Source organism: Hordeum vulgare, chromosome 1H (genome assembly GCF_904849725.1).
Source record: "Hordeum vulgare subsp. vulgare chromosome 1H, MorexV3_pseudomolecules_assembly, whole genome shotgun sequence".
NCBI lineage: Eukaryota > Viridiplantae > Streptophyta > Magnoliopsida > Poales > Poaceae > Hordeum > Hordeum vulgare.
The window spans coordinates 44,319,672-44,391,760 of NC_058518.1; the positions used below are offsets into that span (position 1 = coordinate 44,319,672).

The window sequence follows — 72,089 nt, forward strand, 5'->3', positions numbered from 1 at the left end:
GATATCACGAGCAACAACATCTTACTTGATATAACCTTCAAGGCTTTTGTCTCAGATTTTGGCACAGCAAGGATTCTTAAGCCCGATTCATCAAACTGGACCGAACTAGCAGGAACATATGGCTACATAGCTCCTGGTATGTACTAGTATAACCTTTCTTCTCATGTCAGAAGCATTCATCTCTATACATTTGATCCTAATTCTAATGTTTATTTGGTTTTGTGCAGAACTGGCGTACACGTTTGTTGTGACAGAGAAATGTGACGTCTATAGCTTTGGTGTGGTTGTGCTAGAGCTAGTGATGGGCAAGCATCCAAGGGATCTATTAAATGGTATGTCAAGCGTGGAACAAGCTATGTTAGTGAAAGATATTCTGGACCAACGACCAACAACACCAACAACAACAGAAAATAAAAGCTTAGCTCTGCTCATCAAGCTGGCTTTTTCTTGCTTGGAATCTTCTCCACAAGCAAGGCCAACCATGCAGGAGGCATACCAAACACTCATCCAGTGACCCTCTTCTAGTTCATGTCCTGTGTATTGAATAAATCTAGCACCTTGTCCAGTCAATTGTTGATTTCCTTTTCTGGTTTTGAAATAATGGTCGATATGGTAGACACGAGTTGTGTGATCACCATGTCATAGTGAGGACCGCTCCATGAGTTTGTTCGTGCGGTGTCTAAGTCTTGCGTCGCCTTGAGCTGCGCATGCATGATCCTTGAGTCGTGGGATGGCACGGCTCGCACGAGGGGGCATGTTTACCGTTCTCTCGGTTAAGTTTGCTAGATTCAAATAAGAGAAGAGAAAAGACGAGAAAAGCTGCGGAAATTTGAGCAGCGCAAAGCACTTGTGCCCCTCTGAAATTTCCTCGCACGTGAGTTCGTGTCTTTGTCGATTCGGTGCTGAAATTTGACGTTTCAGGAAAGCGATGATGCATGTGTAATGGTAAGACTGTGAAGGACGGCGCAGCCCTTTGGTCCAACAGTTGGCTTGCTGTGGTTTGTGATGTTTGTATGTGCACTGCCGTTTTCAGAGTGGACCAGACGTATATGGCCCTACTGTTTAATTTGACCATTAGCAGTAGTACGTAGTAGTACTATCCAGTGTGAGAGAATTCAGTAAAACTATTCACTACTATTAATTCAGCGTGAGAAAATCACTGCTACATATGCTGCAGCTAGGACGCTGTTGGACCCTTAATTAGCAGCTGTGGTAGTATTATCATGATTTTTGTAGTTATGATGGCAGTCCTGTTGGATTTGATGACTGCTATTATTATTTGTTCAGTTTGCTATATTTCAGTGCTCTTTAGTTCGTCTCTTTGTCGATTCGGTGCTGAAATTTGACGTTTCAGGCATGGCAAGACTGTGAAGGACGGCGCAGCTCTTTGGTTCAAAAGCCAAGCAAAACTGCTTTTATTTCTGGTACGTTTCAGCTCTCTGCAGTTGGCTTGCTGTGGTTTGTGATGTTTGTATGTGCACTGCCATTTTCAGAGTGGATCAGACGTATATGACCCTACTGTTTAATTTGACCATTAGCAGTAGTAAGTAGTACTATCCAGTGTGAGAGAATTCAGTAAAGGGAAATTTTAATCAGCAGCGTGTGCAGGGCTACCTTGGCATGCGGCGGGGCATGAAAACAACCTCTATGCATGCAAACTAATACATCAACATGACATCAGCAAAGATTCTTTTAATGTTGAATTTTCAAAAAGTTTTATCTCTTTAACTATAAATCCAATTGACGATCCGTTTTTGTCGTGAGCTTTCTCGCAACGAGATCTTCAAAACTAGATCTCATGTCGACATGTTTCAATAACTTTTTTTTCGTCGATAGTTGCGAGATTACTATTATTTAGTTGTTAGATTATGAGACACTTAATAGCCACATTTAATTAACTTAGTTATCAACTTGGCAACCGTGTGTATAGATTTTTTGCAACTACGTTTGCTCGGTACTTCCTCCGTCTCAAAATAAGTGACTCAAATGTGACTCAATTTTAGTGCAAAATTGAGTCACATTTGAGTCACTTATTTTGAGACGAAGGGAGTACTTACTAATATGACAAGTAAGTGCAACAAATGTGATAAGTACGACCAAAAAAATAAGTATGACCATGTGAGATCAACAATCTTTGCACGAAACGACATCAAAAAATATGGCAATTAAGTTATTTTTATTGGATAAGTAAGTGGTTAATAATATATCAAGTGAGTGGAACAATGTGGCAATTACGAAAGGAAAAAAATGTTTGTCGAAACATGTCGACATGGGATCTAGTTTCGAAGATCTTGTCGCGACAAAGCCAACGGTGAAAACAGATCATCGATTGAATTAACGGTTTTAAAGATAAAACTTTTTAAATTTCAAACGTTGGAGAGAATCTTTACGTGATGCATGTACATGCGAGCCGCCGCATGGGAGCACGAGCCGCGTCTCTGCATAGTTGAATCCTTCAGTAAAACTATTCACTACTATTAATTTAGTGTGAGAAAATCATATCGTTTTTTTGTGTGTTCCTTATCAACGAGGTAGCTACTCCATTTCCTCATTCCAAACCGCTCCCCTCTCTGCCTCGCCGCCCACCCCCATTATTTTACAAGAAATGTTGAAGTGCATGCGTGGCGGGGAAACTTCATGTAGTACGCACCAATAGTGCATGCTCTCTTGGCGTTTCCAGCCTACTACGATTAACATACGGACCAACGCACCAATAGACAAATCCAATTAATAAAAATTTATGAGATGAAGAAGATTACCTTAAGGAATGGAAATGTCACCAGACCCACGGACCAACGCAATCAATTTGCAAGGATTTGAGGGGGATTTAAGTGGGGGAGACAAGGGGGAAAAAGGGCAACAGCTTGGGGGAATCAATAACGAAAAAGGTTTCTCCCCGATTTATATTATAAAGCCTCGAACAAAGCATACAAGACACCACAATGTTCAACGCACTCAAGCCAACGCCACAAAGCACACAACTATGGTCAAAGTACAACCGGAAAGTACGAAGTCTTGCTGGGGGAGCAGCACAATAATCCCAAAGATAGAAATAAGAGCAACTAGGCTAATCCGGGTCAGGTGGAGGAGGAAGCCGCGGGGTTGAGCTGGACGACATGCGTGCGGCAACTCCTCTCAATGCAGTTGCAATCATGTCGGGGAAGAGCGGTCATTGCACCGACTAAGCGGTTGCCGTAGCTGTAGAAAACCACACAGTTCGAAAATTGCATCAGTCGCACGGAGAGGGATAACATGCTCGATCACAAGCTTATTACGAATATTCCATAAGGTCCAGAGAAGGGCACCGATGGTAACCCAGAGGCTCGGTCTCACAGCGGTGCCGTGCGACCGAGGCACTTCCGCAAACATGTCGGGAAGGTTGTCGTAGCACCAACTACCGCCAACCGCCTCCCGGAGGTAGCTCCACATGAACCTAGCGACGGGGCAAGTGAACAACATGTGGTTATAGTCCTCAGGGACCGTACACAGAGGACACATCCCATCGGATGGTTTGTGCCTCTTCAGCACCTTGGTCCTGGATGGTATCCATCCACGCACCAGCTGCCACAAGAATATACATATCATTAGCGGCAACTTGAATTGCCACAAGATATTCAGTTCGGTCGGCCCCGGAGTTGGCAAGATTGCTTGGAATAGAGATTTGGTGGTGAACCGTCCATTAGGCTCAAGCCGCAAGTGAATAACATCGTCCTCCAGGGACGGAGTGTGTAAGATTACACACTGAACTAACTCGTCCCAAAGATCCCGCTGAGCGGGACCGAAGGACCTCCTGAAGGCGATACCCGCTAGGTTGAGTAGCGCACCTGCGACAGAGATGAATTGTTGCGCGCAGATGCAGAAGAGCGGTTGGAAACAAGAGGCGAAGTCATGTGAGCCGCACCATCGGTCAAGACAAAATAACATAGAGTTGCCCCTCCCTATGTCAATGGAGGAGCCTATCCATCGGACCGGCAACGGCCGCACAATGGATTGCCAGGACTGCGATCCCCCAGACCTAGGGGCGAACGCGAGAGGCTTTCCACGTAGGTACTTCGCCCGAACAATATCTAACCACAGGCCTCCCTCACCGGAGGAAATCCTCCATAGCCATTTAGCTAGGAGTGCAATATTCATCCGCTTGGATGAAATAATCCCAAGACCTCCCTGGTCCTTGGGTTTACAAATCTCCGACCATTTGACCATGTGATATTTTTGTTTATCGCCTTTCCCCGTCCAGAAAAATCGGGCTTAGTACTTATCAATATCAAGGTGGAGGGATTCATTAAGGCTATAGAATCCCACGAGATACATCTCTCCCTAATAATAAAGCAAATACGGTTTTTGGTCGTCCGTCTTGAAAATTACCCCTAAAGTTTGCGTAAATTACCCACCATACCACCGGTAAGTAATAGAAAGCGTTTCACAAAGCGAAAAATCTTAGATTGGGCCGGCCCATGTAAAAACCTCCTATATTACGCTCTGCATGCTGGGAGAATATCCAACACACCATATGGGCCGGCCCATGCACAGGCGCCTGCTTTTAGTTTCGTTTATTTATTTATTTTCAGTTTTGTTTTATTTTTTTATTTTAAATAATTTAGAACTTCAAATGATCTTTAAAATTTTAATAAACTGAAAATTATAAATCAGCATATTTAAAAAATTAAAATGTCTGTGACTTCAAAAACTGCTCGGAGTTTTGTAAAAAATGGTTGCATACACAATAAAATGTTTGCAATTTTAGAAAAATATTTGTACAATAAGAAAAGTCCATGATCTCAAATACAATTCCATGTATTAAAAATTATTAAATGCATTTAACAAAATGCTTTCTAATTCAAAATATGTTAATGCATTTAAAAAATGTCCTAAAACTTTAAAAATAGCTAATGCCTGTTTTGATAGTTTCTTTTTTTATTTAAAATTTTCTATTCCATTTTTTTTATAATTTAAATAATTTAGAATTACAAAAACTTTTCCATACTAAAAAATAGGAATTTTGAATTAAAATGCTGACGAATTTTTATTTTGAATTAAAAATAGGATTCAAAAAAAGCGCCGGATTTTTTTATTTTTTTTGCAAATTTCAAAACAATGTCCATGAATTTAATAAATATATTACTGATTTATAAAAATGTTTGTTTATTGACAAATATTCATGCGTTTCAAAAAATGTTTGTGAATTTAAAATAAAATCCTCCAACCTCAACAATTATGTTCGTCTTTTCTTGAATTGGTCGCCAATTCAAAAGAAAATATTTAAACCCGTTCAAAATATACAAAATATTCACGATTTTTAGTAAATGTTTGTAAATTGTAAAAAATGTTCTCAACTTTAAAATTGATCCCATATTTGTAAAATTGTTCACGAAAGATCTTATGTATGTAGTTAAACATTAATGCTTATAAGTCTTTGTGACAATATACGTGTGTGAATTTTGAAGAATTAACTGTTGGATGGATCGGATTATTATTGTATGTTTTCTAAAAAAAATTCTTGAAACTCAGAATAAATCTTTGAGTTATCAAGATTTTTGACAACCATGATATATATTTTTTGAAAATGTACAGATTGCTTCAACTTGTGAATAAATTTAAAAGAAGAAACATTTTCTTGCATTTGTGCACAAAATTTCTAAATCGAAATAATGTGGTCACTATCATTGGAGATTATGTTTTTTTCTTCCGTGGCAACGCACGTGCCATTTTGCTATCAATTATAAACTCTACCCGGAGTTGAAGCTTGGTAACCGAGGGCCTCAAGTCCTTTTCAAGGATTCGAGAGTCGCTGATGGGTATGCCAAGGTAGATGATCGGGAAGGTCCCCACACGGTAGTTAAGTCTGTTCGCAATACTAAGCTTCTCCTCATCCGAATAACCCAAGACCATTACTTCACTCTTGGCGAAGTTAATAGTTAGGTCGAACATCTCCTCAAAGCATAGCAGGTGGAATTTTAAGTGGGTGATGTCATGAGACGATCCTTCTACCATCAGGATCATGTCATCCGGATATTGGAGATGCGTGATTCCTCTCGCCCCAAGGAGGTGGCGGTAAAGACCGGATAGGTGTCTGGCCCCCTTGGCCCTGTCCAAGATGGCCGCCAGGGCATCCACCACAAGGTTAAAAAGGAAAGGGGAAAAAGGGTCCCCTTGCCGAACGCCCTGAGCCGTGGGGAAGTAGGGTCAACCTCGCCATTGATGTTAATGGTCGTCCGACCACTCATCACCAGTTGCATCACCCAGGTTATCCAATGAGGGTCGAAGCCCTTTTTGATCATATCTTCCCGCAGGAATGAGGGTCTCTACTCCTTCGCAAGCAGACACGCGTTCTGCTCGAAGCTGGCCTGATTTCGTGATGCCCATCTGTCCGTGGAGTGTGACTGCCCGTGGGCTTGTGCATGGCTCACGTGCTGCTCCTCCACCATCCGTTAAGGGTGTGACGTATGTGTGCATGTTTGTGCACTTGTCCACACAAAATCTCCGCTGCTGAAGCCTCCTATGTTGTTGTGATCTGCTCTTTTCCGCATCTTCCTGCTGCTCCGGCTGTTCCTCCGCTGGATCCAAGCCGGGGGCCGCCGCTCCTTGCTGGAGCTCGCTGCCATCCGTCGAATCACGTGGCAATTATGGTCTCGCCGGATTCCACCGCCGAAAGCTGAACTCCGCTGCCCTCGCAAGATTCCGTGTCGTAGGCCTTGTGGAAATCGATCTTAAAAAAATCGCGCGAAGGTGCTTGGATTTTGTTTCATGGATCACCTCGTGGAGGACCAGGATCCCATACAATATTAGCCGACCTTTGATGAAGGCTGTCTGGTTTGGGTGGGTAATCTATGGGGCTAGCAGTGTCGCCCTACTGGCGTACCCCTTAGCGATGATTCTGAAGATAACATTAGTGATCGTGCTAGGTCGAAACTGCCTAGTATCCGAGGCCCTCAGAACCATCGCAATAAGAGAGATAACCCCAAAGTTCACCCGAGAGAGGTCGTAGAAACCCTGTTCAAACTCGTGGAAGATCGACATGGTCTCTCCCTTAATGGAGTGCCAGAATGTTTGGAAGAACCTGACCGGTAGTCCATCTGCTCCCAAGGACGAAAACAGATTCATCCCCTTGACGATGGTCGTCACCTTGGCCTCGTCGAAGGGAGCAAGCAGAGCCCTATTCTTTGCTGGGGAAACCCTTTGACTAACATCCCAAATGGATTCCTCAAGTCTAACACCCGAGCGTGGCCTAGCTGCAAAAAGCTCCTTATAGAAGCCGTCTACGTGAGCCCGGATTTCAACGGGCTCCTGGATCAGCCGATCACCCTCCCAAAGAAGTGGAATGGTGCATCGATGCCTGCGACCATTGGCTATGGCCTGAAAGTATGTCGTATTTGCATCACCAAAGAGGACCCAGTTGGCGGATACCCTCTTTCTCGTGTAGGTCTCTTCCTTCATATATATATATCTCCAGCAGCTCATCCTCCAGACTATATCGGAGGGCCCAATCGTCCGCAGATAGACCAGCCACGCCCGCACGCATATCCAGGCATTGGATTTGTAAAATAAGCGCCCCTTTGCGAAGCCGAATGTCCCGACCCACGTTGGCACCCCATACTTTCATAAATTGTCTGGATCTTTTGGCCAAGAAGTACCAATCATCGACCACTGACATGATCTGAAGAGGCTCACCACGGGCCTCCACCTAGTGTGTCCGCACCGCCTCGGCGAAACCAGGCTGCCGGAGCCAAAAGGCCTCAAAACCGAACTGGGGGGAGGGCACGACCTCTCGTCCACGGATGAGAGCAGTAGGGGAACATGATCGGATCCAATCCTAGGGGAAATCGGGCTTCCCACTCCAGGTACATAAACACACGGTCAAGGACGTTCAACGTTGGACTCAGTTGGTGGTTGGTCCATGTGAAACGCGTCCCAACCCGTTCAAGCTCTCGGATACCAAAGAACAACGTGTTGGAAATATGCCCTAGAGGCAATAATAAATTGGTTATTATTATATTTCCTTGTTCATGATAATCGTTTATTATCCATGCTAGAATTGTATTGACTGGAAACTCAAATACATGTGTGGATACATAGACAACACACTGTCCCTAGTGAGCCTCTAGTTGACTAGCTCGTTGATCAAGGATGGTCAAGGTTTCCTGGCCATAGGCAAGTGTTGTCACTTGATAACGAGATCACATCATTAGGAGAATGATGTGATGGACAAGACCCAAACTATAAAAGTAGCATATGATCATGTCAGTTTATTGCTACTGTTTTCTGCATGTCAATGTATATGTTCCTATGACCATGAGATCATGCAACTCCCGAACACCGGAGGAATACCTTGTGTGTATTAAACGTCGCAACGTAACTGGGTGACTATAAAGGTGCTCTACAGGTATCTCTGAAAGTATTTGTTGGGTTGGCATGGATCAAGACTGGGATTTGTCACTCCGTGTGACGGAGAGGTATCTCGGGGCCCACTCGGTAATACAACATCACAACAAGCCTTGCAAGCAATGTGACTAATGAGTTAGTTACGGGATCTTCTATTACGGAACGAGTAAAGAGACTTGCAGTAACGAGATTGAACTAGGTATGGACATACCGACGATCGAATCTCGGACATGTAACATACCGAAGTACAAAGGGAACAACATACGAGATTAACTGAATCCTTGACATAGAGGTTCAACCGATAGAGATCGTCGTAGAATATGTAGGAGCCAATATGGACATCCAAGTCCCATTATTGGTTATTGACCGGAGAATGTCTCAGGTCATATCAACATAGTTCTCGAACCCGCAGGGTCTGCACACTTAAGGCTTAGTGACGTTTCGGTATAGTTGAGTTATAGGTGTTGGTAACCTAAAGTTGTTCGGAGTCCCAGATGAGATCCAGGACGTCACGAGGAGCTCCAGAATGATCCGGAGGTAAAGACTGATATACAGGAAGTCCTGCTTTGGTCACTTGAAAAGTTTCGGGCTCATCGGTAGTGTACCGGGAGTGCCGGGAGGGGTGCCGGGGACCATCGGGAGGGGTGTCACGCCCCATGGGGCCTCATGGGCTATGGAAAGAGATAAACCATACCCTAGTGGGCTAGAATAAGTTTCCACTAAGGCCCATAAGGTTTGAGAGGAAAAACATAAGGTGGAAAGAGTTTCCAAGTGGGAAGGTGGAATCCTACTCCAAATAGGATTGGAGTAGGACTCCACATCTCTCCCTTGTGCAAGGGGAAAGAAGGCAACCCTAGGGCGCAGCCCTCTCCCTCCTCTCCTCCTATATATACTAAGGGTTTTGAGGGTTTTTGGCACAATAGAAAAACAGCCACGTGATGCCCTCTCTCTCTAGATCTGTTTCTCCCCTAGTTTCAGCGATGCTTAGGCGAAGGCCTGCTGGAATAGCACCACCACCATCACCACCATCACGCCGCCGTGCTGGAGAACTCATCTACCTCTCCGCCCCCTCTTGCTGGATCAAGAAGGTGGAGATCGTCATCGATCTGTACGTGTGCTGAACACGGAGGTGTCGTCCATTCGGCACTAGATCGGGAAGGATCGTGATGAAGATCGTGGGACGGATCGTGATGAAGTTTGCGGGACGGATCGTGATGAGATCGTACGACTACGGCAATTTGAATCGCGGAAACGTTCCACTACATCAACTGCGTTATATATGCTTCCGCTTAGCGATCTACAAGGGTATGTAGATTCACTCTCCCCTCTCATAGATGATCATCACCATGGATAGGTATTGCGTGTGCGTAGGAATTTTTTTGTTTCCCATGCTACGTTCCCCAATAATGGTATCATGAGCTAGGTTCATGCGTAGGTGATATCTCGAGTACAACACAAAAGAGTTTGTGGGTGTTGATGTTCGATTTGCTGCCCTCCTTAGTCTTTTCTCGATTCGGCGGTATTGTTGGATTGAAGTGCCCCGGACCAACCTTACTCATACGGTTACGAGAGACAGGGTTCATCGACTAACATGCAACTTGTTGCATAAAGATGACTAGCGGGTGTCGGTTTCTTCAACTTTAGTTGAATCGGATTTGACCGAGGCGGTCCTTGGAGAAGGTTAAATAGCAATTTTCATATCACCGTTGTGGCTTTTGCGTTAGTAAGATGCGATCATACTAGATACCCATAACAGCCACGTAAAACATGCAACAACAAATTAGAGGACGTCTAACTTGTTTTTGTAGGGTATGCATGTGATGTGATATGGCCAACGACATGATATGATATATTGGATGTATGAGATGAATCATGTTGCAATAGTTAATATCGACTTGCACGCCGATGCTACGGCAACCGGCAGGAGCCATAGGGTTGTCTTTAAACTAACGTTTGTGCTTGGAGATAAGTTTACTATATTGCTAGGTGGTAGCTTCAGTAGTAATAGCATAGATAGCACGACAACCTCGATGGCGGCACGATGATGGAGATCATGGTGTGGCGCCGGTGACGATGAAGATCATGCCGGTGCTTTGATGATGGAGATCAAGAAGCACAAGATCATGGCCATATCATGTCACTTATGATTTGCATGTGATGTTAATCCTTTTATGCACCTTATCTTGCTTAGAACGATGGTGGCATTATAAGGTGATCCCTCACTAAATTTCAAGATAAAATTGTGTTCTCCCCGACTGTGCACCGTTGCGCAGTTCGTCGTTTTCGAGACACCACGTGATGATCAGGTGTCATAGACTCAACGTTCACATGCAACAGGTGCAAAACAGTTGCACACGCGGAACACTTGGGTTAAACTTGATGAGCCTAGCATGTACAGACATGGCCTCGGAACAAAAGAGACCGAAAGGTCAAGCATGAATCATATGGTTGATATGATCAACATGGAGATGTTCACCACTGAAACTATACTCAACTCACGTGATGATCGGACTTGAGTTAGTGGATTTGGATCATGCGCCACTCAAATGACTAGAGGGATGTCTATTTTGAGTGAGAGTTATTAGTAATATAATTAGCTAAACTCAATTATCATGAACATAGTAAAAATGAATTTGCAACTTATGTTGTAGCTTACACTGTAGCTCTACCGTTTTAGATATGTTCCTAGATAAAATTTAGTTGAAAGATGATAGTAGCAATTATGCGGACTAGGTCCCTAAACCGAGTATTGTCCTCATTACTGCGCAGAAGGCTTATGTACTTAATGCACCGCTCGGTGTGTTGAACCTCGAGCGTCCTCTGTGGATGTTGCGAACATCTGACATACACGTTTTTGATGACTATGTGATAGCTCAGTGCGTAATACTTAACGGCTAAGAATTGAGGCACCAAATATGTTTTTTTGAACGTCACGGAACATATGAGATGTTCCAAGAGATGAAATTGGGTTTTCATGCTCGTGCCCTTGTTGAGAGGTATGAGACCTTCGACAAGATTTTTTGTCTACAAATTAAAGGAGAAAAGCTCAATCGTTGAGCATGTGCTCAGATTGTCTGAGTGCAACAGTCGCTTGAATCAAGTGGGAGTTAATCTTCCAGATGAGATAGTGATGGTTCTCCAAAGTCACTGCCACCAAACTACTAGAGCTTCGTGATGAACTAAAACATATCAAGGATAGATGATCCTTGAGTTGTTCACAATGTTTGACACTGAGAAAGTAGAAATCAAGTAGGAGCATCAATTGTTGATGGTTAGTAAAACCACTAGTTTCAAGAAGGGCAAGGGAAAGAAGGGATACTTCATGAAACGGCAAACCAGTTGCTGCTCTGATGAAGAAACCCAAGGTTGAACCCAAACCCGAGACTAAGTGCTTCTATCATAAGGGGGGCGGTCACTGAGGCGGAATTACCCTAGATACTTGGTAGATGAGAAGGCTGGCAAAGTCGACAGAAGTATATTTGATATACATGATATTGATGTGTACTTTACTAGTACTCCTAGTAGCACGAGGGTATTAGATACCGGTTCGGTTGCTAAGTGTTAGTAACTCGAAATAAAAGCTACAGAATAAACGGAGACTAGCTAAAAGCCAGGTGACGATATGTGTTGGAAGTGTTTCCAAGGTTGATGTGATCAAACATCGCACACTCCCTCTACCATCAGGATTAGTGTTAAACCTAAATAATTGTTATTTGGTGTTTGCGTTGAGCATGAACATGATTAGATCGTGTATATTGCAATACGATTATTCATTTAAATAGAATAATGTTTATTCTATTTGCTTGAATAAATACCTTCAATGGTTTATTGAATCTCGATCGTAGTGCTACACATGTTCATAATATCGATGCCAAAAGATACAAAGTAGTAATGATAGTACCACTTACTTGTGGCACTGCCGCTTGAGTCATGTTGGTATAAAATGCATGAAGAAGCTCCATGCTGATGGATCTTTGAACTTACTCATTGTTGAAACGTTTGAGACATGCAAACCATACCTATTGGTATAAACGCATGAAGAAACTCCACGCAGATGGATCGTTTAGACTAACCTGATTTTGAATCACTTGAGACATGCAAATCGTACCACATGGGCAAGATGACTGAAGGCCTAGTTGTCCGGTGAAATGGAACTAGAAAGTGACTTATTGGAAGTAATACATTTGGATGTATGCAGTCCAATGAGTGTTGAGGCACGCAGTGGATATCATTATATTCTTACTTCACAGATGATTTGAGTATATACTAGTGTATTTGCTTGATGAAACACACATCTGAATTATTGAAAGGTTCAAGTAGTTTCAGAGTGAGGTTGAAGATCGTCGTGACAAGAGGGTGACATGTCTACGATCTGATCACAGAGATGAATATCTGAGTTAAGAGTTTGGTACACAATTAAGACAAATGTGAAAATTGTTTCACATCTCATGCCACCTAGAACACCATAGTGTGATGGTGTGTCCGAACGTCATAACCGCGCCCTATTTGATATGGTGCATACTATGATGTCTATTATTGAATTTCCACTATTGTTTATGGGTTATGCATTAGAGACAACCACATTCACTTTAAATAGGGCACCACGTATTTTCGTTGAGATGACACCGTATGAACTATGGTTTGGAGAAACCTAAGCTGTCGTTTCTTAAAAGTTTGGGGTTGCGATGCTTATGTGGAAAAGTTTCAGCATGATAAGCTCGAACCCAAAGCAGATAAATGCATCTTCATAGGACACCCAAAATGGTTGGGTATACCTCCTATCTCAGATCCGGAAGCCAAGTGTTTGTTTCTAGAAACAAGTCCTTTCTCGAGGAAAAGTTTCTCTTGAAAGAATTGAGTGGGAGGATGGTGGAACTTGATGAGGTTATGAAACCGTCACTTCAACCAATGTGTAGTAGGGCGGAAGAAGTTGTTCCTGTGGCGCCTACACCAATTGAAGTGGAAACTGATGATAGTGATCATTAAGCTTTGGATCAAGTTACTACAAACCTCGTAGGTCGACAAGGTCACGTACTGCTACAGAGTGGTACAGTAACCCTGTCTTGGAGGTCATGTTGTTGAACAACAATGAACCTACGAGTTATGGAGAAGCGATGGTGGGCCCCGATTCCGGCAAATGGCTAGAGGCCATTGATATGTCTCCAACGTATCTATAATTTTTTATGGTTTCATGCTATTATCTTGTCAAATTTTGAATGTTTTGCATGCCTTTTATATATTTTTTGGGACTAACTCATTAACTCAGTGCCAAGTGCCAGTTCCTGTTTTTTGCATGTTTTTGACCCCTTTCAGAGGAGATTTTGAAACGGAGTCCAAACGGAAGAAAACCCCCGAAAAGATTTTTTCTGGAACGGAAGAAGATCGGGGAGCTTGGGAGCCAAGGCAGGGGAGCCCCACGGGCCCCACAAGCCCCCACCCCGTGGCCAGGGGGAGGCCGCACCATCCAGGCTTTTGGCCCCCCTGAGCATCCCCTGACCTAGGGGTTGCGCCTATAAATTCCCTAAAAATCCCAAAAAAAATCAGGAGATCATCGAAAGTACTTTTCCGCTGCCGCAAGCTTCTGTCTCCGCAAGATCCCAGCTGGGGCACATTCTGGTGCCCTGTCGGAGGGGAGATTCGGACACGGAGGGCTTCTTCATCAACACCATGACCTCTCTGATGATGCGTGAGTAGTTCACCATAGACCTACGGGTCCATAGTTAGTAACTAGATGGCTTCTTCTCTCTCTTGGATCTTCAATACAAAGTTCTCCATGATCTTCATGGAGATCTATCCGATGTAATCTTCTTTTGCGGTGTGTTTGTCGAGATCTGATGAATTGTGGATTTATGATCAGATTATCTATGAATCTTATTTGAGTTTCTTCTGATCTCTCTTATGCATGATTTCATATCCTTGTAATTCTCTTCGAGTTGTGGGTTTTGTTTGGCCAACTAGATCTATGATTCTTGCAATGGGAGAAGTGCTTGGTTTTGGGTTCATGCCATGCGGTGACCTCACCCAGTGACAGAAGGGGTAGCGAGGCATGCATCGTGTTGTTGCCATCAAGGGTAAAAAGATGGGGTTTTCATCATTGGTTTGAGATTATCCCTCTACATCATGTCATCTTGCTTAAAGTGTTACTCTGTTCGTCATGAACTTAATACACTATATGCATGCTGGATAGCGGTCCATGTGTGGAGTAATACTAGTAGATGTAGAAAGTATCGATCTACTTGTCTCGGACGTGATGCCTATATGTATGATCATTGCCTTAGATATCGTCATGACTTTGCGCGGTTCTATCAATTGCTCGACAGTAATTTGTTCACCTACCGTGATACTTGCTATTTTGAGAAAAGCCTCTAGTGAACACTATGGCTCCCAGGGTCTACTCCACACCAAATTTTCAGCCTTACACTTTTTATTTCGTTGCACTTTCCGCCTTCAGATCTCACTTTGCAAACAATCTTGAAGGGATTGACAACCCCTTTGAAGCGTTGGGTGCAAGCTTGTTTGTGTTTGGCAGGTACTTTGTACTTGGCGAGACCCTGCTTCTGGATCGATACCTTGGTTCTCAAACTAAGAGATATACTTACTGCTCCTGTGTTGCATCACCCTTTCCTCTTCAAGGGAAAAACCAACGCAAGCCCAGCCTTTGTCAACGTGTCAATGTCTGGCGCTGTTGTTTGTGGGATAGCAGAAGGATTTCTGGCGCCGTTGCCGGGGAGGAAGATCAAGTCAAGAACTCATCCAAGTAGGTGTCGCAAACTCATCTCTTGCATTTACTTTGTTTGCCAGTTGCCTCCCGTTTTCCTCTCCCCCACTTCACCAATTTGCCTTTTTCGTTCGCCCTTTTTCTCGCCTGCTCTTTGTTTGCTTGTGTGCTTGCTTGCTTGCTGAAGTCACCATGAATGAAAACACCAAACTTTGTGACTTCTCGAATACTAATAATAATGATTTTATTAATACTCCGATTGCTCCCGCCACTAGTGCGGAGTCATAGAAATCAATGCCGCTTTGCTGAATCTTGTTATGAAAGAGCAATTCTCTGGCCTTCCTAGTGAAGATGCCACATCCCATCTCAATACCTTCATTGAGCTTTGCGATATGCAAAAGAAAAAGATATGGATAATGACATGATTAAATTGAAGCTTTTTCCTTTCTCGTTGCGAGATCGCGCAAAAACTTGGTTTTCTTCTTTTCCCAAAAATAGTATCGATTCTTGGGAGAAGTGCAAAGATGCTTATATATCCAAGTATTTTCCGCCGGCTAAGATCAACTCTCTCCGTAATGATATCATGAATTTTAAGCAACTTGATCATGAACATGTTGCACAAGCTTGGGAGAGAATGAAATTAATGATTAGAAATTGTCCCGCTCATGGCTTGAGTCTTTGGATGATTATTCAAATCTTTTACGCTGGCTTGAATTTCGCTTCTAGAAATATCTTGGACTCCGCCTCAGGTGGAACGTTCATGGAAATCACGTTAGGGGAAGCCACAAAGCTCTTAGACAACATCATGACAAGTAATCTCAATGGCACACTGATAGGTCACCTACTTGTAAGAAGGTACACGCTATAGAAGAAATTAACTTGTTGAGTGCTAAGATGGATGAGTTAATGAATTTGGTTGGTAGTAGAAGTGCTCCTTTGGATCCTAATGATATGCCTTTGTCTTCTTTGATTGAGAGTAGCAACACTAGCTTGGACGTTAATTTTGTTGGTAGGAATAACTTTGGCAACAACAATGCCTTTAGAGGAAATTATGTTCCTAGGCCTTTTCCTAGTAACTCCTCTAATAACTTTGGCAACTCCTACAACAATACTCATGGAAATTACAATAGATTACCCTCTGATCTAGAGAGTAATATCAAAGAGTTCATCAACTCTCAAAAGATTTTCAATGCGTCCATAGAGGAAAAACTACTCAAAATTGATGATTTGGCTAAGAGCGTGGATAGAATTTCTTGTGATGTTGATGCTTTGAAAGTTAGATGTGCTCCTCCCAAAATCAACATGGATGAAACTTTGAAATTTATGCGTGTTTCCATGATTGAGAGCTAAGAAAGAACCGCCCAAATTCGTGCTAGACATGAATGGCTTAAAAAGGCGTGTTCTCGTGATGAGAATCACGAAGATCTTAAAATGCTTGGTGTGCCTCCCATTGAATCTTTGTTTTCTTGTGTCAAACCTAATGATTATGGGGCTGGATATGAATCCACTTTGGTTGAAAAGTGCCCTAATGATTCGGAGTCCATCTATCTTGATGCTAAAAGCATTAAAAGTGGAGTAGAAGACGTTAAAACTTTGATTAGTAATGAAGTTACTACCGTGGATTTCAAGGAATTCAATTATGATAGTTGCTCCTTGATTGAATGCATTTCTTTGATGCAATCCATGTTGAACTCTCCACACGCTTATAGCCAAAACAAAGCCTTTACCGATCATATCATCGAAGCTATGATAAAATCTCTTGAAGAGAAACTTGAATTGGAAGTCTCTATCCCTAGAAAGCTTCATGATGAGTGGGAACCTACCATCAAAATCAAAATCAAAAACTATGAGTGCAATGCTTTGTGTGATTTGGGTGCTAGTGTTTCTGCGATTCCAAAGTCTTTATGTGATGTTCTGGGTTTTAATGAGACTGAAAAGTGTTCTCTTAATTTGCATCTTGCTGATTCTACTGTGAAGAAACCCAGGGAAAGGATCAATGATGTTCTTATTATTGCAAATAGGAACTATGTACCTGTGGATTTCATTGTGCTTGACATTGATTGCAATTCTACATGCCCCATTATTCTTGGTAGACCTTTCCTAAGGACTATCGGAGCTATCATCGATATTAAGGAAGGGAATATTAGATTTCAATTTCCTTTAAGAAGGGCATGGAACACTTTCCTAGAAAGAAAATAATATTGCCTTATGAATCCATGATGAGGGCCACTTATGGTTTGAGCAACAAAGACGACGATATGTGATTCTATCGCTTCTATGCCTATCTAAGGGCGTTAAACAATAGCGCTTGTTGGGAGGCAACCCGATGAATTTATCTTTTTCTTTCTGTTTTGTTGCTTCCACACTTTCATAATTCTGTTGTGATTGTGTTTTTTGTGTTTCTTTTTGTGTTTGAGCCAAGCAAAGCCTTTATGACTAGTCTTGGTAATGGTTGTTTGATCCTGCTAGAAAAAGACAGAAACTTTTTGCTCACGAGATGATTTTTCATTTTTATTCAGAAAGAGCTTTTGAGTTGATTCTTTTTTCTGCTGATTGATATGCTTTTTTCCCAGGCCGTCGTAATTGTTTATATTTTTTGAGGTAACACAAGTATACGAAGTATACAGATTGCTACAGACTGGTCTGTTTTTGACAGATTCTATTTTTGTTGAGTTGGTTGCTTGTTTTGATGAAACTATGGTTAGTATCGGGGGGTACTAGCCATGGACAAGTGAGGATATAGTATCCCATCATAAATATATATGGAATTCAAGTTTGCTACGGTACCAAAAGAAGTGGTAGTTTGTTTTCTTGTACTAATGTTATCACAAGTTTCTGTTTAAGTTTTGTGTTGTGAAGTTTTCAAGTTTTGGGTGATGTTCTCATGGACAAAGAGATAAGGAGTGCAAAGAGCTCAAGCTTGGGAATTGCCAAGACATCCCAAGCCAAAATCAAGGACACCAAAAAGCCTAAGCTTGGGGATGCCCCGGGAAGGCATCCCCTCTTTCGTCTTCAATCCATCGGTAACATTACTTGGAGCTATATTTTTATTCACCACATGATATGTGTTTTGCTTGGAGTGTCTTGTATCTTAGGAGTCTTTTCTTTTTGTTTGGTCACAATGATCCTTGCTGCACACCTTTTTGAGAGAGAGAGACATGCACTCATCGTGATTTTGCTAGAATGCTCATAGTGCTTCACTTATATCTTTTGAGCTAGATACTTTTGCTCTAGTGCTTCACTTATATCTTTTTAGAGCACGGCGGTGCGTGATTTGGTAGTTGGCTTATGCTATGAAAGTAGTCCCAAATGTGCTAGGGACCCAAAGAGGATGCAAAAACCTCCATCTGCATGTGCATTGAGTAGAAAGAGAAGTTTCGATTCCTCTCAATTAGTTTTGAGACGTGGATTCGATAATATTGAGAGTTATGTTAGTAGGGTGTTGTGAATCTAAAGATACTTGTGTTGGAGTTTTTGATTCCCGTAGCATGCACGTATGGTGAACCGCTATGTTAGGAAGTCGGAGCATAATTGATCTATTGATTGGCATCCTTTGTGTTGAGGTCGGGATCGCGCGATGGTTAACACCTACCAACCCTTCCCCTCGGAGTATGCGTTTAGCACTTTGTTTCGATTACTAATAAGAACTTCCGCAATAAGTATGTGAGTTCTTCATGACTAATGTGAGCCCATGGTATAGATGCACTTTCACCTTCCACCATTGCTAGCCTCTCTAGTGCCGCGCAATTCTCGCCGGTGCACAAACCCACCAAATTCCTTCCTCAAAACAGTCACTATATCTACCTACTATGGCATTTTCATAGTCATTCCGAGATATATTGCCATGCAACTCCCACCGTTCCGTCATGCAACTCCCACCGTTCCGTCTCATGACTTGTGTTGTCACTCTCATATTGCCATTGCATGATCGTAAGATAGCTAGCGAGATGTTTCAACGTCATACGCCATGCTAGATCGTTCACATCCCGGTACACTGCCGGAGGCATTTCCTATGGAGTCATCATCATTGTGATCTTTGAGTTGTGAGTAAATAAAAGTGTGATGATCATCATTATTAGAGCATTGTCCCATGTGAGGAAATAAAAAAAAGAGGCCAAAGAGCCCAAAAACAAAAAAAGGAGGAAAAAAAAGAGGTCTAAGAGCCCAAATGAACAAAAGAGAAAAAGAGAGAAGGGACAATGCTACTGTCATTATCCACACTTGTGCTTCATGTTAGCACCATGTTCTTCATGATTGAGAGCTTTTTGCTTTGTCACTACCATATGCTAGTGGGAATCTTCATTTTATAACTTGGCTTGTATATTCCAATGATGGTCTTCCTCAAAATGTCCCTAGGTCTTCGTGAGCAGGCAAGTTGGATGGACACCCACTAGTTTTCCTTTTGAGCTTTCACATACTTATAGCTCTAGTGCATCCTTTGTATGGCAATCCCTACTCATTCACATTGATATCTATTAATGGGCATCTCCATAGCCTATTGATACGCCGAGTCAGTGTGACCATCTCCTCCTTTTTGTCTCACAACCACCACCACACTCTATTCCACCTATAGTGCTATATCTGTGGCTCGCGCTCATGTATTGCGTGATAGTTATAAAAGGTTTGAGAAAGTAAGAGTGCGAAAACAATTACTTGGCCAATTCCGGGGTTGTGCATGATTTACATTAGTTGTGTGAGGATGATGGAGCATAGCCAGACTATATGATTTTGTAGGGATAACTTTCTTTTGCCTTGTTATTTTGAAAGTTCATGATTACTTTGCTAGTTTTCTTGAAGTATTACTGTTTTCATGTCAATAGCAAACTATTGTTTTGAATCGTACGGATCTGAACATTCATGTCACGTGAAAGAAGTTGCAAAGGACAAATATGCTAGGTAGCATTCCACATCAAAAATTCATTCTTTATCACTTCCCTACTCGAGGACGGGCAGGAGTTAAGCTTGGGGATGCTTGATACGTCTCCAACGTATCTATAATTTTTGATGGTTTCATGCTATTATCTTGTCAAACTTTGAATGTTTTGCATACCTTTTATATATTCTTTGGGACTAAATTATTAACTCAGTGCCAAGTGCCAGTTCCTGTTTTTTCCATGTTTTTGACCCCTTTCAAAGGAGATTTTGAAACAGAGTCCAAACGGAAGAAAACCCCCGAAAAGATTTTTTTCTCGAACAGAAGAAGATCGGGGAGCTTGGCAGCCAAGGCAGGGGAGCCCCAGGGGCCCCACAAGCCCCCACCCCGCGGCCAGGGGGAGCCCGCGCCATCCAGGCTTGTGGGCACCCTGAGCGTCCCCTGACCTAGGGGTTGCGCCTATAAATTCCCTAAAAATCCCAAAAAAATCAGGATATCATCGAAAGTACTTTTCCGCCGCCGCAAGCTTCTGTCTCTGCAAGATCCCATCTGGGGCACGTTCTGGTGCCCTGCCGGAGGGGAGATTCGGACACAGAGGGCTTCTTCATCAACACCATGACCTCTCCGATGATGCGTGAGTAGTTCACCATAGACCTATGGGTCCATAGTTAGTAACTAGATGGCTTCTTCTCTCTCTTGGATCTTCAATACAAAGTTCTCCATGATCTTCATGGAGATCTATCCGATGTAATATTCTTTTGCGGTGTGTTTGTCGAGATCCGATGAATTCTGGATTTGTGATCAGATTATCTATGAATCTTATTTGAGTTTCTTCTGATCTCTCTTATGCATGATTTCATATCCATGTAATTCTCTTCGAGTTGTGGGTTTTGTTTGGCCAACTAGATCTATGATTCTTGCAATGGGAGAAGTGCTTGGTTTTGGGTTCATACCATGCGGTGACCTCACCCAGTGACAGAAGGGGTAGCGAGGCATGCATCGTGTTGTTGCCATCAAGGGTAAAAAGATGGGGTTTTCATCATTGGTTTGAGATTATCCCTCTACATCATGTCATCTTGCTTAAAGTGTTACTCTGTTCGTCATGAACTCAATACACTAGATGCATGCTGGATAGCGGTCGATGTGTGGAGTAATAGTAGTAGATGCAAAAAGTATCGGTCTACTTGTCTCGGACGTGATGCCTATATGTATGATCATTGCCTTAGATATCGTCATGACTTTGCGCGGTTCTATCAATTGCTCGATAGTAATTTGTTCACCCACCGTGATACTTGCTATTTTGAGAGAAGCCTCTAGTGAACACTATGGCCCCCAGGGTCTACTCCACACCATATTTTCAGCCTTACACTTTTTACTTCGTTGCACTTTCCGCCTTCAGATCTCACTTTGCAAACAATCTTGAAGGGATTGACAACCCCTTTGAAGCGTTGGGTGCAAGCTTGTTTGTGTTTGCGCAGGTACTCTGGACTTGACGAGACTCTCCTTCTGTAGCGATACCTTGGTTCTCAAACTGAGGGAAATACTTACTGCTCCTGTGCTGCATCGCCCTTTCCTCTTCAAGGGAAAACCAACACAAGCCCAGCCTCTGTCAACGTGTCAATTTCTAGCATTGTTGTCTGTGGGATAGCAGCCATGAAATCCGAGAGAGGATCCGTGTATAAAAACAAAGTGTAGACTTTGGAAGAATTACTTGATGGTCTTAAGACTATTAAGTACATATGGATCTTTAAAAGGAAGACAAACGATGATGGTGAAATGTCACCATTAAGAAAAGCTCGACTTGTCGCAAAGATGTTTCCGACAAGTTCAAAGAGTTGACTATGATGAGACTTTCTCACTCGTAGCGATGCTAAAAGTCTGTTGGTATTATCTTAGCAGTTGCTGCATTATTCATGAAATATTGCACATAGGATGTCAAAACATTGTTTCCTCGACGGTTTCCTTGAGGAAAGGTTCTATGTGATACAACCAGAAGTTTTTGTCGATCCTAAGGATGCTAACAAGTATGCAAGCTCCAGCGATCCTTCTATGGACTGGTGGAAGCATCTCGGAGTTGGAATATACGCTTTGATGAGATGATCAAAGCTTTTGGATTTATACAAGGTTTATGAGAAACTTGTATTTCCAAAGAAGTGAGTGGGAGCACTATAGAATTTCTGGTAAGTATATGTGGTTGACATATTGTTGATCGGAAGTAACGTAGAATTTCTGGCAAGCATAAAGGGTTGTTTGAAAGGTGTTTTTCAAAGTAAAACCTGGATTGAGCTACTTGAACATTGAGCATCAAGATCTATGGAGATAGATCGACACGCCAAATAGAACTTTCAATAAAATACATGCCTTGACAAATTTTTGAAGGAGTTCAAAATAGATCAGCAAAGGTGGACTTCTTGGTTGTGTTGTAAGGTGTGAATTTGAGTAAGACTCAAAGCCTGACCACGGCAGAAGAAAGAGAAAGGACGAAGGTCGTCCCCTATGCATTAGCCATAGGATCTATAGTATGCTATGCTGTGTACCTCACCTGATGGGTGCCTTGCCATGAATTTGTCAAGGGGTACGAAAGTGATCCACGGATGGATTACTGGACTAAGGAATTTTTTCTCGATTATGGAGGTGATAAAAGAGTTTGTCGTAAAGGGTTACGTCGATGGAAGATTTTACACTAATTCGGATAACTTTGAGTAGTAAACCAGATTCGTATAGTGGAGCAGTCATTTGGAATAGTTCTAAATGGCACGTTGGTAGCAGCACCTACATGATGACATAGAGATTTGTAAAGCACGCACGGATTTGAAAAGTTCAGACCTATTAACTGAAAACCTCTCTCACAAGCAAGACATGATCGAACCCCAGAACTGTATGGGTGTGATACGTCTCCAACATATCTATAATTTTTGATGGTTCCATGCTATTATCTTGTCAAACTTTGGATGCTTTGTATGCCTTTTATATCTTTTTGGGGACTAACTTATTAACTCAGTGCCAAGTGTCAGTTCCTGTTTTTTCCGTGTTTTTGACCCTTTTTAGAGGAGAATATTAAATGGAGTACAAACGGAATAAAACCTCCGAATAGATTTTTACAAATATAGAAGATACGCAGGGAGCTTGGGAACCAAGGCAGAGGCCACCAGGGGAGGCCAGAAGCCCCCTAGGCATGGCCAGGGGGGCGCACCTAGCAGGCTTGTGGGCCCCCTGTGGCTCGTCTGCCCTACTTCTTCCGCCTATAAATCCCCGAAAAATCCAAAACCACGGGAGAGATCGACGAAAATACTTTTCCACCGTCGCAAGCTTGCGTCTCCGCAAGATCCCATCTGGGGCACGTTCTAGTGCCCTGTCGGAGGGGGATTCGGATACGGAGGGCTTCTTCATCAACACCATTGCCTCTCCGATGATGCGTGAGTAGTTCACCATAGACCTTCGGGTCCATAGCTAGTAGCTAGATGGCTTCTTCTCTCTCTTGGATCTTCAATACAAAGTTCTCCATGATCTTCATGGAGATCTATCCGATGTCATCTTCTTTTGCGGTGTGTTTGTCGAGATCCGATGAATTGTGGATTTGTGATCAGATTATATATGAATCTTATTTGAGTTTCTTCTGATCTCTTATATGCATGATTTCATATCCTTTAATTTCTCTTCGAGTTGTGGGTTTTGTTTGGCCAACTTGATCTATGATTCTTGCAATGGGAGAAGTGCTTGGTTTTGGGTTCATACCATGCGGTGACCTCCAAACGTCCTGAAAAATCAAGTATGATTTTTTCTGGATTTTTTGAAAAAATCTGAGACAAAGAGCTTGTCTGGGGGTTGTACCAGTGGGCCACAAGACCTGACGGTGCGGGCACCCCCTGGCCACGCCACCCAGGCTTGTGGGGCCCACAGGCACCCCCTCCACTCATTCTTGCTCTCATCTGGTTCTCCTACCTCCAGAAAAAATCGTTTCGCAACTCAAACCCGTGTTCTTGCTTCTCTTGCTGGGATTTTCGATCTCTTTGCTCAAATCACCATTCTCCCAACTGTTTTGGGGAAATTACTCCTTGGTAAGTGACTCCTCCATTGGTCCAATTAGTTTTTGCTCTAGTGCCTTATACTCCGCGTATTTTTGTTGCCTCGGTGACCATGTTCTTGAGCTTTGCATGCTGATTTTAGCCGGTCCCAAGTAGTTTTGATGCGTAATATGGCCTCTAGGCACTTGTTGGAGTAGTTGCTATGAGTTTAGTTGAGCCTTGTTCACTTTTCCTTTGGGTCACTGAAAATTCTAGAAAAGGAAGATGTCCAGGAGAAACTATCATGGTGGTTCCTCAAGCAAGAGAGGTCCCCGTCTTGCGATTCGGGAGCCTGATCCTTACCAACCAAGAGACGCGCAGCTACAACCATGTGAATGGCCTTCTGATGAATTTATGATTGAGGCAGGTTTCAAAGATGAGTTTGATGCACTTGTTCACAACGTCGGACTCGAAGAATTCATCTCCGATAAATGTGAACAGTATGTTGCTCTCACTGCCTCTTTTGTTCGTAGATTCAAATTTTCAGTTGGCCGTGATGCATCGGTACTGTTTGATCTCTATGACAAATCGCATACCATGGATTTAGAGGATTTTAATAGAATTTGCAAAATACCTATTTGGGGTAGCCTCAATGATCCTCCTAAATCTTCGGTTAGAGATTTTTGCTCTGGTATTACTGTTGGAGAAACTAGAGACATTACGCAAGCTACCATGGGGAGTATTCATTTTCCTACCTTGCATTACTTTGCCCTCTTCATAGGCAGATGCATTAATGGCAAGATTGAGCATTGTCACCTCTGCGCGCCCGACCTTAGTATCCTTAAGAGCGCAGTGACGGGTGACAAAAGCTTCAACATGGGAGCTATAATAGCAAGGAGGCTGAATAAGAATGCTAATGAAGGGGATTTCTTTGGTGGGATCTATGCCGCTCGCATAACAAATTTTCTTGGAGTACCCATCCGCGAAGGAGATCCCCCGCTCCATACAGCTTTCCTTGACCGCCTCGCCTTGACACGCTACCAGTTCCTTGAGAGGGGTGATGAATCCCTCGTATACCGTTTGATATTTAACCCGCAACGTGTTTTCCATATTACCCTTCCTGCTCCTGCCTTCTTTGACTTTCAGGTAAAAGGAGATATTACGTAACCACGGGAGAGGCAGAGGAGTATGAGAGGGAGTCAAAGGCTGCTCTTCTCCGTGAGGCAGCTATTCAGGCAGTTGTTGCAGCGCTCCCTATAACCCCCATTATGATTTTGGGTTTCGCCAGGACCATCCATGGGAGTATACCAACTTAGGCCAAAAGCCTAAGCTTGGGGGAGTACGTGTTCTCACCGACTTTACATTCTTGCTTATGCTTTCACTTTGTTAGCCGGTGTTCACACTTTGCCACTGTATCATCCATGCTAGTTTATTTTCTTTTTCTTGTTTTCTTTTCGTGTGTCCGTCTAGTTTGGGAAAACCCAAAAATATTTTCTTTTTCTTCTTTTGCTTGTTGGGAGATTTCCCGTGTAGATAGTTTTCTTTTTCTTTGGGTCAAGGTAGAAGACCATGGTTACAATGTTTAGTGGCTCTTGTATGCATACCTGTTTAGCTTTCAAAGAGCCATATTACTTTGTCTTCTCCTTTGTGTTTGCCTACAGATTCCAGCTTTAGTCCAATGCACGAGCACTCTTATTATTGTTCACATCATTCGGTCGTGCAAGTGAAAGGCAATAATGACGACATATGATGAAGTGACTGAGCCTGGAAAAGCTGGTATGAACTCGATCTATTTTGTTTTTGTAAATATGACTAGCTCATCATGCATGATTCAGCTTTGTTGTGAGAGAAACATGTTTGCAATGACAACTTAGAGATCATAGTTACCTATGCCATGCTTACTTAGCTAGGAGCTTATAATGGTCTGTCCTGGTTGCCAACATGAATGTTGAGATGACTATGATGTAGTATGATAGGATGGTATCCTCCTTTGAATGATTCAAGTGGCTTGACTTGGCGCATGTTCACGCATGTAGTTGAAACAAAATCACCATAGACTCTATGATGTTCATGTTCATGGTGATTTATGTCCTACTCATGCTTGCACTCAATGTTAGTTAATCTCAATGCATTTTGATGACTGTTGTCGCTCTCTAGTTGGTCGCTTCCCAGTCTTTTGCTAGCCTTCACTTGTACTAAACGGGAATACTGCTTGCGCATCCACCTCCATAAACCCAAAGTTGTGCCATATGAGTCCATCATACCTACCTATGTGCGGTATCTACCTGTCGTTCCAAGTAAATTTGCATGTGCCACTCTCTAAATCTTCAAGAAGTAATCTGTTTTGCATGCCCGAACCGCTCATGTGGTGAAAGGGGGCTATTGGTATCTTCCATGCTAGGCGTGTTATCCTCGATATATGTTTATTCACTATTATTTATGAGAAAGGGGGCGGTAATTGGAATTCCCAGTTCCATGCTCAAATCGAAAAGATAATTGCAAACAAAACTCCCCCAGGATTGATGTTGGTATGGACGGTACCCGAGGATTCGGCTAGCCATGGAGTGTGATTGATTGGTGGTGGGGGAGTCAAAACTTTACTTTTCTGTTTGGGAACCTCCTATAGCATGTGTAGCGTGGAAGATGTTGAGAACTCTTAGTCATTGCGTTGACAATGAAAGCATGCCACCTAAAATTATTATCTCTGTTTTCAAAGCTTGAGCTCTGGCACCTCTGCAAATCAATGCTTCCCTCTGTGAAGGGCCTGTCTATTTATGTTCCTGTTGAGTCATCCTCCTCTTACAAAAGCACCAATTAGAGAGCAACTCTGTCATTTTTATGCTTTTCTTTTAACTGTGTTGAGTATGACTGTGACTGGATCTTCTTTGCCATGAATTACAATGTTTAGTCAGCCCTTGGTCTTTGAAGGTGCTCTACATTTATGTTTTGCGGTCTTAGAAAGAGCTAGCAAGATACCATCTATTCGTACTGCTTCATGTTGTTTTGATTGAAGTGTTGACATTTGAGGCTTATTATTATTTGCTCGCTAGTTGATTATGCCATTGATATGAGTTTACCGTGAAACCTAGATGTCATTCGCTTTTGTGGTTTGCTTGTGATCTTGCTGAAACTCTGGATATGAGTTAGACATAGTTGCAACAACAAGATCAAACAGAGTTCATCAAAGTTTTTATTTTGTCTCTTTCAGTTTGTCAACTGAATTTCTTGAGGACAAGTAAGGCTTTAAGCTTGGGGGAGTTGATACGTCTCCATCGTATCTACTTTTCCGAACTCTTTTGCCCTTGTTTTGGACTCTAATTTGCATGGTTTGAATGGAACTAACCCGGACTAACGTTGTTTTCAGCAGAATTGCCATGGTGTTGTTTTTGTGTAGAAATAAAAGTTCTCGGAATGTCTTGGAAATTTACGGAGAATTTTTCTGGAATAAAAGAAAAATACCTGTGCAAAGATCCACCGGAGGGGGCGTGCCAGTGGGCCACAAGCCCCTGGGCCACGACCACCCCCCTAGGCCGCGCCGTGAGGGCTTGTGGGGCCCACGTGGCACCACCCCCCCCAAACTCAGCTCTATATCTTCCGTCTCGCCCGTAAAAAAATTAGAGAGAAGGTTTCATCGCGTTTTACAATACGGAGGCGCGCCACCCCCTGTTCTTCATCTGGAGGGCAGATCTGGAGTCTGTTTCGGGCTCCGGAGAGGGGAAATCGTCGCCATCGTCATCATCAACCTTCCTCCATCAACAATTCCACGATGCTCTTCATCGTTCGTGAGTAATCTCATCGTAGGCTTGCTGGACAATGATGAGTTGGATGAGATCTATCATGTAATCGAGTTAGTTTTGACGGGGATTGATCCCTAGTATCCACTATGTTCTAGATTGATGTTGCTACTACTTGGCTATGCTTAATGCTTGTCACTAGGGCCCGAGTGCCATGATTTCAGATCTGAACCTATTATGTTGTCGCCAATATATGTGTGTTTTAGATCCTATCTTGCAAGTTGTGGTCACCTACTATGTGTTATGACCCGGCAACCCCGGAGTGACAATAGCCGGAACCACTCCCGGAGATGACCATAGTATGAGGAGTTCATGTATTCACCGCGTGTTAATGCGTTGGCCCGGTTCTTTATTAAAAGGAGAACCTTAATATCCCGTAGTTTCCATTAGGACCCCGCTGCCACGGGAGGGATGTACAATAGATGTCATGCAAGTTCTTTTCCCTAAGCACGTATGACCACATACGGAATACATGCCTACATTAGATTGATGAACGGGAGCTAGTTACATATCTCTCCGTGTTATAGGTGTTACATGATGAATCACATTCGTCATACTCATCCATCACTGATCCAGTGCTTACGAGTCTTTTACTACTGGTCCTTGCTACGTTACTTTGTCCTGGCTTGTCCCTTGCTACAAAAGGGATTTGGCCACTTTGCTACTACTGTTGCTACTGCTGTTACTCTGCTACTGCTGCTACTGTTGTTCCTTGCTACTTCCCTGTTACTTGTTGCAAGACCCTTTTCCGACACCGTTGTCGGTGAAGAATAGTTCTCCGCCCACGTGCAACTTACTGGCGCCATTGATACAACAGTTAGGAATAGTCTGCCATCAACAGATCTTTTCTGACACCATTACTATCATACTACTTTGTTACTGATACTTTGCTTGCAGACACTAATCTTTCAGGTGTGGTTGAATCTGACAAACTCAGCTGCTAATACTTGAGAATATTCTTTTGTTTCCCCTTGAGGCGAATCAACAAATTTGGGTTGAATACTCTACCCTCGAAAACTGTTGCGATCCCCTACACTTGTGGGTTATCAAGACCTTTTTCTGGCGCCGTTGCTGGGGAAGCACACCTATATTCTCTGAGTCACTTGGGATTGACGTCTGCTGTTCACTATGAGGAATCTGAAAGATCCAAGAACTAAAATCTTGCCTTCCACTACGAGGAGAGGTAAGGAATTGCCATCTAGCTCTGCATTTGATTCACCTTCAGTTATGAGTAAGTTTGCGACATCACCTCCTGCTATAAATCTTGATATGTCGCCTGTGCTTGATGATGCTACTTCTGTTGCCCATGATGCTTATGATGATGTTATGCTTGATACTATGCCTGATGATGCTATGCTTGATACTATGCCTGATGATGCTATGCCTGATACTGCTTTGCCACTTGGTGCATTCCTTGATGCACATATTGCTAGAGTTGCTGCTAGATGTGATGATACTTCTGAAACTGCTGATACTATTGAAGTAGAACTTGCTACTATGCCTGAATTGTCTGTTATGCCTCATACGTGCTATCTTATGGAGGGAGAGATAGCTGAGGATTTTCTTGCATGTAAGGATAGCTATGATGTTGAGAAATTACTTCGCAAGTGGAAAGAAAAATCTCTGAACGCTAGGATGAAATACGACCCGAAGTTTGCAACATCGCCTATCTTTGTGACCGATAAGGATTATGAATTCTCTGTCGACCCTGAGTTAATCACTCTAGTCGAATCTGATCCTTTTCATGGTTATGAGTCTGAAACGGTTGTAGCCCATCTTACCAAACTGCACGATATAGCCACCCTATTCACTAGTGAGGAAAAGATCCGCCACTACTATATCCTCAAGCTATTTCCTTTCTCGCTAAAGGATGATGCTAAGACCTGGTTCACTTCTATTGCTCCTAGTTGTGTGCATAGCCCCCAGGATATGGTCTACTATTTCTCTAAAAAATATTTCCCTGCCCATAAGAAGCAAGCTGCCTTGCAGGAAATATACAACTTTGCTCAAGCTGAAGGAGAGAGTCTCCCACAAGCTTGGGGGAGGCTTATACAGCTGCTGAATGCTTTACCTGATCACCCTCTTGAGAAGAATGAAATACTTGATATCTTCGATAATGGACTTACCGATGCTTCCAAAGACCACCTAGATAGTTGTGCCGATAGTGTTTTTAGGGAACGAACCGTAGAACAAGCTGAGATTCTACTGAATAACACCTTGTGCAATGAGAATGCTTGGACTATTCCCGAACCACCTCCTAAGCCAACTCCGAAGAAAAGAGGTATTCTATTCCTCAGTCCCGAAGATATGCAAGAAGCTAAGAAATCTATGCGAGAGAAAGGCATTAAATCTGAAGGTGTCAAAAATCTACCACCTATCGAAGAGATCCATGGTCTCGGTAACCCGATACTGGTAGTAGAAGTATATTCTCTGCGTAGGTTTGATGAGAGTGATATTCCTTTTGATAAACCTGCTAGCCTATGCTTGGATGAATTTGCTAACTTTGTTGACAAACAACAGAGTTTCAATGATTATGTTAGCAGACAATTGGAACAGAATGCTCGTATGCTTAGTCATTTAAGTGCTTGTGTAGACAGAAATGTCAATGATCTTAAGCTTCTGAGTAAACATGCCTCTATGGTTACTACTCAGGTAGAACAAGTACTTAAAGATCAAAATGACTTGATCAATGAGTTGAATGACAATTCCATCAGAGTCATTACTAGAGGCGGTAGAACGACCCAGGAACCTTTGTATCCTGAGGGTCATCCGAAGAGAATTGAACTAGATTCTCAAGGAGTCAGCACTGATGCACCTAGCCATCCTAGAAAGAAGAAGAAATATGATAGGAACCTGCACGCTAGCAACCCTATTGCTGCTACACCTGAGAGTCCAAACGATGCCTCTATCTCTGATGCTGAAACATAATCTGGTGATGAACATGAGCCTAATGATAATATCAATAGTGATGTTCATGAAGATGCTCAACCTAGCAATGAAAAGGATGTGGATATTGAACCTGTTGATCTTGATAGCCCACAGCCTAAGAATAGAAGATACGATAAGAATGACTTTACTGCTAGGAAGCATGGTAAAGAAAGGGAACCATGGGTTCAGAAACCTATGCCCTTTCCTCCCAAACCATCCAAGAAAAAGGATGATGAGGATTTTGAGCGATTCGTTGAGATGATCAGACCTGTCTTTCTGCAAATGTGTTTGACAAATATGCTCAAAGTGTCTCTGTATGCTAAGTACATGAAAGATATTGTGACTAATAAGAGGAGGATACCTGATCTTGAGATCTCCGCCATGCTTGCCAATTACACTTTCAGGGTGGAACTCCTAAGAAACTAGGTGATCCCAGTCTGCCCACTATACCTTGCTCCATTAAAGGCAACTACGTTAGAACTGCTTTGTGCGACCTTGGAGCCGGTGTTAGTGTTATGCCTCTCTCTCTTTATCATAGACTTGAACTGGATAAGTTGACACCCACTGAAATCTCTCTGCAAATGGCCGACAAATCAACTGCTTTCCCTATCGGCATTTGCGAGGATGTGCCTGTTGTGGTTGCTAACACCACTATCTTAACAGACTTTGTTATCTTGGATATTCCCGAGGACGATGCCATGGCGGTCATCCTCGGTAGACCCTTTTTAAACACTGCAGGGGCTGTTATAGATTGCAACAAAGGCAATGTCATTTCCCATGTCAACGGTAATGAGCATACGGTGCACTTTCCGAAGAAACAATATCGAGTACATCGCATCAATGCTATCAAAAATACTTCATTGATTCTTATTGGGAGCTTTGAATGCCCTATTCCTCGTGTCAAGATGAAGTATGATTTGCTTGTTGGGGAAATACACATCCCTATTGAGGTGACTTAGTGACTATTCGAAAATTCTCCATTCTCTTTTGCGATTCGAGAAAGTTTTGTCGAGGGGATTTGATCAACCCCATTGACGGATTTCTTTCGATGACCATGAGATGGATGAATCAAGGAGTCACAAACCTCCGTTCCAAGCTTTCACTTTAGGTTGCTGTGAGAGCCCGATGCCGACGTTCCAGAAGATTCCCCTTCTATTCCGTTTTCGTCGTGTGTCTATTTTCTTTTGTCGCATCATCATCGCACCATGCGCATCATCAGGATTGCATCGGCACCGTGTTGCCGCCAGTTTTCAAAACTTGCACCGATCGGAGTTCGTATGGTACCCAAACGGTCGACCGCAGCGGCACCGTGTTCGGCCTACCGTCGGACGGTTATCGGTGTTTTAATTCGCGTTGTCGGGTCGCCCGTTTTCCCTCTCGTCTCTGGATACATACTCTACCCAGCCACTCGTCCGTCCTGTGTTCGGAATTATTCGAATCCGACCGCGCGGTTGGATTCGGGTCGAAATTTCGCTAAACCTAGCCCCCCCTTTGCCTATAAATAGGACCTCCCATGCCATTTTTAGACATCCCTCACTCTCCACCTCAAAAACCGTGCCTAACCCTAGTCCCCCCACTCTCTCTCTCCTCCCACCAGCCCCAACGGCTGCGGGCCCGCCGAGCCCAGATCGGGCCCGGTCAGGCCCATCCGGCCGCTGTCGCCGCAACGCTCCAGCGCGCCCGAGGGAGGTCCCGTGCTCCCGAGAGGTTGCCTCGACCTCGCCAGGGCGTCCCTCGTCGCCGACCTTTCCCTGGTGCCCCAACCTCCTACAGCCTCTGCCCGACCTCAGGCCAGGCCTGCCTCGAGCAGCCGCCGCCGCCCGCCGTTAGTCCCTCGCTGGACCTAGCAGCGTGGGCCCCCGCCGAACCCGTTTTCGCGCGCCTCCCTGCTCACCTCGCCTCGCCACCTCCGAGCGCCGCCTCAAACCTCCGGGGATGGACGGATCCGGAGCTCCCCATCGCGGATCCGGCCTCCCTCGCCTTCCTCGCCTCCCTGGCCAGAGCCGCCGCCGCCAAGTACCACAGCCGCCACGGCCTCGCTCCCGGGAGAACGACGAAGCGCCAAGCCCTGGCCGCTCGCGACCTGGGCCCCGAGATCCCCTCAGCCCACTAGCCCCGCAGTCGGCCTCCTCCCAGAGCGCTCCAGCAGCCCCGCTTCCTTGAGCCTCGGCCGGCCCACCAGCTCCACCAGTCGGGCAGGCCCATGGTAAGCCACCGCCCCAGCGCATTTTTACTATATTGCGCCCCATGTTGGCCCGATAGATTATTTAGGTAGTTTTCGGAATTATTTAAATTCTAGGAATTATTTAAATTCTAGGAATTAGTCGTATAATAATATGCCCGTAGTTTAATAACCGTAACTCGGATCGCGTCATGTAGCATATGGTTTTTGTGTAGTTTTGCGCGTAGAATACGATTTTGCAACTTGCATAATTGTTTGACGTGCCGAATGCATAGTTTTACGTGATGTTCCAATAGGATCCGTTTCGTAGTTATTTTTCACGCGTGTCCGGGTTGCTCGGATGCCGTAGTAGAAATGTCCATGTTTTAGGAACCCCTTTTCCATGTATTTTAGAGTAGACATTGGTATTTTAGCATGTAGGGATTTGCCGCTAGTTTATTTTTCGCGCTTAGGTCTTATTCTCGCATTTACGTGTGGCAATATTTTTGTTGTGCAACCCCACATGTTTTATATGTTTTCGGGGTAGAAAAATCCATAGGATTTTATTGTGTATTTGGTTTTAGCTTTTGAGCAAGTTAGTTCACGTGATATTTTGCCATGTTGCCCTCTTGTCTATTTCGTAGGATTTATTCCGTGCGTGATATGAGTTAGTTGTCAACTAGAGTTTTGCCCTTGGATGATTTGTCTAGCCCCTGGTAATTTTTGTTGCAATAGAAATCCATGTTTATGTGTGGTTTGCTTGTTCTTTACTTGCTAGGAAATAGTGTTGTTTTAGGGATGCTGAATTATTTCTAAGTCTGGAATCTGTTATATTTTGTTGTTGTCTTGTCTTGCTTCTATCTTGTGATGTGTAGCTCTTTTGAGGTTGGTGCAATGGAGTTAGTTGTAGACTTTGTGATTCTCTAGCATGGTGTGAATTTTCATGCCATTTGAAGTCCTATAGATTATGGTTTTGCTGCTGTCAATATGCCTTCAGATCGAAAACTGTAGTTTCATAAACTGTTATTTTCACCAAGTCTGAAATAGTGCGTGAGAAGCCATTTTGTGACTTCTTCTCCTAGTGATCCACGATGCCATGCTAGTTGTTGTTAGTTGTATGTTGTAGTGCTTCTTGCCCTCTATCGTCTCATGCCTTGCTTGAGCATATTGGGTTTGTGTAGCTCGTAGTTGTGGGGTGTAGAAAATGCTATGTGGCTGATTTTGGCAGATTGTAGTGATTTCTTGTTTAGCTCGTAGTTGTTGAACCGTAGCTCCGTTTTGATCGTGCCCTATATGAAACATGCTTAGAATCTCGTGTAGTTTCTTATTTTCTTGCTGGTTGTATGTTTTGAAGTGCTCGTGACCGTCGTTGCACACATTTTACATTCATGCCATCATATCTTGCGGTGTCCTATCTTTTGAACCGTAGCTCCGTTGGAGATGTTCTCTATGTGTAAATTGCTTGTAACAATGCGTAGAATCACGTGAACCTATTTTTTTATGTTTAAAACTAATTAAATGTGTTAGTTGGACAGATATGTAAATTAACATGTGAGGTCGTCACGGAGGTGCTATATGTCATTTCCGACCTCATTTAAAATGCCTAGATAGGTAGATTAATTACGCTTCACCTCTTGCCATATTTATTAACATTTAATATTGTCGTGTACCTGATCGGGATAGAACTAAATAATTAAACGTGGAGTTTCGTCAATATGCAACTCGTTGCATATTGACTTCACTTATTGTGTAGTGTTTGTTTGTGTGAATTGTCATGTCGTGACTTGCTTGTATTGAGATGCTCATGCATCATATGTGTTATGCATCGTGTGGTGAATATCGTGTGATGATGCTTGTTTATGGTTTCCTCCGTCTCGATAGAGTTCCGCAAGCGTGTCGGGAGTGAGGACCCGTTCGACTACATCGGTTCGTCTGCTTCACGGAGTCGTTCTTCTTCCAAGCGGGATCTCAGGCAAGATGACCATTTCCCCAGATACCATTACTATCATTGCCATGCTAGTTTTATCGCTTCTGTCGATTATGTCTCGTTGCCTACCACATGTTAAATATCAACCTCTCAACAATGCCATGAAAACCTTCAACCTGTTCAACCTAGCAAACCACTGATTGGCTATGTTACCGCTTGCTTAACCCTGTGTTAGCGTTGCTAGTTGTAGGTGCAGTTGCTTCCATGTGATAACATGGGTTCCTTGTTATATTACCCTATTAAATGCTATCTAATTTAATGCACCTATATACTTGGTAAAAGGTGGAAGGCTCGGCCTTTCTAGCCTTGTGTTTTGTTCCACCTTTTCCCCCTTAGTTTCGGCTACCGGTGTTATGTTCCATATTTGAGCGCTCCTAACACGATCGGGGTTGTTATGGGGACCCCCTTGATAATTTGTTTTAGGTTAAGACTGGTCTGGCAAGACCCAACTTTGGTACTACATTTGCCTAAACACCTAATAAAATTGCATAGGGACTTTCCAGACCCCGAGGATAATTTAATCAACCCCCGGGCCAGTGCTCCTCATGAGTGTTGGTCCAAACTGGCAGACTACGGGGCCACCGCGGGGCAACCCGAGGTTTGGTTTCTCCTAGTGTGACCCATCCGCCGTGTCCTGAGAACGAGATACGCGGCTCCTATCGGGATCGTCGACACGTCGGGCGGCCTTGCTGGATTAGTTTTACCTTTGACGAAATATCTTGTGCGTCGGGATTCCGGTGATACTTTGGGTAATCTCAGAGTTGAGGTTTTCCACTAAGGAGTCCGACGAGATCGCGAGTGTCATGATCGAGGATTTCTATGGGGCTTGTGATAATTTGTGATGGACTAGTTGGAGCACCCCTGCAGGGTTAAATCTTTTCGGAAAGCCGTGCCCGCGGTTATGTGGCAACGTGGAAACTTTGTTTAACACTAGTTCTAGATAACTTGAAGTTAACTAATAAAATATGCCAACTGTGTGCGTAGCCGTGACTGTCTCTTTCGGAGTTCCTTCTCTGATCGAGGACACAGTGGAGTTATGTTTGACGTAAGTAGGTGTTCAGGATCATTCATGTGATCATCAGTAGTCACGTCCGCTATGCGTAGATCTTTCCCCCTCTTATTTCTTGTACTCGTAAGTTTAGCCACCAAATATATGCTTAGTCGCTGCTGCAACCTCACCAAATAACCATGCCTCACCCATTAAGCTTTGCTAGTCTTGATACCTTTGGAAATGAGATTGCTGAGTCCCCTCTGGCTCACAGATTACTACAACACCAGTTGCAGGTACAGGTAAAGGTTACTTGACGCGAGCGCGATGTTTGTTCATTTGGAGTTGCTTCTTCTTCTTCTTCTTCTTCTTCTTCATCATCGATCTAGGATGGGTTCCAGGCCGACAGCCTGGGATAGCAAGGATGGACGTCGTTCTTCTTTTCTCGTTTGTTTTCATCCGTAGTCGTACCCTGCTCTTATTCATGATGATTATGTATTGTACTGATGTGACTCTGATGTAGCTTGTGGCGAGTGTAAGCCAATTCTATTATATATCTCTTCTTTTTAGTACATGTACTTGTAACGATATCCATTCTTGCGACACGACGAGATGCGCTTCTATCCCTGACGAGGCCCTCGTGCCAAATTGAGGATAGGGTCGCATCTTGGGCGTGACAAGTTGGTATCAGAGCAGTACCGACCTAGGAGCCCCCTTGATTGATCGAACTTGGCTGAGACGAGTCTAGTGAAAAAATGCTTTGAGTCTAGTTATATATCGGAGAGTAGGATTTTTTTTCTCCTCTCCTATGCTCTGGTGAGGAATCTTGACGTAATAATTCATTCTAATTCTCTTCTCACCCAAACAAAATTTAGGATCACGCGGATATTTTTGGAATCTATATGATGTCGATGTGACGGAGTTCTGTCTTGGTGCCTCCTGTCTGACTTGATTTCTTCCGAAGAGTTGAGCTCCAGCACATCGTTATCATTGAGATTTCTGAGTATCTCAGAACGAAGGATGTTCGTAATTGCTTCCATACTAGTAGTGGAGAGATAACCCCAATGTCCCCGTACTGGTGCAGATTGTTCGGGAGTACTGTCATACTTTGTATCGTTGTGATCACGAGGGTCTGTAGTAGATGAAGGTCCGAGATTCTGATCGTGTGTTGACGGATGTGATACATTGGACGGGTTAGTATAGGAGTTGTGTGACATATTACTCCTTGTATCCGTGTACCAGATTGCATGACCAGAAATTTCGGAAATTCTTAGGTGGGGATTCAAGCAATTGCTTATAGGAGAATCTTCCAACTTCTGCTGCAAGCTGGCAAAAGAGGTTGTGCTTGTTTTGCCAGGTACACTACAATATGATCAGAATTGCCATCTATTGGCATTTATTCTAGCATTAACAAGTCCGTTTGTCCAGGATGTGCTGTGGGATACAAGAATTGGGTCCGGATCACGTTCGCAATCGGATCGTCTTCTCTCGAAGGCGGCCTTGACAGGCTCAAGTCCTTCTGCTCGCGACACAGCGAGACTAAGAAGTGATACTACAGTGAGCTCACAAGTTCCCTCCATGTTGAGGCACCTGCTTTACAGCAAATAACCCCTGTGTGTGTGTTCAAAGTTCAGTACTTTAGCAGGAGCTACCTAAAGGATTCAACACTCTTGTATTTAATGCAATATTTATGACTTCCTTGTCTAGCCGCCAACATATGATATGTTACAATTCTTGTTGTAACACCAAGTATCTGTAGGTGACAATTGTAGGGAATCTATAGTGTGGAACACAATTATACTATTGAATAAAAGTGGACTTGATGAAAAACAATGTATCGAGTAGCATTATAGTTCCGTTCTCATTCCAGTACAATGTTAAATTATGTTCTTTCTGTGAGTAGAGGATAGGATCATGAGCTAAACCTATTAGGTGCCAAAGACTTTCGTTTGTTAGTATTACTTCGTCCATGTTATCGCTGGTATTCTCGTCTTCGAATGTTTTTGCCTCATCGAAAGACGGGGACTCCTTGATGAGCGTTGAAGTATCACAATTTTTCTTTCCTCGGCGGTAGCAGACCCCTTGTATAGAATAATAGGTTCACAGTTGTATTATTGTTCTAGTATATGGCAGTTGTATCCCACATAATCGGTACCGGAGATTTCCGGTATTTGGTCCTTAGAAGCTACCTCTTTGAATTATTATTTTTTAGAAAAGGAGGATGACCCCCGGTCTCTGCATCTGGGAGATGCATGCGGCCATTTTATTGATTATTCTCGAGGAGCTTACAAAGTATTACAACAATATGTCTGAATCCGCCAACTTCGCAACAGCTGTCGCTACTCCTATCCATATGATGAAGGGGTGCTAGCTCGGCCACATACCCAGACCAGTTACCTAATCCTAACATCAAAAACCGGGAGCCCCAGCAGAGCCGGTCGAGCCAAGTGCCACATACCGGGTGTAGGGCACAAAACCGATCTGACGCACTCGTGTGCTGTCGTCGCCATCTATAGAGATGGCCTTTAGTGTCTATAGAGAGTGGTGACGTTGGTGGTCAAGTGTGGCATGGCCAGATGTCCTCTAATTTTGAATTACTTTTTTCTTCTTGTTTCTCCCAGTTTCTTCCCTCGTGGTATAGTGTCGAAGCAAATGATTTGATAACTTGGTTTGCAATGGAATATTTGAAAGGTGAACCTCGAGAGGATAAATTCAAAGCACCATGATTAACTTTTACTTTAATAACTTACCCTTGTCGCTTATTTTTGGGACAGTTGGTTCGATGATATATTTGCTTACTTGATCAATGAAAGCCGAATTGTCTGCTAAGAAGTGTTTGCTCTTTCTTTCTAAAATAAATAACTAAGCAATTAAACAATTCCCCTTACAAAACACAACATGCAAAACTTGCAACAAATCCTATAGATCAATCGACAGTATAATGTAGCATCTTCTTTTTTAAGGAAAAAAGCTATCAAATTGTGTTTTTTTGTGTGCAGTAAGAGTTGATCTTTCATACGGTATTCTCTACTTGTAGGGGAGGGAGCAATATATATATAATCTCATCTTGATAGATTTAGAGTAGTTTAAGTTTTCCTTATTTTTCTTTGTAGAAGTTTTTCATTCATAAATGCTTGATGAGCTAAAACTTTGGCCCATATCGTAAGACGTCACTCCGGAGAGCTTATGTTCGGAAAATCCTATTTGCCGTTTGTGCGAAGTGATGTCGAGGAGGGCAGGGTATCGGGCTGGCCCAAGTAGCGAGGGTGCCCTACCCGGTTTTGGGAACCTTTTAGAGGTTCCAACCGGTTTTTATAGTTTTGGAAAACTTCTAGAAGGTTCCCTGAACATTTTTTTTTCTTTTTTTTCTTTTTTTTTCTGTTTTTTTTCTGTTTTTGTTTTTTCTGTTTCTGTTTCAAAATTGTTCCGGATTTTGAAAAAATGTTCTGGAATATGAAAAATGTTCTGGAATTTGAAAAATTGTTTCGGAATTTGTAAAAATGTTTTGGATTTTGAAAAAATGTTCCGGAATTTGAGAAATGTTCCGTAATTAAAAAACCTTTTGGAATTTGAAAATATGTTCCATAATTTGAAAAAATGTTACGGAATTTGAATTTTATTCCGGAATTTTAAAAAATATTCCAGAATTTCAAAATGTTCCGGAAGTTGAAAAACATTCTGTAAGTTGAAAAAGGTTCTGGAATTTGAAAAATGTTCCATAATTTAGAAAATGTTCCAGAATTTTAAAAATGTTCTTGAATTTGAAAAAATGTCCTATTACAAGACATAGTCGTGCCCCGAGACTTTCTGTACCACGCGTTCTGCGCCATGATTTGCTTACAGCGCTCGAAGCCCATTAGGACCGCACACACGCACATGATTCTTCAGATTAAAAGGGGAACACTCGCACACTAATGGGCTGACCCAGCTGGAGTCGCGCCTGTGCGGCTGCTCGGCTGCTCGCCGCAACGAGCGGCGCATAGGAGCTCCCCTTATGTTCAGCACCTGAAGTGCATGAATAGTTTTTTGGCACTCACACGAGCCCGCATTGAAGGGTCGCCCCAAAAGGAAGGCAAGCACTTGCTCGTTCATTCATAAGAAAATGTTGAAGGGTCTCGTTCGTTCGCAGTTCACTGGTTTTCTTAATCGCTCGATCGCATTTGACCCATCCAGGTTAACCAGTTCATCACTGAACGTTCACTTTTCAAGAAAATGTGAAAAAAATAAAAAATCATAAACTAAAAAATGGTTCGTGAATTGAAAAAAGTCACAGGGGGTTCATGAACTAAAAAAGTTCACGAACTCAAAAAAACTTCAGAGAATTCAAAAAATAATAATTTGAAAAATGTTCCCAAACGTGAAAATTTTCATAAGTTAAAAAATTGGGATTCAAAAAAGTTCATGAACTCAAAAATTTCAAGAGTTAAAAAAATTGTGTGATTTCAAAAAGACTGCATCTTGGAAAAGTCCACGAACGTAAAATGGTTCAAGGATATGAGAAAATTTCATGAGTTCAAAAAACTATGCAAAATTCAAAACAAGTTCGCAACTTAGAAAAATCACGAACTTGAAAGAGTTCATGAGTTCAAAAAAAGTTAAAGGTATATGAAACGAACGGAGGGAGTAGTCAGCACCAGGGCATCAGGATTACCCTTCCCATCACCGGCTACTGGAGTGGCTAATAAAGGGGAAGCGAATCCGTGGGCATGCCGACGGAGGTCGATTGAAGGAATTCATCACACTAGCCATCTTGCGAGAAGGGAAAGAAAATACTTGCTCCTATTGTGCTTTCCTTATTTAATGATCATTAAGTTTGTTCTTCTTTTACAAAAGAAATAACTATACAACTAAACAATTCCCTTTACAAACTTACATCGTGCAAAAGTTGCATCAAATACTACAAATCAGTCGGGAGTATAATTTATCCTCTTTTGAAGGGGGGAATATGAAATTAAGAAATTGTGTTTTTTAGACGAGGAAAGATGTGATGTTTGTTACAAGAAGAAATGATCTAATACTCGATATGAAGAACTGCGAAATATGTGTCTCTCTCCGTTCGAGAGTTCAAGTTTTTTCTCTGGATTACACAACAAGTGGAATTGTTGTTAATTGGTCTTTTCTATATACATATGAGATATACAAAAATAATCTAGACCGGAAACCCTTAATCCCTGGAAAAAAAACTTCACAAAATTGTGTTCCTCAACACTATCTGAAATAAAATCAAAAGAATATGATTGAATTACTTGTGAATAGGAGTAACTCTAACAGAATAACATACAAGTGTGTGATGATCACCATATGGAATATGAAGCATGTGTGTCTTTCGTTTGGGTCTTTACATATTTGATTCTATCGAGCTACGACTTTCTTCATTGGTGATAGTTGTTGCTCTGGTCCTATGAAGTCTTAACACGACAATTTCTCAACTCTCTATTAGAACAAGGTTTGCCCGGCTCTGACATGAAGGTACGATGACGGCGGCGACTTCGGCTAGCTCCAATGCTTTGTAGTCATTGCTAGGGTCCACGAACCTGGTTGGTAATCTTATTACCTCTGGTGTTCTTTATACTATTATGATTGAAGATGAATAGAATAAAAATTTCTCACACACACAAAAAAAGAATATGAAGCACACTTCAAATGGATATTGAGGCCGCAACGACTATACGCCAACACATATTCGCCAAAAAGAGGTATTCTCCTTATTTTATTACATGTGTGTCCCACTTGTCATTGACAACAATAGTTCTTTGCAAAAATCCAAAAATCAAAACACATTTGATTCAGACTTTAGTTTGATTTCGTCCTATTATTGTTGCGCGAAAAATGAGTCGGAGTATGACTTTTTACATTGATAGACTGCATTTAACATTAAACAAAAACTAATAATTAGCTAGTAATTTGAAGTAGCTCGTTGTTGGTGGTCCGTGGGAGGTCGGGCTACTTCGAATCCCAAGTGTGAGGCGAGGCGGAAGAAGCTGCAACTTCCCTCCTATGCTGGTGGTTTGGTTTGGGCGAGCTTCATACTCGCTCTCCACAACCTCCAATTTTAGTGGTTGCGACATAAGTTTTGGTGACTGAGAGGCATATGACGACTCTACTATAGTGCCATTTCAAGCCAGAATCAACATATTACAGTTATTATGACCATCGGGTCCAAAGACGGAGCCAGCATTCATGCATAGACGGGGAAAGTTTGTTCATGAAGAGGTCAAAGTTCATATGAAGCGAAATTTTTTGGCTGCAACAACCACATTCATAGTAGAAGAATCAATTTGTTAGGGGGTCTAGCCCCCCTCGCCCGCCCCCTAAATTCGTCCCTGCGGCGTCGGGGGTAGATCATGACTTTACTAAAGGTGCTCTAAGGCGGTGCATAAACAAGAGTGTGCATCGAAAGAAATGAAAATGTGGTTGCTTCTCCATGTTAGAAGGGAGAGAGGGATTGGATAGCCCTTTGTGCCATTGTCGAGGTAGCCATGAGCGTAGGGTGGTGTAGCCGTGGTCGAGGGAGCCGTGCGAAGAATGTCGTGGTCGATGCAGCGGCGACAGACGGTTGGGGCGACGGCACGAAGACCTCGGGGCGACAACGTGGACCGCGTGTCGCGATGCTACGGCCCGAAGGGGCGACGCAACGGCGGTGCTTGGGTTGGTGTACCCACGGGGACGGCCTCGGGCGATGGCGGGGACCGCGTGCCACCGCACTACAGCCTGAAAGGAAGGTGTAGAGGCGGCGCACGGGTGGGGCAACCACGGGGAGAACCACTGTGCAGCGGTGTAGCGGCTCGACGGGGCGACGCAGCGGCAACCCATTGCTCGATCGATGGAGGGGCGCACTGTACTCGGGGACAACCTTCACACGACCTGCGGAGGCGCATGCAACCGACTGATCAGGTCAGTCGCATGGCACGGATGGAGTCGATCGCGACGGTCGGGTGATCAATCCGATCGCACGCGAGGTCAGGGGCGCTGCTCGGTGATGATGATGGCATCGTGGACGATGAAGCGGGGTGGACGAGCAGAACAAGGGCCCGATGTCCGACGGGGAACGATGTGCTCGAGGCAGCCGACGCACAAGCGCAAAAGCTCGTGGCAACCAACAAGGGGTGACGGAGACCCGAGCCGGAAAAGCTCGAGCCGACAAGGCCGCCCGAGCCAGGCAGACGGCGAGCCCGAGGCGACCAACAAACGGCAGCGGAGACTGTGGGTGATGCAGGATCCTAATTGGGCGCAGACGACGATGATCGGCGCGGGACGATGGGCGGGGAGACGCGCGAACGAGGCCGGGACGGGCCGCCACGTCACGCGAGGTCGCCAGGTCGCAGCAGTGGCCGGGGTCGCGCCATTGGCGACGACGACCGCACAGGGCGACGGGCGGGCAGTCGGGCGGGCGTCAATCGCGATGGGCCGACGTGGTGTGTGGGGCCGCCGGGTCGAAGAAGAGGTCGGGGTCGCGTCGTTGTCGGAGTAGAGGTGCGCAGGTGTCAACGGCGGCGGTGGGCGATGCAACCTGATCTTAGATCGGAAAAAACCAAAAAAGAAGAACCCCGATCAAGCGACCGGCGAAAGAGAAAAATCCGGATCAAGATATTGAGAAAAAGACTCTTTAGGGCAGCCGGTCAACACGACCGGTGGACGAACCCTAGGTATGGGCGGCACGACCCTGACGACGGTCATGAAGATTGGTGGAATAATTCTTGTATTGCTTAAGTCTCATGGGCTTCTATATAGGAGTATATATGATCAACTTGCAGTACAAGACAAGCCACAATAATTCCTAATCTATCTTATGTTTCCTAACTAATCACGGTACTCAACACTCCACACTAAAATTACTCATCTGTTTTCTTAATAAAAGATGACATCAGTCTTTGAGATGATGCACAAAGCTATATATTATTTACTAACAGTGTCAAGCAAATTAACTTACAAAGTGGTCGCATTTTTGTTCCCGACGTAAGACCAATGAAAAAACCTCCAAAATTCAGACCAAAGACAGCTCAATAAAAGCATAAAAGCGTAGCTTGGAGAAAAAGAAAACATATTCTAAAAACAGCATAAAAGAAAACGCCTTGCTAATTCAGAACGGGTAGACACTCATTGCGTACAGATAGCATAATAACACCCACATGTCCTTCTCCCTCAAAAAAGAAAAGAAAAACCCCATCCACATATTCCTCCACTGCTAGAAGCTGCTAATCAACAACCCAATCCTGTCCGCAATCAGAAAAACGCCTTGATTTCGTCGGCCTCCCTCCCTTTCTTGACCGCACCGCTTTCGGCTAAAAGCCTTTGGCCGCCTCGACTCGGCCGCTACACACACACACACACTGCCCTACTGACCAAATTTCCTTTGTGAAAAGAACATCACAAGGAAATCAAAGGCTGATTATTGTACCCAGCAATGCTGTCAATATATATGCACGTCTCGCGTTCTCACACGCGCCTTGAGAATAAATAAAAAGCCGCTGCCGCCCAGAAGGGCTTGGACAAGGACGCAAGAGGTTGGTGACAGGGAAAATTTAAGCTGAATTAATCGGAGATCATGCCACTACCGATCACTCCTTTGTTGACTAATCATGTGTACCGCCGCATGGACACATCGCCTGGAAACAATATAGAGAAAGAGCGACGAGAAAAGTTTTAGGTTTGCGTTTGCTTGGTTAGCTAGTCTCGTTTGAACTGGTGTTTTTTTTTTGCGGGGTATTTTAAATTGTGAGGTGGCTTTTCTTTTCTTAATCATGGCGGCTTTTCATGTACACTAGTATGATTGCTCGTTGAATGCATCATTTTTTGAGATGCATGCATGTATGTATCTATAAAATCAAACTAGTAATATCTATTTCAAAATTCTCTAAGGGCATGAAGAAACATGTCACTGACATCAGTAACTCGCCTCACCAACTACGATAACTGTTGAACTATGACAAGGGGAAGGAGGGGGGGGGGAGTGAACAAAAGTGACTTTAGAGGCCTTGGTTCGAATGGACCGATCCGACGAAAACACGGGTGGGAATGGGCAACCTCTACAATGACGCCAACATGATCCTTTTTTATGCCTCCACGACGATATCCATAGGTGATGGATGCAAGGCACCCTTTAGGCATTCGGCTTGGTTCTAGGCAGCGGCCTAAGGATCTAGTACTCCTCATTCTCGCCTCCTGACGCAAGAAATTCTATGTCAAGGAGTGTCTGGGTTGCTTAGATGAAGACCTCTCATGGCCTTATGACGGCCCACATCTCCGAATTTGCCATCCATGTTTTGCCACCCATGTATAAAACTCTTAGAGGTAGAAGCTTGGCGATAAGGAGGTGAACAAGATAACTTGGAAATTAACTTCAACCGAAGGGTCCACGACTGCAGCAGTCTACATGGCTTAATTTGTTGGGATGACTTCCTCCACGATGCATCACACTATATGAAAATTTTGGGTCCTCCCTAAGTGCATTTTTTTGCATGGCTCATTGTAGGAAATAGAGTTTGGATGTCATATCGGTTACGGAGGAGAGAGTGGCCAAACTCCGACATTGTACCCGCTATGTATGAGGGCGCTGGAGCAGGGCTGGCCCATAAGCCGGGATAAAGGGGCGACCGCCCCGGGCCCCAAGAGGGAAGGGCCCAAAATACAAATTATACTGGTAACACTATCCAATTATAATTAACATTTGATAGATTATTAAATGCATTAAATAGATCCTTAATTTACACGAGCGCAAAGTTCATGCCACATACTAATAATTTATATCACCTGAAGACAAACTAGCCCCAACTCACGAAGTTAACTTTAGCTACGCGCTACTCTCCCTTTATGATGGATGTCCTGCTATCATAATTAAATTTATTATAATTATATTTCAATGTTTAAACAAATACATAATTTTTCATTTGATAAATGGGTAGGAGATCACATTTGCACCAAATCGAACTAAGTGAATCTAGATAAGCGTGTGATAATTAAATCATACACAAAATTACAATCAAGAACATATTTTATTCTTCGATGGTTCTATTACTGGACCAACCTGCATGTCACAATTGATAGGTCCTAGAAGTTTCTACCAATATGGTTGCCTAACATACAGTGCAAACCAATACTAAAATATTTATGATTTAGAAATCTCTACCACGACATTCAATGATATGATATGATATATGGACACACACACATAGGTATACAAATATATGTATATACAGTATACAATTAATGCAATATTAGGACATTAAGAAATATAATTTTTGTTACCTTATACAACTTAAATTTGGAATAATAAAATATTTCAATGATGTACATTACAATTGTATAACTATGAATAATATAATTATTATTTGGAAAATGTTATGTGGCTAAGTAACAGAAAAACATATTAATTAAAATTGGTTTTTTTAACCAAATTAAAATTGTTATATGGTAGACTTAGTTTAAAATAAGTATGAATGCTTGGTATAAAATATAATTGTTTTAGAACGCCCTCGACCCAAAAATGAATTGGAAGTGTTGTGCGCTAGAGATAGATGCACACCTTTTGTTCCAATGTTGCTTCACAATCCCTATATGGAGTTGGATCAAGGATTGGCTTGGACTACATTAATTGGACACAGCCGCTTGAGCAGCGGATAACCCCATTAAGGAATGATGGACAAAGTAAATGACAAATGTGAATCATAAAAAGAAGCTATGGGCATCGTCACCATGCTCATCACCTGGACCGTATGGAATGAAAGAAATGTGAAAAATCTTTCGGGGCATGTTCATCATGCCTACATGTATCCTTTCCATGAAAAAGAACGAGGCGGTCAATCAGGCAATCGTTAGGGCAAAACATTTTGGAATTTTAGTTTTGGATCCTCAGCCTCCCTTTCTTCATTAGTTGTTCTTTACTTTGTCTAAATTAATGAATGTGCGTCTTTTGCCTCTAGTGAAATAAAAAATTCTAGATTAATTAAGTCTCTCAATGACTTTCTCTGGTCTTGCTTTTAGTAATAGTTAGCTCATTTTCTATGTTAATTTTTCTGTCTAGATTAAATACATAAGTACGGATTGAAAAACCAATTCGCACAATCTTCTATACCCCTGAGGATGGGAATACACGTTTGGCATGAGAACATAGGCCATCAATTTAACGAACAAAACTGATGCCATAAAAATATATGTTGGGAAACTACATTCGACAATGAATCTAAAAATATATTTTTTATAACATACAATATTTTGTACAAAACTAAAGCCCTAAAAATATGTGCCCAATTTGTATTTCCACGAGGAGGGTGTAGTTTCTCCATGGTCAGTATTGAATTCATGCACCGGCCAAGTCATCCAAAAGTCCGATCTACGGAAGAGGGTTGAACATTATTCTCCAACACTCCTCTCACGTCTATGATCCTTTGAGGTATGACATGGTTAACCAAAATGGGTGCCCGTAGTTATTTGTTGCGTTTATTAAGTTTTGAACACTGAACCTCTTGGTTGCAATTTGTATGCATCAACAAGTTTACTGAGTAGTCCGAACCGATGAAGAGAAACGAATAATATATTTCAATATCCCCTCTCATGTCTAGGGTTTTTTATTTCTTAGATACGTCAGAGTTTTTTCAAAATACCGCGTTTGCAGGTTCTTGAGTTCAATCAAGACCAGACCTCTTGATGTTGAAACTATATTGAATTCATGCCCAACCAATTCGTCCAACAATCTGAAATCTGAACGGTCAAAAAAGGTCGGCCACTATACTCCAACAGTTAGTTCTCATATCCACGCATCGCAAAAAAAAAAAAAAAATCAACAAAGAGGAGGAAATGAGAGTCAGCAGAAGTGACCACTTTTGAAGATTTACATTCCGGGAGTAACGGAAATTCTAGATTAATCAAGTCTCTCATTGACTTTGTCTGCTCTTGTTTTCAGGAAAAGTAGCTTGTTGTCTACGTTAGGTTTTTCCTCGACTCTAAATATAACAAAAGTACTGTGAAGGGACTGAAAAATCACTTGGCACAATCTTCTATAATTTTCTTACTTGTTCCATTGACAAAGATAGATAGGTAGTATTTGTCCAACACTTCACATGCATCTACATGCATGCACGGTCTCCATCGTATAGTTAAGCATGGGGAGCATGGCACGCTAGCAGAAGCTGCCTTTTTTTTTTTTTGCGGGGCTAGCAGAAGCTGCCCTTGGGAGCGCGACACGGCGAGGGATTCGTTTCACCAACTATATGGCCCGATGCACCCGTCTCCTTTTTCCCTATATAGACAAAGCGCATTGTTGAGACGTCTGAAACTATGTTGCTAGCATGGAGCCTAGCTAGGTCAATCGTTTTCCTTTTCTTTTCGAGGGTAGGTTTTAATCAACTTGTTTGACACTGTTGAGTATGCCACTTCGAAAGGGCACAATAATGCATATGGGAATTCGATCTGTCAGTTGTGTAGCCTCTCGTGACTCAGGCAATGTGTCGGAGAAGAGGCTACGTACCATGCACCTGTTCTATCATCATCGGCTGAAGTTGGGGGTACCGCATCGAAAACAAGTAATGAGTCCCCGGGTCACATGTCTTTTCAAAAAAAAGAAAAAAAATACACCTTCGTTTCATAGTGTTTCGGATATTTTAATATAGACTACATACAAAGTGAAATGAATAAACAAACACATTGTCGTGGGTATAAGTCTAACAGCAGATGTGTAAGATAACGGAGCATGATCTATCAAGATACACATGGGTGACACGGTGGTTTTAGCGAGTTCAGGCCTCACGCAGTGGAGATAACAACCTACGTCTCGTGCTCCGGAGAGGCTTCGTTTTATCTGTCATGAACATGAGTTACATGGTATAGAGAGAGAGCCAGAGCTCCCGGGAAAGAATGAGCCCGAAGGAGGAGAAGAAGAAGATGTCCCTAGCTATGTGGAGGGGGTGGCTTATATAGAGTGCGCCACCTCCTCACCTCTTATGTTACAAGATGGGGCATTGATGCCATAATGTCAGCCCACTACAGATGTCTTGCCGACTGTTGGTATTTGCATGACCGAGTGAGTCGTACGATCGAGTGGTTGACTGTCATCCGAGTGGATGGAATGTACTTGTCTGAGTGGATCCGTACCGAGTGGATTAGATGTTGTCACGATCCAATAAAAATTTCCCTTGTAGTCCTTAAACTAATAATGAGGTGCCCTTGGGTAGGACGTATTGGTCAGACCTATGACCCCACCCTAGGGCTATATCCCCGTCACACACTAAAACATGTTCATATAGATTCACATTTTTTTTGTAACATCTAATACTGGTGAAGGGAGGAAATACTTACTTGACAATATATTTAAAAAATCTCGCATGTAAATAACTCAATATTGGTTTTTGGATTTGAAGTTTTGTTAAAATTTCAACTGATTTGCGGTGTAACAAAACGAAGACATTTTTCACAACCTAGTAAATATGCTATTATGGCTTCTCAAAAAAATATTGCTGCAGAATACAAAACAACAAAAAGAAAATCACAAAAACTTGATGACACAAGACTCACTCGACTATCTATACAGCAATTATGTTTTTCTTCGCGATGTCGTCGATATTTTAAACTCAAAATAGGAATTTGCTAGAAAAAAAAAGGGATCATATTATCCCTAGAGCTGCAAATCCTCATCTGGCCTTGCGGGTCTATCCAAAACTCGTATCGCATTTGTCGCCATAGACAAGACACGAGTTCTACAGGCCGGTGACACATAAGTTGTTTAAAAAATAAATAAAATGTTATATGTGCAATGGTTTCGTTGGTAGGAAAAAATCGTGTGTGTTATCAATAGAAGAAAGAAGTAATATTGGTCATAATAAGTTTATCTTGTTCTCTCAACTATTTGCCAATTTTATTTTAACCATTAACTTCCAGTAGCAGATGGATTTGGTCCTATTAGTACAAAAATGGGCTATAGCCCCGATTCGATTGGACCATTAGCCCCGGTTCACGAACCGAATCTGGGCTAATAGTCCTTCACGTGGCGGGGCTGGGGCGAGGGGCTATTTGTCCTGGTTCTTATTACGAACCGGGTCTATTGCTTCGCTGCCTTTTTTATATCACTTTTTAGGGTTTAGGGTTTTGCACTAAATTGGATGGGGCTATTTTACTATCCCCTATTTTCCCATTTATTTATTTTGGGCACTTTTTAATTCTTATTTTGTACTAAATTGGATGGTACATACACAACAATAAAGTAACAACTATATTGCATATCATCGTCACAAATATATTACACCATCTCATTTGTCGTACTTTGTCGAACATATTACAAAATGTAGACACGAGTTACATGCGCATATGCATCTCTTTAACACTTTAACATTTCATCTGAATTACGTCGATGGACAATAGTATTCTCCCTTCACATCTAGGACCTCTGCATCTAAGAATCTGGCAATTTCCTCTTGAATTGTTCGTACACGTTTTTGTGGTAGAAGACCGTCCCGCAACCGTTCGATCTAATTTAAAGAAGGGGTCAATATATATTAATGAAACCGAACACAATTGACAGGCATAAAATAAAGTTGTGACTATTGCTTATCGTACTTCAATTTTTTTTATATCCTCATTTTTGCCCGTCTCATGGATCGTCTGACGAATGAACTCGTAAATATAGTATCCACATAAATTGTTCCCATGTTCCTGCCTGAAGCACTTTACGAGAACATAGTTCAATCAAAAATATAATCAAGAATGATAATGGTATTGAAACTACAATAAAGAGATGCGCGGATCTAGCTAGTAGTTACTTACATCCATTTGTCTAAATGTAAGCTCTGACTTCCAAACACCCCGACACTTGGCGGTGAACCGTTTCCATGCCCTGCCAAGAAAAGAAAATGAATAAAGGAGTTCTATATTAATTACTTGCTATCAGGAAATGAATGAAAAGTTGCCGATATAGTGCCATAATGATTGAAATTACCTCTGGACGCATTCCTGCATGTTCGCCCAATCAGCGAGGGGTGTGCGTTTCGGGTCCATGACTTTTACTAGTCCCTCGTCAGATACAATGATTAACAGAATAAAGTAGAATCTGCACACGCAAAACGAGTCAATTATACACTTAATAACATCGAGTAAGCGAAAATAGAATATGTGTAGTAACACTCACTTGAAGTTGTAAGGAAATAGTATTTCCCTTTTGGTAGCGAAAAAACATTAACCCTTGTACCAAGTTATTCTCTGTCTCGTGGGGATCCAGTGCGAGACTTTTGTCATGAATGAAATATGGGTCAATGAACCCAATGTCATAGAGTCGTCCTCTTTTGCATTCGAGAATCTTCATTCTGCAAAATTAATATAGTGATGAGTAATATTATACATGCAATGAACGAGCTGAGTAAGACTTAATGACATAAATTAATGGGTTAATTGGATCTATGCCACTCCAATTTTCACAGATTGGAGATATGCCATTACAAAAACTGAACTTGGACATATGTCACTCTAACTTTCTTATACCTCTATGCATGCCATTTTGTCAACTTAAAAGAATAACAGTTCAAATAATACGTGTATTTCGGCGTGTACTCAAGTATTTACCATACTACTCCTCTTTCCAACTTTGAGCAGCACGTCTGGGTCTTCTATGCACCAAAAAGTGTGATTTTTTAATTTTAATAGAAAATGCGTACTTGTCAGAAAAAATTATGATGCCTTAAATACACAATATTTGGGCAACATTTTGGCTCAAATTAACAGAGATTAACAAGCAGAATTCATATAGATTCATAAACAGGATCACAATCATGATTTAACTTAGTAAATAGGTTTACATAAGCAAGTTCATAAGGAGGTTCACAAGCATAACTTAGTAAATAGGTTCACAAGCTGCTAGCCACCAAGCCAATAAAGAAGGCTTCTTTTTGCACCATTCGTAGGCTGCCTTTCTTGAGGTGGAGGCGGAGGCGGAGGTATAACAGGTGCAAATGGAACATTTTTCTTCACTTTCTTCCCTTTAGTTGTCTTCTTGGATTTCTCTTGTGATGAAGCTTTCTTCACATGACTCTTTTTCTTAGTCATCTCTTGTACTGCAACTATCTTCACAGGTGTCTTCTTGGCTGATGTATTGGTCTTTTCTGGTTCCTTCCGCTTCTGTGAAGTTGTTCTGACCCTTTTCCTGCATTGACAACATTTGTTTTAGACTGAGTAATCATAGATTAAGGCAAGTGCAGTAATTTACCTTATAAGATTGATAAGGACTTCATCATCTCCTGCATCACCATCTGTTGTAGTCGTTGTTCCATCACACTTCTTCCTGCAGTACAAAGAAGAAAAATCATTTTTGTGAAGATTAGTTATGAAAAAATATTCAGAAAATACTTATGTTGTAGCAGTTTTTGCATCACCTTTTGTTTGTCGGTGTAGATGAATCCTCTATAGGTATAACATCATCTACTGCCATATATTCAGGATTAGGAATCTTGCATGTCTTCTGTTTCGACCAATGGTTTTGCTGCGAGCATTTAGCTTCTGAATGACATGAGGAAGAATCCTACCCTTTAGCTGCTTACTTACTTGACCTCTAATATAGAACTTCTCTGTGATGATCTCCCTAATTTTATCAAAAAGGTTGAGGACATTGATCCCTTTGAAGTCTTTTATTTGCTGGTTGAAACTCTCAGATATGTTATTCGTCAGATAATCAACTTTACTAGCCTCGCCAAAACCACATCTATACCACAACCTATTGTGATGAATCTTTAGATATTCAATAGCTGTTGGATTTGCTTCCCTAATTTTCTTCATATGATACATAAACTTTCGATGTGAGAAAGACCTTGCAGCTCGATAAAGATTTTCTGTGTACACTTTACCATGGAATTTCTTCATAAAATTTGCATACAAGTGCCTGACGCACTCTCGGTTTTCATAGTTAGGGAACACAAGGTCAATGGCAGTCTCTAATCCTTTGCAAGCATCACTAGAAATAACAAGACCAGGTGGGGAACCTATAGCTCTATGTAGTTGTTTCATGAACCATTTCCAATTTTCACCGGTTTCTGAATCAAACACAGCAAATGCTACATAATATAGCCAATTGTGCCCATCTACAGAAGTTGCTGATGCTAACTGACCCTTAAACTTGCCATTAAGTGCTGTTGAGTCCACACCAACATAGGGCCTACAACCAGCTAAGAAACCATCGATGCAAGGCTTGAATGCAACAAACATTCTGTTAAAATGATATTTATCTCCATTTTTAACAGCTCTATCTCTATAATACTCCCCGGGCATTTATTTTCTATCTCAGATTTCCAGTTAAAAAGCAATGGAAAACAATCTTCATAACTACCATGAATTTGATTAAGTGCTACCTTCATACCATACCAAGCCTTGTTATATTTCAGCTTGATGTTGAACTCATCTTCCAACTTTCCTTTGGCGTCTTTTGCACCAACACCAGGATTTTTCTTCACCCAATCCCCAATCTTATCTACAATCCATCCTTGTGAAGCCATTGTGCAAATTGACAATTTTGTAGTTGTACAATTGTGCTCAAATGGAAGTGTTTTTATCTGCAAAAAACATGAGGACTACATAAATCAGATGCAACAAAAAAAATCTACATAAGATAAAAAGTAGCTTTGTAAACAACCCATACCATGACGGTTCTACCGTCTTGCAGTGTGGATGCATGTATGCTCCATGGACATGGCCCATGTGCACACTCAACCATCATGAAAATATTCAGTTAACATTGCAAGGGCTGGGGCTTGAGCTTCAGGCATCATGAACTCACTCGTACAACGTGGGGCTCTCGAACTCCATGGATCCATCCATGGATCCAGCAAGTTGCCGTCGTACGCGTCTGAGGCCGCAGCGGCGCGAGCCAACAGCTGCGACGCGTGCCTCCCGCCGCCTTGGGCCTCGCCGCGTCGAGCAAGCCGCCGTCGCCCGCGTCTCCAGCCGCAGCGGCGCGAGCCAATATCCGTGGCGCCCGCCTCCTGGTCCTACCGCGCCGAGCAAGCCGTCATCACCCGTGCCTCCAGCCGCCGTCGCCCCCGCGCTAGGGTTCGTGTGTGTGAGTTAGGGTTCATGTGTGTGAGTCGGGTGGAGACGTGGTGTGGTGTGTGTGGTGTATGTATGTGTGTGAGTTGGCTTGGTGTTTCACATGTACGTATATGTATGCGTGCACGTATAAGGGATGTATATGGCTTGGTATTGGATAAAATGGCATGGATAAAAATACGAAAAAGTTGTAGTGGCATATGTCCAAGTTCAGTTTTTGTAATGGCATATCTCCAACCTATGAAAATTGGAGTGGCATAGATCCAATTAACCCTAAATTAATAATAATTACAAACAATAAGCACCGATGATAGATTTGTCGAGGGCGTCTTGTTTTTATAACTGAAATAATTCGCCGAATTCAATCATTAGAACGCCATCTCCATGCCCGTAATGCTCGTTTTTTATATGCACAGTAGATCTATCTTTGCTGTTCAGCACATGCTCGCATGTACAAGTCATGCAATCTTCGCATTTTTGTTGGTATCTCGTTGACTAAGTCAGGTTTGACGAGAGGAGACACGTGTCGGTACACGTATGTTAGGTCAGCGAATTCCTGTATATGGTTTAAGTACTAATCAATAGACATGCCATGAGCCTTGGCCGCTTCTCCGTATAGTGCAACAAACTCCGGATCAATAACAGCTGTTTCATCATTCTTCTGCTCGACCGCAGCTCCACTCGAGCACACCTTTGTATCGGAATACACTTTGAGTGGGGGGCATGATTGGTTTTTCTGTTGTCCGAGCTGGGCAACTGATTTCCCGCTGGACGTACTATTCTTCAACCAATGTTTTTTTGACTCAGCTGACTTGAGAATAGAGCGTTCATAGTCTGTTGGCAACGGAGGCGGGGAGGGGGGGGGTCTACAAGGGTATTCAGCATTTTCACGCACACGGCGTGATCTTCTGGGGTGACCGGGAACTCTGGCTCTTTCGGCTTCTTCTTGTTTGCCTTGTCAGCCATTCACTGTTGATACTGGGCGTCTGCCTCTTATTATTTTGCTCTCCACTAAAGTCCCAAGGTCCCATCTTCATATCCTTATGAGGTACTTTTGGGAGGGACAAAAACTTACGTTTTGGTGATCGGAACCCCTTTCTACCGACACTATTAGCGGTGGTATGTTTCCGCTTTTTGCTTTGATCCTCAGCGGATGGAGACGGCTGACGGGGCGGTGGAGACGGCTGATGCGGCGGTGGAGATGGCTGCGCTGGAGACTGGTGAGGCAGCAAAGACGACTATTGCGCTGGAGACTGGTGAGGCGGCAAAGATGACGATTGCACTGGAGACTGGTGAGGTGGAGGCGAAGAAGGATTGCTGCTCTGAGGAATCGGTGGCCTTGGTGGTCAATTTGGAAGCAAGATGTGCTCCTTTGGCCATACAACGGTCTGTTTCTTGACTTCTCCAAGTTTAGTCAAATCCCTATCTTCACCTGCAGGATAGTCCAGCTTCAGCTCCTCATAATCTTTCATCACTTCATCCACCGCGACGACAGCGTACCCTGTTGGAACCGGAGAGCAATGCCAATTTGGGTTATGTCCAATTGGTACGGCCATGTCGACCGCCACCGTCAACCTTAAGTTAGCAAGTTTCACCTTTAGCTCACAAGGTGTGCTCTCTGTGATATCATCCACTAGGTAGCAACGAGGAGGAGCCATCGTCAGTGCATCATCATTACCATCATCCTAGAGCTATGTGGAAGCGACACTACTTTTCCGATTCGATGCAGCTTCTATCATGAGCTGCTGAGATTAGCCGCTACCTTGCTGTCTGTCGATTTGATCATGTTGCAACCGCTTTACTGCTTCTTCTACATTACGCAGCCGGTCTGCAGCACCCGCTTTCTCAGCTGCCTCCTTTTCCTTTCTCCTCTGATGGCTTCTATCGGGAAATCTCTTCCTTTCCTAGGAAAATGCAAGCATCCACGGTGGGGAGCCTGGTAAGCCTCGTTCTCGTCCTTTGTGTTCATCATTCCCAAGGGCGTGTGAGAGCTCGTCGTTCTCTCTATCAGGAATGAACCGTCCCTCTTCAACATCCTTTACTGCACTTCTAATGTTCTCGATGGGTAGTAGGGGATTATCTTTGTGTCTTTAGTTATATATTGCCTCCCCTTCTGCGTCCAACATGCCCCCATGCCCGTAAAACCAGTTTCTTGACCGTTCGATCCGTGTTAAGGGCTCTGGAGTGATATTGTTTGCCAGAAATGGTGCCTCAAGTGCTTCCCACTTAGCCATGTGACCAGCGTACAGCAGGCCCCATAACATGGTGGTACTTCTTCATACGTGCATTCCTCTTATTTGTTGTAGACTTTTTCAAGGCATCCTTCGATTTCTTGTACGTCACAAATTCGGCCCAGTAGTCTTTTATCTTCTCATATTCATTATCGAAATCTGGAGTCTCATCATGTAAGATAAATTGTTGGTGCAATCTTTTCTTCCATCCCCTGAATAGATCGGCCATCTTCCTAAGAGCCCACTCCTTGAATTTTTTCTCTAGGGCCTCTTTTCGCATCTTCATTTCCTCCTCATTTGGCTCCTCCTCATCTAGAGCCACCTCTGGTGCCGGCAGGGTGAAATGAATCATGAGATTTCTGCAAAGGTTTTCTTTGGCTACTGTGCTGACAGACGAGACTCCATCCTCCCTTAGCTTAATCCATTATCGAGTGGTGATAGGGACGTGTTCCCTAACAACAACTCTGCATGCCTTCACAAACTTCTGCTTTACATCTGTGGAAGCAATTGGTTGCCCGATATTTGAGACTCTTTCGATCCTGTACCTCTCACCGTCATCCATCTTCTTAGTTGGGCCTCGTTTGGTCCATACTGTAGTTTTGCTCGATCCAGAGGGCTAAAAGAAAGAGCGTTAATATATGTATATAGACAGCAGATGATTAATTTATTAATATATACGCACCTCGACGGAGCCATCGGCTTCTCCCTCGTCGGCTTCTTCCTCATTGGAGCCGCCGAGTTGTCCCTCGCCCGAGGCGTGGGTGTCTACCTCACCGGAGCTTCTACCTCCTGCATTGAGAGACTCATATCCCTCGCCGGACTCATTCGGAAACTGATTGGTGACATCGCCAACAATAAAATCATCCCCGCGGATGACACAATGCATCATGTCTTCGTGATATTCGTCTCTGCCGTGTATTGGATCCATAGTATCTCCAAATTAATTAAACATAAAAAACTAAATTAACTAACAACTAAAACTCCTGCTTATATATACATCGAATAATCCACTTAATTAATGCATCATTGAATAATCCACTTAATAATATCGAATACATAATCTGGAATACATCAATAATACATCTCTCCAATACAGTAATACATCTCTCGAATAATATATAACTGATCAACCAACAAAGAGTCGTCGTTGTATTGAAGCGCAAGCGGTGGACACCCAAAGAGCAGGGACCATCACCGGATCATAGCTCGGGTGAGATCCCTGAAGAACCTGCCAGCTATTGAAGAACCTGGCATCCAACGCGTGCATGTAGCAACGGACGTGCTCGTCCTCCTCCCTCACACAGCGACGTACCTCGTCCTCGGGGGCCGGCACCCTCGGCACCAAAAGTGGCCCCCGCGACCGCCACCAAAGAAGCTCCGGGTCGACAACGGGAGCCCGGTTCCTCACCAAGCTACGCACCCCGGAAGGTAACTCCTCCCAGTGCCAGCCCAGCGGAGCCCAGTCCCGCACATGTTGGCACCTATCAAGCAGGTGGTCGCCACCGAGTCGACGACGAGGATGTAGGCAGGGCATCGATGTCCTACTATTTAAATTCCTACTATTTAATAAACTTTTCTAAACTTGTACTCCCTCCGTTCCAAAATATAATACCTTTTAAAGATTTCATCAGAAAACTTCATACGGAGCAAAATGAGTGAATCTATACTCTAAAATATGTCTAACGAATTCTCTTAACCTTTAAGGTATTTAACAAAATGGCGACATTCTGGATGTGTACAAAATGGTCCATATTTTTCCTGATCTCATCTACCCTTCTATATGTCACATTGTCTACTGTCAAAGGATTCAAGAAAACCATGACTTCATCATTAGCTGTTAGTAATAGGCGCATGATGCTATGAATATCGACAAAGTTGTTTTGTAACGGAATCCCGAATAGAATAATTAGCTTTTTGGTACGTAGTTCAAAAAGAGCCATCCGAATATCGCTATTTGGAAGGACTTTGCTGAACTTCGTACAAAAAAACGAATTATCCTATCAGGAACTCCGTTCCAAAATAACTTTCGAGACCTTCATATCATCATGCGCTATTACTACCAAGTAATGATGAAGCCATGGATTTCTTCAATACTTGGACAAACAACGTGACATATAGAAGCTAGCTAGCTAGCTAGGTTACATAGATGAGATAAGAAAAAAATTGGATCAACCTGTGCACATACATAATGTGGCATTCTTGATAAATCCATTATTAAAGGACTAAGAGAATCTATGGTCTACATATATATACTAATTATTTGCAAATACATAACAAAATTTTGCAAATGTCAAAATTCATCAAACTTTTGCAAATAGTTCTAAAATATTAACAAAGAAATCAGAGTAGCAAACTTAACATAAAAGGAAAACCTCATTGGCGTCGGTGGTGTGGGGGAGGGGGTGGCTCCACGGGGATGCGTTGGCGAGGTCGTCGGGGGGAGGGGGAGGCGTCGGCGAGGGCGTCGGAGGGCGTCGCAGCAGCCTCGCGGCGGCTGATGACGAGTTGATGTATATACTTCTCGCCCCTCATTGGTTACCCCAAGTGGAAGGTGGAGATGTAGTCAACATCAAATTTCCCTTACATGGAGACTGTAAGGTTTATCGAACCAGGAAGACTCCTGGGCTCAACAAGAAGGTGTCACCTATCCTGGTCAGCATAAGACGTGGACCTGGACACACAACAAATAACTTCGCTCCCAACAAGTATAGAGAGGTTGTCAATCTCTCCGGCCTTGTAGTTTGCAAAGGATCAAAACACAAGCGGGAAGGTAATAGCGATTGCAACGGAAAAGTAAAGAAAGCGGTAAATGATGGAGGTGTAAACAATGATGGTGATATGGACCGGAGTCACATGACGTTCACTAGTGATGTCCTCCGCAAAAGACGATAAACAACTATGCTAGGGTAATCACAGTTGGGAAATTGACAGAATTATGATCGCACTGTAATGCTAATTATGCTCCTTGATAGTTAGAGGTTCAATAGTAATGGGCAGTACGCCAAGACAAGTAGACCGTTTATTCATCAACATCTACTTACTAATCATCCACCTTGAGATATCTATCCAGAACATCTCTCCGGTATTAAGTTGCGAGCCCCACCCAAAGTGTAAACCGAAAGCAACAGACTACTGCATTAAAGAACTATGCGTAAGGTAAACAATCCTTGCAACCGTGATCACAAGCACCATTGTTTTCTCCCTGGTGGCAACAAGCACATCCCCTAGTCTCATGTTTCTGTCACTCAAGCTAGACATCGAGGGGCATGAACCCATAATCATGCATAATGCTCCCTCTTGGAGTCACAATCTACCACTTGGCCAAAGCAATATAATGCAACGGAGAACATGCATGAATCACTAAGGAACATAATATAAAAGGATAATCAAATATATAACTCATTGTTGGAAATATGCCCTAGAGGCAATGATAAATAGTTATTATTATATTTCCTGTTCAAAGATAATCGTTTATTATCCATGCTATAATGGTATTGAATGAAAACATAGATACATGTGTAGATAAATAGACACAACAATGTCCCTAGCAAGCCTCTAGTTGGCTAGCCAGTTGATCAAGGATAGTCAAGGTTTTCTGACTATGTGCAAATTGTTGTTGCTTGATGACTGGATCACATCATTGGGATAATCATGTGATGGACTAGACCCAAACTATGAACGTAGCATATTGATCGTGTCATTTTATTGCTATTGTTTTCTGCGTGTCAAGTATTAGTTCCTATGACAATGAGATCATATAACCCACTGGCACCGGAGGGATGCCTTGTGTGTATCGAACGCCACAACGTAACTGGGTGACAATAAAGGTGCTCTACAGGTATCTCCGAAGGTGTCCGTTGGGTTAGTATGGATCAAGACTGGGATTTGTCACTCCGTGTGACGGAGAGGTATCACGGGGCCCACTCGGTAATACAACATCAAACACAAGCCTTGCAAGCAATGTGGCTAAGTGTAAGTCACGGGATCTTGTATTACGGAACGAGAAAAGAGACTTGTCGGTAACGAGATTGAAATAGGTATCCGGATACCGACGATCGAATCTCGGGCAAGTAACATACCGAAGGACAAAGGGAATGACATACGGGATTGCGTGAATCCTTGACATTGAGGTTCAACCGATAAGTTATTCGGGGAATATGTAGGATCCAATATGTGCATCCAGGTCCCGCTATTGGATCTTGACCGAGGAGTACCTCGGGGCATGTCTGCATAGTTCTCGAACCCACAGGGTCTGCACACTTAAGGTTCGACGATGTTTTAGTATAGTTGAGTTATATGTGTGGTTACCGAATGTTGTTAGGAGTCCCGGATGAGATCACGGACATCACGAGGGTTTCCGGAATGGTCCAGAGATGAAGATTGATATATAGGATGACCTCATTTGGTTACCGGAAAGTTTTCAGGCATTACCGGGAATGTACGGGGAGTGACAAATGGGTTCCGGATCTTCACCGGGGGGGGGGGGGGGCAGCCCACCCGGGGAAGCCCATAGGCCTTAGGGGTGCCCACCAGCCCTTAGTGGGCTGGTGGGACAGCCCAAGAGGCCCTATGCGCAGGAGATAAGAAATCAAAGGAAAAAGAAAAGAAAAAAGAGGTCGGAAGGAAGGGAAGGACTCCACCTTCCAGTCCTAGTTGGACTAGGATTGGAGGTGGACTCCTCCACCTCCTTGGCCGGCGGACCCTTGGGGTCTTGGACCCAAAGGAAAGCCTCCCCACCCCTCCTCCTATATATAGTGAAGGTCTAGGGCTGATTTGAGATAACTTTGCCACGACAGCCCGACCACAAAACATCACGGTTTTTCCTCTAGATCGTATTTCTGCGGAGCTCGGGGGAGCCGTGCAGGAGTAGATCCTTCACCACCATCGGAGCACCGTCACGCTACCGGAGAACTCATCTACTTCTCCGTCTTGCTTGCTGGATCAAGAAGGCCGAGATCATCGTCGAGTTGTACGTGTGCTGAACGCGGAGGTGCCGTCTGCTGCGCCAACAAAAGTCCTTCCTTGGCGCTTAGGAATTCTTCTTGTTACTTCTCTGGTTTGCGTCGGTTTTTCCCTTGAAGAGGAAAGGGTGATGCAGCACAGGAGCAGTAAGTATTTTCCTCAGTTTGAGAACCAAGGTATCGATCCAAAAGGAGGGCCTCATCAAGTCCAAAGTACCTACGCAAACACAAACAAGCTTGCACCCAACGCTTCAAAGGGGTTGTCAATCCATTCAAGATTGTTTGCAAAGTGAGATCTGAAGGCGGAAACTGCAACAAAGTAAAAAGTGTAAGGCTGAAATCATGGTGTGGAGTAGACCCTGGGGCCATAGTGTTCACTAGAGGCTTCTCTCATAATACCAAATATCACGGTGGGTGAACAAATTACTGTCGAGCAATTGATAGAACCACACAAAGTCATGACGATATCTAAGGCAATGATCATACATATAGGCATCACGTCCGAGACAAGTAGACCGATACTTTCTGCATCTACTACTATTACTCCACACATCGACCACTATCCAGCATGCATCTAGTGTATTGAGTTCATGACGAACAGAGTAACGCCTTAAGCAAGATGACATGATGTAGAGGGATAATCTCAAACCAATGATGAAAAATCCATCTTTTTACCCTTGATGGCAACAACACGATGCGTGCCTCGCTACCCCTTCTGTCATAGGGTGAGGTCACCGCACGGTATGAACCCAAAACCAAGCACTTCTCCCATTGCAAGAATCATAGATCTAGTTGGCCAAACAAAACCCACAACTCGAAGAGAATTACAAGGATATGAAATAATGCATAAGAGAGATAAAAAAAAACTCAAATAAGATTGATAGATAATCTGATCATAAATCCACAATTCATCGGATCTCGACAAACGCACCGCAAAAGAAGATTACACGGGATAGATCTCCATGAAGATCATGGAGAACTTTGTATTGAAGATCCAAGAGAGAGAAGAAGCCATCTAGTTACTAGCTATGGACCCGTAGGTCTATGGTGAACTACTCACGCATCATCAGAGATGTCATGGTGTTGATGAAGAAGCCCTCCGTGTCCGAATCTCCCCTCCGACAGGGCACCAGAATGTGCCCCAGCTCGGATCTTGCGGAGATAGAAGCTTGCGGCGACGGAAAAGTACTTTCGATGATCTCCTGATTTTTTTGGGATTTTTAGGGAATTTATAGGCGCAACCCCTAGGTCAGGGACGCTCAGGGGGCCCACAAGCCTGGATGGCGCGGCCTCCCCCTGGCCGCGGGGTGGGGGCTTGTGGGGCCCGTGGGGCTCCCCTGCCTTGGCTCCCAAGCTCCCCGATCTTCTTTCGTTCCAGAAAAAAAAAATTCGGGGATTTTCTTACGTTTGGACTCCGTTTCAAAATCTCCTCTGAAAGGGGTCAAAAACATGGAAAAAACAGGAACTCGCACTTGGCACTGAGTTAATAAGTTAGTCCCAAAAAATATATAAAAGGCATGCAAAACATCCAAAGTTTGACAAGATAATAGCATGAAACCATCAAAAATTATAGATACGTTAGAGACGTATCAAGCATCCCGAAGCTTAACTCGTGCTCGTCGTCGAGTAGGGAAGTGATAAAGAATGAATTTTTGATGTGGAATGCTACCTAGCATAGTTGTCCTTTGCAACTTCTTTCACGTGACATGAATGTTCAGATCCGTAAGATACAAAACAATAGTTTGCTATTGACATGAAAACAGTAATAGTTCAAGCAAACTAGCAAAGTAATCATGAACTTTCAAAATAACAAGGCCAAAGAAAGTTATCCCTACAAAATCATATAGTTTGGCTATGCTCCATCATCCTCACACAACTAATGTAAATCATGCACAACCCCGGTATAGGCCAAGTAATTTTTTTCGCACTCTTACTTTCTCAATCTTTTTATAACTATCACGGAGTACATGAGCGCGAGCCATGGATATAGCACTATAGGTGGAATAGAGTGTGGTGGTGGTTGTGAGACAAAAAGGAGGAGATGGTCACACTGACTCGGCGTATCAATAAGCTATGGAGATGCCCATTAATAGATATCAATGTGAATGAGTAGGGATTGCCATACAAAGGATGCACTAGAGCTATAAGTATGTGAAAGCTCAAAAGGAAAACTAGTGGGTGTGCATCCAACTTGCTTGCTTACGAAGACCTAGGGCAATTTTGAGGAAGCCCATCATTGGAATATACAAGCCAAGTTATATAATGAAGATTCCCACTAGCATATGGTAGTGACAAAGCAAGAAGCTCTCAATCATGAAGAACATGGTGCTATCATGAAGCACAAGTGTGGAAAAAGATAGTAGCATTGTCCCTTCTCTGTTTTTCTCTTTTTTTCATTTGGGCTCTCAAGCCTCTCTTTTTTTCTTTTATTTTTTTTCTCCTTTTTTTCTTTTTGTTTTTGGGATCTTTCGCCTCTTTTTTTTATTTCCTCACATGGGACAATTCTCTAATAATGATGATCATCACACTTTTATTTACTCACAGCTCAAAGATCACAATGATGATGACTCCATAGGAAATGCCTCCGGCAGTGTACCGGGATGTGCAACGATCTAGCATGGCGTATGACGTTGAAAACATCTCGCTAGCTATCTGACGATCATGCAATGGTAGTATGAGAGTGATGGCACAAGTCATGAGACGGAACGGAGGGAGTTGCATGGCAATATATCTCGGAATGGCTATGAAAATGCCATAGTAGGTAGATATGGTGGCTGTTTTGAGGAAGGAATTTGGTGGGTTTGTGCACCGGCGAGAATTGCGCGGCACTAGAGAGGCTAGTAATGGTGGAAGGTGAAAGTGCATCTATACCATGGGCTCACATTAGTCATGAAGAACTGACACACTTGTTGAGAAAGTTTTTGTTAGTAATCGAAACAAAGTGCTAAACGCATACTCCGAGGGGAAGGGTTGGTAGGTGTAAACCATCGCGCGATACCGACCTCAACACAAAGGATGACAATCAATAGATCAATTATGCTCCAACTTTCTAACATAGCAGTTCACCATACGTGCATACTACGGGAATCACTAACTTCAACACAAGTATTTCTAGAATCACAACACCCTACTAACATAACTCTTAGTATTACCAAATCCATGTCTCAAAACTATTTGAGAGGAATCAAAACTTCTCTTTCTACTCAATGCACATGAAGATGGAGGTTTTTGCATCCTCTTTGGGTATCTTTTGGGACTACTTTCATAGCATAATCCAACTACCAAATCACGCACCGCCGTGCTCTAAAATATACAAGTGAAGCACATATTGCAAAGTATCTAGCTCAAAAGATATAAGTGAAGCACTATGAGCATTCTAACAAAAATCACGATGAGTGCATGTCTCTCTCTCTCAAAAAGGTGTGCAGCAAGGATGATTGTGACACAACAAAAAGAAAAGACTCCTATGATACAAGACGCTCCAAGCAAAAACACATATCATGTGGTGAATAAAAATATAGCTCCAAGTAATGTTACCGATAGATTGAAGACGAAAGAGGGGATGCCTTCCCGGGGCATCACCAAGCTTAGGCTTTTTAGTGTCCTTGAATTTGGCTTGGGATGCCTTGGCCATCCCCAAGCTTGAGCTCTTTCCACTACTTATCTCATCGTCCATGAGAACATCACCCAAAACTTGAAAACTTCACAACACAAAACTTAAACAGAAACTTGTGATAACATTAGTACAAGAAAACAAACTACCACTTCTTTTGGTACTGTAGCAAACTTGAATTATATCTATATTGGTGTTGGGATACTGTATTCTCACTTTTCCATGGCTAGTACCCCCCAATACTAACCATAGTTTCATCAAAACAAGCAACCAACTCAACAAAAACAGAATCTGTAAAAAACAGACCAGTCTGTAGCAATCTGTATACTTCGTATACTTATGGTACCTCAAAAAATCTGAAAACTTACGATGGCCTGAGAAAAAAGCAAGTAAATCAGAAGCAAAAGGAATCAACTCAAAATATCTTTCTGAATAAAAATGAAAAATCATCTCGTGAGCAAAAGGTTTCTGTCTTTTTCCAGCAGGATCAAGCAACCATTACCAAGACTAGTCATAAAGGTTTCGCTTGGCTCAAACACAAAAAGAAACACGAAAAACACAATCAAAACAGAATTATGAAAGTGTGGATGCAACAAAACAGAAAGGAAAAGATAAATTCATTGGGTTGCCTCCCAACAAGCGCTATTGTTTAACGCCCTTAGCTAGGCATAAAAGCGATAGAATCAGGTATCGTCGTCTTTGGTGCTCAAACCATAAGTGGCCCTCATCATGGATTTATAAGGCAATATTATTTTATTTCTAGGAAAGTGTTCCATGCCCTTCCTTAAAGGAAATTGAAATCTAATATTCCCTTCCTTCATATCGATGATAGCACCGATAGTCCTTAGGAAAGGTCTACCAAGAATAATGGGGCAAGTAGGATTGCAATCAATGTCAAGCACAATGAAATCCACGGGTACATAGTTCCTATTTGCAACAATAAGAAAATCATTTATCCTTCCCATGGGTTTCTTGATAGTAGAATTAGCAAGATGCAAATTAAGAGAACACTCTTCAATCTCATTAAAACCCAGAACATCACATAAAGACTTTGGAACCGCAGAAACACTAGCACCCAAATCACACAAATCATTGCACTCATAGTTTTTGATCTTGATTTTGATGGTAGGGTCCCACTCATCATGAAGCTTTCTAGGGATAGGGACTTCCAATTCAAGTTTCTCTTCAAGAGATTTTATCATAGCTTCGACGATATGATCGGTAAAGGCCTTGTTTTGGCTATAAGCGTGTGGAGAGTTTAACATGGATTGCATCAAAGAAATGCATTCAATCAAGGAAAAACTATCATAATTGAATTCCTTGAAATCCACGGTAGTTATTTCATTACTACTCAAAGTTTTAACATCTTCTACTCCACTTTAATGCTTTTAGCATCAAGATAGATGGACTCTGAATCATTGGGGCACTTTCCAACCAAAGTGGATTCATATCCAACCCCATAATCATTAGGTTTGACACAAGAAAACAAATATTCAATGGGAGTCACACCAAGCACTTTAAGATCTTCGTGATTCTCATCACGAGAACACGCCTTTTTAAGCCATTCATGTCTAGCACGAATTTTGGCGGTTCTTTCTTGGCTCTCAATCATGGAAACACGCATAGCTTTCAAAGTTTCATCCATGTTGATTTTGGGAGGAGCACATCTAATTTTCAAGGCATCAACATAACAAGAAATTCTATCAACGCTCTTAGCCAAATCGTCAATTTTGAGTAGTTTTTCCTCTATGGACGCATTGAAAATCTTTTGAGAGTTGATGAACTCTTTGATATTACTCTCTAGATCAGAGGGTAATCTATTGTAATTTCCATGAGTATTGTTGTAGGAGTTGCCAAAGTTGTTAGAGGAGTTACTAGGAAAAGGCCTAGGAACATAGTTTCCTCTAAAAACATTGTTGTTGCCAAAGTTATTCCTACCAACAAAATTAACGTCCAAGCTAGCATTGCTACTCTCAATCAAAGAAGACAAATGCATATCATTAGGATCCAAAGGAGCACTTCTACTAGCAACCAAATTCATTAACTCGTCCATCTTAGCACTCAATGAGTTAATTTCCTTTATAGCGTGTACCTTATTACTAGTAGGTGACCTTTAAGTGTGCCACTGAGAGTAGTTCGTCATGATGTTATCTAAGAGATTTGTGGCTTCTCCTAACGTGATTTCCATGACAGTTCCACCTGAGGTGGAGTCCAAGATTTTTCTAGAAGAGAAATTCCATGAAAATATTTGAATAATCATCCAAAGTCTCAAGCCATGAGCGGGACACTTTCTAATCATTAATTTCATTCTCTCCCAAGCTTGTGCAACATGTTCATGATCAAGTTGCTTGAAATTCATGATATCATTACGGAGAGAGATGATCTTAGCCGGCGGAAAATACTTGGATATATAAGCATCTTTGTACTTATCCCAAGAATCGATACTATTTTTGGGCAAAGAAGAAAACCAAGTTTTTGCGCGATCTCGCAATGAGAAAGGAAAAAGCTTCAATTTAATCATGTCATTATCCACATCTTTTTTCTTTTGCATATCGCAAAGCTCAATGAAGGTATTGATATGGGATGCGACATCTTCACTAGGAAGGCCAGAGAATTGCTCTTTTATAACAAGATTCAGAAAAGGGGCATTGATTTCGTATGACTCCGCACTAGTGGCGGGAGCAATCGGAGTACTAATAAAATCATTATTATTAGTATTCGAGAAGTCACAAAGTTTGGTGTTTTCGTTCATGGTGACTTCAGCAAGCAAGCAAGCACACAAGCAAACAAAAAGCAGGCGAGAAAAAGGGCGAACGAAAAGGCGAACGAAAAAGGCAAAAGAAAAAGGCAAATTGGTGAAGTGGGTGAGAGGAAAACGAGAGGCAACTCGCAAACAAAGTAATGCAAGAGATGAGTTTGCGACACCTGCTACTGCAACAAAAGACCTTCCAACGGCGCCAGAAACACGTGCTGACGGGAGACTGTTCTTGTCTTGATTCTCCTCAGCAACGGCACCATGAATCCTTCTGCTACGGCTACGCCTTTAGGGACTTCCTATGCAAATATGCAAAGGATTTCCCCGTGGCCTTGGAGCCTTGCGTTGGTGTTCCCTCGAAGCGGAAAGGGTGATGTAGCGCAGCAGTGGTAAGTATTTCCCTCAGTTTTAAGAACCAAGGTATCGATCCAGTGAAGGAGTATCACAAGTGCCTGCACAAACACAAAGAACCTGCTCCCAACGCTATGAAGGGGTTGTCAATCCCTTATAGATTGTTCGCAAAGTGAGAACTGAAAGCAACAAAGTAACAAAGCAAAGTAAAAGCGGAGGTGTAAACGATAGATGTGAATAGACCCGGGGGCCATAGTGTTTACTAGTGGCTTCTCTCATGAAAGCAAGTAGACGGTGGGTGAAAAAATTACTGTTGAGCAATTGATAGAACCGCGCAAAGTCGTGACGTCATCTATGGCAATGATTATATCTATAGGCATCACGTCCAAAACAAGTAGACCGATACTTTCTGCATCTACTACTATTACTCCACACGTCGACCGCTATCCAGCATGCATCTAGTGTATTAAGTCCAAAAGAACAGAGTAACGCCTTAAGCAAGATGACATGATGTAGATGGACAATCTCATATCAACGACAGAGCCCACCTTGTTACCCTTGATGGCAACTACTCAATGTGTGCCTTGCTGCCCCTACTGTCACTGGGAAAGGTCACCACATGGTAAGAACCCAAAACCAAGCACTTCTCCCATTGCAAGAATCATAGATCTAGTTGGCCAAAGAAAACCCAAGACTCGGAGAGACTTACAAGGATATCAAATCATGCATATAAGAAATCAGCAAAGACTCAAATATATATCATAGATAATGTGATCACAAATCCACAATTCATCGGATCTCGACAAACACACCGCCAAAGAAGATTACATCGGATAGATCTCCATGAAGATCCTGGAGAACTTTGTATTGAAGATCCAAGGGAGAGAAGAAGCCATCTAGCTACTAACTACGGACCCGTAGGTCTGAAGTGAAATACTCACGAGTCACTGGAGGGGCGATGATGATGATGAAGAAGCCCTCCAACTCCAAAGTCCCCTCCGGCAGGGCGCCGGGAAGGGTCTCCATATGAGATCTCAAGGAAACGGAAGCTTGCGGCAGCAGAAAAGTATTTTTGTGGCTCCCTTGATTTTTTTTCTGATTTCCACAGAATATATAGGCGCAAGATCTAGGTCAGGGGGGCGCCAGGGAGGCCACAAGCCTGCCGACCGCCGCCCCCCTCGTGGTGGAGTGGGGGCTTGTGGGCTCCGTGTAGCCCTCCTGGCTTGGCCCACAGCCCCCCTGATATATTTCTATTCGGGAAAAAATCATTTCGGGGATTTTATTCCGTTTGGACTCCGTTCCAAAATCAGATTTAAAAAGAGCCAAAAACACAGAAAAAACAGGAACTGGCACTTGGCACTGAATTGGTTAGTCCCAAAAAAGATATAAAAGGTACATAAAACATCCAAAGATGACAAGATAACAGCATGAAACCATAAAAAATTATAGATACGTTTGAGACGTATCAAGCATCCCCAATCTTAACTCCTGCTCGTCCTCGAGTAGGGAAGTGATAAAGAATGAATTTTTGATGCTTTCATGCTACCTTGCATAGATGTCCTTTGTAACTCCTATTATGTGACGTGAATGTTCAGATACATTAGATTCAAAACAATAGTTTGCTATTGACGTGGAAACAATAATAATTCAAGCAAACTAGCAAGGTATTCATGAACTTTCAAAATAACAAGGCCAAAAGAAAGTTATCCCAACAAAGGCACATAGTCCGGCTATGCTCTATCATCATTGCACAATGAATTTAAATCATGCACAACCCCGGTATTGGCCAAGTAATTTTTTCACACCTTTACTTTCTCAAACCTTTTCAACTCTCACGCAATACATGAGCGTGAGCCATGGTTATAGCACTATAGATGGTGTGGAGTGTGGTGGAGGTTGCAAGACAAAACAAGGAGAAGATGGTCACATTAACTAGGCATATCAATGAGCTGTGGAGATGCTCATCAATAGATATCAATGTGAATGAGTAGGGATTGCCATACAAATGATGCACTAGAGCTAAGAGTATGTGAAAGCTCTTAAAGAAAACTAGTGAGTGTGCATCCAACTTGCTTGCTCACGAAGACCTAAGGCAATTTTGAGGAAGCCTATCATTGGAATAAATAAGCCAAGTTATATAATGAAAATTTCTCACTAGCTATATGGTGGTGACAAAACGAGAGACTCTCAATCATGAAGATCATGGTGCTTAATATGCACAAGTGTGGAAAAGTGGTAACATTGTCCCTTCTCTCTATTTCTCTTTTTTTGTTGTTGGGCTCTTTGGCCTCTTTTTTTTGGTGGGCTTCTTTGGCCTCTTTTATTTCCTCACATGGTACAATGCTCCATCAATGATGATCATCACACTTTCAACTCAAAACTCAGAGCAACGATGACTCTATATGGAATGCCTTCGGTAGTGTACCGTGACAATGATCTAGCATGGCTTAGACATTAATGGAAACATCATGCTAGCTATCTTACGATCATGCAATAGCAATGTAGACGTGGTGGCACATCTCATGGTGGTAGTTGCATGGAAATATATCTCGAAATGACTTTGGAAAAGCCATAGGAGGTAGGTATGGTGGCTGTTTTGAGGGAGGCTAATGGTGGGTTTTGTGCACCGGCGAAAGTTGCACGACACTAAGAAGATAGTGATGGTGGAAGGTGAAAGTGCATCTAAACCATGGACTCAACATTAGTCATGAAGAACTCATATACTTGTTGCAAAAGTTTTATTAGTAATCGAAACAAAGCATTCAACGCATACTCCTAGGGGAAGGGTTGGTAGGTATAAACCATCGCGCGATCCCGACCGCCACGCAAAGGATGAAAATCAATAGACTAATCATGCTCAGATTTCATCACATAGCGGTTCACCATACGTGCATGCTACGGGAATCACTAACTTCAACACAAGTATTTCTAGATCCACAACACCTTACTAGCATAACTTGAATATTACCAAAACAACAACTCAAAACTAATTGAGATGAATCAAACTTCTTTAACTATTCAATGCACATGAAGGTGGAAGTTTTCGTATCCCTTTGGATAACTACCCCTTTTGAGACTATTTTCAAAGCATAGATCAACTACCAAGCCACGCACCGCTGTGCTCTAAAAGATATAAGTAAAGCACATAGAGCAAAAGTATCTAGCTCAAAAGATATAACTGAAGCACATGTGAGCTGAATTGTCTACCAAAAGATATAAGTGAAGCTCGACAAAATCACGGTGAGTGAATGTATCTCTCTCTATGTGTGAAGCATGGATGATTGTGACACAACAAAAAAAAGACTCTTACGATACAAGACGCTCCAAGCAAAAACACATAACATGTGGTGAATAAAAATATAGCCCCAAGTAACGTTACCGATGGATTGAAGACGAGAGAGGGGATGCCTTCCCGGGGCATCCCCAAGCTTAGGATTTTGCGACATCCTTGAATCTCTTGGGGTGCCTTGGGCATCCCCAAGCTTGAGCTCTTGCCACTCTTTATCTCTTTGTCCATAAGAACTTCACCCAAAAGTTGTAAACTTCACAACACGAAACTTAAACAGAAACTCGTGATAACATTAGTATGAGAAAGCAAACCACCACTTCCTTAGGTACTGTAGCAAACTTAAATTCTACTTATGCTGATGTTGGGTTACTGTATTTTCAATCTTCCATGGCTAATACCCCCCGATACTATCCATAGTTTCATCAAAATAAGCAACCAACACAATCTGTTAACTGCAGACCAGTCTGTAGCAATCTGTATATTTCGTATACTTCTGTTACTCCAAAAGTTCTAAACAATTACGATAGTCTGAAGAATTTGCTTAGAAATCAGAAGCAAAAAGAATCAACTCAAAAGCTCTTATAGAAAAAAATGCAAATTCTTTTCGTGGGCAGAAAGTTTGTGTCTTTTCCAGCATGACCAAACGATCATCCCCAAGACTAATCATAACGGTTTTGCTTGGCACACACGCAAAAAGAAACACAAAAAACACAATCATAACAGAATTATGAAAGTGTGGAAAACACAAAACAGAAAGAAAAAGAAATAAATTCATTGGGTTGCCTCCCAACAAGCGCTATTGTTTAACGCCCTTTAGCTACGCATAAGGCAAACATATCTAAGTCTAACATACTTCCTATGCATAGGCATTTTATAGGAAAACAGATTGTCAAGACAAGCAATAGTTGCCATGTGCAAGGAAGAAGAAAGAGACAATAGCAATCTCCACATAACGAGAGGTAATTTGGAAACATGAAAGTTTCTACCACAATATTTTCCTCTCTCATAGCAATTACATGTGGGATCATATTCAAATTCAACAATA

At 42.7% G+C, this 72,089-nt stretch overlaps 1 protein-coding gene across 1 annotated transcript in view; it reads left to right on the plus strand.

Annotated features, from left to right (window-relative positions):
- LOC123412945 (MDIS1-interacting receptor like kinase 2-like) overlaps window positions 1–843 on the plus strand; it is a 3,590-nt gene extending 2,747 nt beyond the window's left edge. Inside the window, exons 1-2 of the mRNA XM_045105928.1 lie at window positions 1–136; window positions 228–843. The exon at window positions 1–136 is cut by the window's left edge and continues 2,747 nt beyond it. Of these exons, the coding sequence (XP_044961863.1) occupies window positions 1–136; window positions 228–514 (423 nt within the window). The 3' untranslated portion in view covers window positions 515–843. The remainder of the gene's footprint in view (window positions 137–227) is intronic.
- Window positions 844–72,089: the final 71,246 nt, after the last annotated feature.